General features: G+C 43.6%; 3 protein-coding genes across 4 annotated transcripts; all 3 read left to right on the top strand.

Annotated features, from left to right (window-relative positions):
- The first annotated feature begins 32,737 nt into the window (after nucleotides 1-32,737).
- Nucleotides 32,738-35,381, top strand: LOC118785792 (33 kDa inner dynein arm light chain, axonemal-like). Its single transcript, XM_036540729.1, has 6 exons — nucleotides 32,738-32,806; nucleotides 33,000-33,136; nucleotides 33,217-33,386; nucleotides 33,764-33,942; nucleotides 34,729-34,893; nucleotides 35,349-35,381. Exons 1-6 carry the CDS (start codon nucleotides 32,738-32,740, stop codon nucleotides 35,379-35,381), a joined length of 753 nt encoding a protein of 250 aa, XP_036396622.1.
- A 2,544-nt stretch (nucleotides 35,382-37,925) lies between these two features.
- Nucleotides 37,926-51,784, top strand: LOC118785493 (inactive phospholipase C-like protein 1). The gene is made up of 8 exons (XM_036540182.1): nucleotides 37,926-38,263; nucleotides 41,540-42,157; nucleotides 45,866-47,425; nucleotides 47,700-48,062; nucleotides 48,364-48,567; nucleotides 48,701-48,776; nucleotides 49,789-49,898; nucleotides 50,838-51,784. Exons 1-8 carry the CDS (start codon nucleotides 38,078-38,080, stop codon nucleotides 50,940-50,942), a joined length of 3,222 nt encoding a protein of 1,073 aa, XP_036396075.1. The 5' UTR covers nucleotides 37,926-38,077; the 3' UTR covers nucleotides 50,943-51,784.
- Nucleotides 51,785-53,873: 2,089 nt separating this feature from the next.
- LOC118785495 (gamma-crystallin S-like) lies at nucleotides 53,874-55,495 on the top strand. Of its 2 annotated transcripts, none has more exons than XM_036540185.1 (3): nucleotides 53,874-53,891; nucleotides 54,734-54,976; nucleotides 55,223-55,495. In XM_036540185.1, exons 1-3 carry the CDS (start codon nucleotides 53,874-53,876, stop codon nucleotides 55,493-55,495), a joined length of 534 nt encoding a protein of 177 aa, XP_036396078.1. The 2 variants fall into 2 exon arrangements, with proteins under 2 accessions (XP_036396078.1, XP_036396077.1); XM_036540184.1 differs by having other exon boundaries at nucleotides 53,883-53,906.
- The last annotated feature ends 11,596 nt before the right edge of the window (nucleotides 55,496-67,091 follow it).

Raw genomic sequence — 67,091 nt, 5'->3', positions numbered from 1 at the left:
TGATCACCCAAAGGCAGTGTGTCATTTTATGGTTGGTAGTGATAAGCTGTGATAATTCATACTTCAGCACTTTTGAGTTTCTGCAGGGGAATATGTGCCACAGGCCATTCAAATAATTAACTTATTAACACCTGGCAAGCCCCCAGAAATCAATCCAATTATAAAATGATCAGTCTGGTTTCAGTAATTCCACAGCTCCCTGGGACAAGACAGTCCACATTAATTTACATTCACATTTCATTGCTGTTAGTAGCAGCACCTCTGCCACTGAGTGTGACAAAACTGATCCCTCTCATCAACAGTTTACAGCAAGAGTCAAGGGGAGTTTTTAGCACTACTGGCTGAAAGGGAATTCGTGTTTTCTCCACTGCCTTAAAGACGATTTCTTTACTTCAGAATAGATCACTACGTTAAGAATGGCACCAGGGTGCAAGCTCAACCACATGACACTGGTATTACACAATACTGAAAGAGGGATCTTCTTGTCTTTATTAATGGGATATCAATCAACATCTTTTTTCAAAGATGGGAGGTGGGGGGATTGTACTGTCAACACCTATTTTGCGTCATAGAAAGTGAGAAGGAAACTGAATCTCTGATCATCATACTTTAAGCCTCTTCATAGTCAAAGGCTGCGTGTCTAAGAAACAGCCTTTGTCCGACACTTGTTCATGTCATTGAGGCTTCACACCTGTGGTTAGTTTGGTTAGTCCTGCACTGGTCACACTTCCTGCCTGGAGTTTCCCTCCCAGCGGTCCCTTCCTTGATCTGCCACACAGATGTGATGTTGTGCAAAATAATCCAAGTTTAAAGCAAGGCCCAATCTCTACAGACTCACCCACAAATACAAAAACACACATACTACTTCTCCCCTCCCAACACACACACAAACAAACAATCCACTCGTTGTTTTGTAAACTGAACTACCACTGTCTTCACTTGACACAACTTACTGTAGCTGGAAGCTATGAACGATTGTTATTTTTTAAAATAATACTGTTATTGAGAAAGTGTGCCTATAAACTGACATCACTGTATCAAATACACAGAGAGAAAAAATACTGTTAAACAATCAACTTTTATTATTCAAGGGTATCAGAGGTCGTTTCTGGAACATTGACACGTTCTTACTATTATGGTTGCATATTTATATACATATCATATTCACACTCAAAGAATATATCAAAAAGTATATAAAAATTCAAACCCAAGGAACGTATTTTGCTGGATTTGACAAACATTACCCAGCAGTTGTTGACTGTTACAGGCTGTTGACAGGGAGACTGATAAACTGTCTGTATGTGAAACCTAATTCTTTCCCCTTACTTTCTCATAGAATGACCTTAATTGCCCTTTAAAAATAATCAATATGTACAGCCTGTAAATATCTAATTGTGTGCATTTCCAAAAGGAAAATGTGGAAAAATATGTATTATTTATTAAGACAAAAATTATTTTGTTTAAACAGACTGAAAAGTGTTATTCAGTAAAACAGTGGCAGTTTCATTTTTTGCATTGGACAAGTTAGGGTCTGTCGATGTTTAGCGTGTTTTTAAGACACATTCCACCCCATTTCAAAGTCACCTGCTGACTGTGCTTATGAAAAAATAATCTGCATTTCAATGACATAGCACTGAGTGCATGTCAGACACCAGCCTCTGTTCTAATTGTGGCCAGTATTAAAGTTGACATCATGTTCAAAGTTCTCTTAAGATCATGCCACCAAAAATAATTTATTTTTGCAGCATATCGTGCCACAATGTTGTACCACCTTACTACCATAATTTGAAAAGGTTCCATAAACATTGCCTATCACTGCCCAATGTGATACAGCCACATCCCCTAGCCAAACTGAGTACTAGGTATCCAATTGTACCTGGAGCTATCGGCTTTCAACCCCACCTTACCTACATTTGGATGTAAATGGAAATGCCCTTAATATTAATAGCAAGACCATGCTTACATGTACCTTGGCTTGGGTCAATGAAACCTGGCCATCCAACACCACTCCTATTTGAGAACACACTGACCTTGTAGCCCACACAAATCATCACAACTGACAGCTACCACTGTGCATCCATAGCTGACTCAACACAAGCAAACAGCATGTTGTTCACAGGTTTAGGACAGCAAGACACCATTATTTGATCATTGCTCAAATAATGCTATCAGCATCCTGACAACTCAAGACTAAATGCAATTAACCAAGCTGAGCACCGAACACCAAAATATTGACCCACAAGCCAAAAGTGCCAATGTATTATTACTTTTTTATCCTGATTTCTTCTCCAACAATACCTAGCCAAAAACAATATAAGTTTCTGCAAGCGCGCCAAGTACCTTCAGGAATCAGCCCAAGGACTATAAGAATGTCTGATGTTTGAAGCAGCTTCAAGGACAGAGAGAAAGTGTGAGAGAAGGAAAGGAAGAGGAAGAGAAATTGGCCTCTGTTTCTCTCCTCCACACACTGCTTTTGTTTACCCGCCAATTAATCTTGACTCGTGAATCCTGTGCGCACCACTAATTCCCTTCCCCCTCCTTCCTGGATGTTGAGAAGCAATTTAAAGAGGCGCATAGCCATCAATAGGAATTAGTAGCATCCCTGACTAATCCCATTGAGAGTGGCACCCTGGGACAGGGCCAAAGAAAACCTCCAGGACACCAAGCCAGAAATCTGGAGAGCTTTTCATTTTCTTCAAAATAATAATATAAAACATTGTTTTATTCTTCCGACATACTCAGCTCAGTGCTCAGAGTATTAATTAACTCCCTTTCTTTTATCTGTTTCATCGAACCCAGAGGCAAGGGCATTTTTGCTGGGTCTCATGATTGGTGCAAACCTATGGTCCTGGCCTAAACAAGGCTGATTTTGAGTTTTATTCCACTTTCTTTTAACATTTGATAAAGACAACAAAATTTGCCTTCATTCAGGACAAAGTATTCTAAAGAGAGAAAAAACTGTATTTGTGCATTCTGAAACAGATTTGCTAACAGCAACACCCAATCAGATGATTTGTCTTTTTTAGGTTTCAAATAGTGCAAATCCAAGACAGAAGCCATGTACAAAGGCTAAGCTCTCGGTGAACAATGTTCAAAGTATCAATAAAGACATCTCTAAGGCTTTCCAGAACTCTCTGAAATGCTAAAAGGATCTCTCAGGAGAATTGCCTAGAATTGTGGCCACCACCAAAAGGAATAATTAGAAGATGAAAAGAAACACAAGCAGTTTATGCTGACATTCATGACAAGATCCTTACAACCTTTTTACAAAAGAATGCTCCTTTTTTGGGTCAATTTCTCCCTGCCAGGTAGGAATAGGTATCATGCTGAAACGCACTGAAATATTACACTGCAATTAATTACATTCTAGACAGACTGAAAAACTGTGATGCACCAAACAATAGAGTGCACAAAGTGTTGAAACTACAATGCTAAAGTAAGGAACTATAAGCATTGGTATGGTTCCTAAAAATGATCTTCAAGAATGACAAACATACACCACACTAACATGCCCTTATAGCCTCTCACTGATCCAAGTGTAGCAATATACCCCATACTGAAATACACATAATGCCAAAAATGATCTCTAAGAGCATCATTAATACAAGGTCAGACTTCATTAAAGAATTACAAATATTCCTTTCACAATGATGATACATAATACGTGAACATCATTGTTCTTGCAACTTTTTGCCTTCATGTAGCTGCAACATTGCAGAGATTGTATCAGAATATTGCATTCTAGCTAGTAAGTCTCATGGGTACAGAATCTGTGCTGCTGCAACTCATTGCATCATACGTATGTCACTACAAGTGCATCTTTGAGCATGTCAGTGTTTGTCTTATAGTGAATGGGCACTCTCTGTAGATAGAGACCAAAGAGTTAATTGCTTTAATTTGGTTTGGCAGCCTTTGGGGAAATGTGTAATCACAATCTATCAAAACAAGTAATAAACACAAAGATAACCAAATGATCAGACATGGATATGACAATACAACAAAGAGTGATGACCAAACAAGAGGTCATGAAACAATCAGGATGCAGGAGTAAGGACAATGAAGGTGAGGTTTTGGGTCCAAAACACTGGTAGTACATTAGAGAAGCGCGTTCCTCAGACAATCGGCAGCAAAGAACTTTCCATAGACATGAAGGAGTGGAACTGTAAATCTTTCCTTTTCAGTGAACCACTTATTTATCATAGAAAATCTTTACAGAGCATATGACAACATAGTTATAATTCAAGTAATTATAGATAGTTCTCTCAGTGATGGATTCATTCCTCTCACATTTGAGCCGCTGATGAACTGAGATGCTTAATTATCAGCCAAGTCGGTCTCCATAATTACCAAAGAAAATAATTTGAGGACATCTGCTGTGGAGAATCAACATTCTGAGTAAAGCTAAAGTAAACTTTCTGTCTGCTGAGTGTTAGGATTCTTTTTCATAATTAATTGAATGCAGCACACAGTGGCAACAAAGATAATCTGAAAACCTTCAAGAACAGAATATAACAATGTGCTGCAGTGGAGAGCAGCCATATCTATAGGTTGCTGGTTCAACTGCCAGGGGCCCCTGCAAGGTGCTAAGCCCCTACAGTGTCAGTAAACATCCAGTTGCATCCATGGATAAACACAAGAAATGTAATGGCATGAACAGTCCATTTAGCTTAGCTAGGTCTGATATTCTGCATATAAAAACAAATCTGACCTCTTTTGTGTAGGTCGCTCCACCCGAGAGAGTCTTCTAGGTAGAAAATGTCAGGTGATCTCTTGGAAAAACCTAGCATTTAAACCTGAAGACGATGTGGCTGTGATCTGAACTGTGACAACTCCTGATACCATGTTACACAGGCCTCTTGGTAATACATCTGATGATCATAGAAACCTCAGGTGCTGTAAAAGCAGGGCTTGATCTAACCTCCCTGCTAAAGGCGAAAGACAGTATAAGTATAAATGCCACCCAGGGGCATGAGCTTTCCTTACAGGTTTCATTTAATAGGCATTTCTGAGTTGGAAACATTTTTTCTGTTACCACACATTTGAAAATGATAATACTCACTTGTACACCAAGCACAGAATTCAGTTACCCATATCCAAGGCTGAGATGAATAACAGAGTAACTCTTGTTTTGTTTCTTAGATACAGTGGGCTATTTCAGATTGAATTCCAACAAAATGATGTAGCAGTTGTAACAAACAGTACCACTGCCTGACATTCTTCGCTGAAACCTTGAACTGATATTCACAGCCCTCACTAGGGTGTGACATGCAGCTTTTTCTTGGAGTAAGCACCACTTTCATTTGGATAAGTGCTTTGGGACAATCACACACACTTCCATTTGAAAGAGATGATCAGGATACATTTCTCAAGGCCTCTTTTTCTCCATTGCAATCACAATGCCCTCATCTTGATTTCAGCCCCAGCTCTGTAGGTGTCAAATTTCCCCGCACAATTACCCAATCACCAACGCCAAAGTTGTTAGCAATAACTGCCACATTAATGACTTGGTTCAGAGAGGAACCAGCAGGAGAGAGCGACACTTTGTTAATCTGGCCCCCCTTCTGAGGAAATGCAGCCAGCTTGTTAGCGATGAGCAATTAGCTCATTATATCAATTATATCTCCAAATTCTATTGTTGGGGTCGATTGATCTGCAGTCGCAAGGCCTGGAGATGAGGAGCCATGGGTCAGAGGAACAAGGCAAGGAAGGCCAGAAGTGCTCAGCCCAGCATGAAAATGGTAAACGTGACAGCTCAGCCATCCCAGCACACAGACAGTAAGTGCCACGTCCTCTCTCCCAACACCAGAGACTTCATGCCAAAGCTCAGCTCAACAGCTGGTCTAATGTCTGTCACATGGCAGACAGGGCATGTCTGCAGGTGATCAATAGGCCCAGTGCTCAGGGAGGCTATCAAGCTTCAAATTTTTACACTTCCACTCATTGGTTTTCTTGTCTATGGCACAAGGGGAAAAACTACTACTAATAAAAACATGGCACATTTTCCTGGAGGTTCAACATGATATTAATTTACAAAATATTCTCACCACCCACGCTAGGTTCGTCTCAAATGCTTGAGTTGTGCTCACCGCTACAGCATTATAATACATGCAAGTATGCATGTGTGCATGCATATTTTGATGCATGCTTCTGATGTATTCATGTGCATCTGACAATAAACATCAACTATCAGGCTGAAAGTCAGAGCAGAGACCATGTCTCAGATTGAAAAAAAACCTGCCAGGAAGGATTGGATGTTCATTTATCATAATTATTATTTGTTTTTACAGTGAGAGCCGAGGCCTTCATTTTCTTGTATTCCCCTTATGTGTAATTATATATGGAGAGGTTTACTTCAGGGTATATGTTAGTACTGTGTTTGGAAAGGCATTGTTCCTAGGCCATGCATATTGCATTGCATTTACATTCTGACCTTGGCACACACTTGTGATCTCACCACTATTCTTGGCACTGACACTTGCTTACATGTGCTCAGTGGTGTTTTGTTTGTATTTGTGACCGGGCACATTCGCAAAATTGCCATTTTTGTTTTATCACAAGATAATAAAGTACAGATTCAGAGCTACAAAATGAAGCATCACTTGCCAAGATTGACCAAATATTTTGGCCGTGATGCTCGATAGAACATCATGACTTTGCAAACCACACTTATGAGAAATCAGCCCTTTTCTCTTTTGCTGTCATTCTCACCTACCCAGCTGTGACAGACAAGCTATCCCAGTATGCAATTGACTATGAAAGGCTGGAGGACTAATGGCTGCTGATGGTTGGAAAATCCTTGCCATTGTTCATTGTGGGTGTTCATTTGCATTTGAATAGTTGGAGGACTACCTGGGAGGACTACATGGAGTTTAGCAATTGTTTCAGCCACAGTGTTTCTCTAGGCACATGAAAGAAGAGCTATGATACTCTGAATTTGTGAATAAGAAACTTTTATTGAAATGCTAAAACAATTTCACAATATACATGACATAAAATACAAAGTATAGTACATCCATACAGTACAATAGTATACTGAGTCCACTGAGGCTTTCTCTTGGTGGCAATTCGTTTGTTGTCGTTCGTCATGTCACTCCTTCTCCCGTTACTGAAAAGTTGTCCCATGATGAACATGTCCTTTTCCAACTGTGACAACGCGCTGATCATACTGCGTTGTTCGTATATGCATTCGTAAGACAGTTTCTTTGTACAGGATTCGTATCTGAGTTTTGAGTTTTCTTTTCGCCTTTGACCGCAACCGCAGTTGAAATTGAGGATTGTCTCAATTTTTTGGTCACACTCAGAGTCAATGAAGTCAACACACTTGATGCAATCTTCAGCTTCGTCAATCACAACAGCGAACGGTACATCCTCTGATGGTTCTTCGAAATCCGCTTCGTGATCACTTTCACAAACCATAATTTTTTTCAAGTCCGGAATGCTTTCTTCGTCATTGCTGTCCTCACCTTCCGAGTCAGACAGGACAAGGTGCATCTGATCCCCCTCAAGAACCAATGAATGTTCAGCATTGTGTTATGACAACACAAATGAAGAAAGCAATCGAAACTCCCACCACAGAAGAAGAAAGTATCGAAGCTCACACCACAGAAGAAGAAAGCTGTCAACATTCCCACCATAGAAGAAGGCCATTCCTTCTGGTTTCAGTCATCAATCCAGTATTGTTTAAATTACATTTTTTATCAAAATGGCTTTGTGTTGCAAATTGACACCACAGCGAACGTGAGAGGGTGATCTTGAACTGCATGACTGTATTAAAAGATGGAAGCATACGATATGCCAGCGCTTGTTTTAATAATGCAACATAATAGGAAATTGACGACGTTTTCTCCCCTGTCCGTTCTCGGAGGACCAACTTGCCTTGATATTTATTGTTTTTTTTTCATATTTACAAATCACTTTCAGTTTCAAAAAGAAGGGGGATGATAGATAAGCACTTTAGGAATTTGAATCCACCACTATCTCATTTTTCACGAAAAATGTTTTTTTGACCGTTTTTGTGGTCTCCTGTAAAGTTGACGCGGCCGCGATGTGGAGGGTTTACTTGCGTCGGATCACAGTTTTCATTTTTCATTTTAATAGATGCATTTTGTGAATCACTCAGGATAAGAGTATCTGCTAGATAAGTTCATGTAATGTACACTATATGGACAAAAGTATCTGGCCACACCTGTTAATTATTGAATCCAGGTGTTTCAATCAGACCCATTGCCACAGGTGTATAAAATCAAGCACCTAGCCATGCAGTCTCCATTTGCAAACATTTGTGAAACAAAATGCGTCGTTCTGAAGAGCTCAGTGACTTCAAGCACCACTGTGATAGGATGCCACCTTTGCAATAAGACAGTTCGTGAAATTTCATCCCTGCTGGATATTCCACAGTCAACTATAAGTGATATTATTAGAAAGTGTAAGGGTTTAGGAACAACAGCAACTCAACCACGAAGCGGAAGACCACGTAAAACCACAGAGCGGGGTCAACGACTGCTAAGGCGCATGGTGCGTAAAAGTCGCCAACGCTCTGCTGATTCCAAAGTCATAGTCAAAGTCAACTTTATTGTCAATTCTCCAATATGCACAGGACATACGGAGGATTGAAATTGCGTTTCTCTCAGGCCCACGGTGACAATACAACAGTTCGACATAACACAATGAAGACACTGAGAGACAAGAACAAGAATTGCTACAAATTACACATATTTACAGCAAGGGCATCCAGGCACATTGTAGGTTTATAAATATGAAGAATAAATATAAAAAATATAAATATAACTACATATTCCACAGGAATACGATGTAGACTGTTTATATAAGTAAAGTGACTGTGCAAATCTGTGTGAGTGTGTGTGTGATGATTAATGTTGGGAGTAAGGATGGGTGGAGAATAGTCCAGGCTTCAGTATGGGGGGGGGGGGGGGGGGGGGTTAAAAGCTCAGTCCTGTGTTGGAGCAGATGGCTGAGGGAGGGAAGAGAGTTCAACTTCCTAACAGCCTGGTGGATGAAGCTGTCCCTCAACCTTGAGATATGGGCCTAGAATCTCCTCCCCGATGGGAGGGGACTGAAGAGCGTGTGCGAAGGATGAGTGGGGTCGGCAGCAATGCTCTGTGCTTTACGCGCTAGGCGTGTGTCGTAGATGTCCAGGGGGGAGGGGAGTGAGGCACCAGAGATCTTTTCTGCTGCATCCACTATGCGCTGCAGGGTTCTCCTGTTGGCGGTGGTGCAGCTCCCAAACCACACAGTGATGCAGTTGGTAAGGATGCTCTCAATGGTGCCTCGGTAGAAGGAGCACATGATGGGAAGAGTTCTGAACTTCCACTGGCATTAATGTAAGCACAAAAACTGTGCGACGGGAGCTTCATGGAATGGGTTTCCATGGCCGAGCAGCTGCATGCAAGCCTCACATCACCAAGCCCAATGCCAAGCGTCAGATGGAGTGGTGTAAAGCACACCGACACTGGACTGTGGAGCAGTGGAAACCTGTTCTGTGGAGTGACGAATCACATTTCTCTGCTTGGCAGTCAGATGGGCGAGTCTGGGTTTGGCGGATGCTGGGAGAATGTTACCTGTCTGACTGCATTGTGCCAACTGTGAAGTTTGGTGGAGGAGGGATAATGGTATGGGGCTGTTTTTCAGGGTTTGGGCTAGGCCTCTTATCTCCAGTGAAGGGAAATCTTAATGCTTCAGCATACCAAGACATTTTGGACAATGCTATGCTTCCAACTTTGTGGCAACAGTTTGGGAAAGGCCCTTTTGTATTCCAACATGACTGTGCCCCAGTGCACAAAGCAAGGACTATAAAGACATGGTTTGATGAGTTCGGTGTGGAAGAACTTGACTGGCCCTCACAGAGCCCTGACCTCAACCCCATTGAGCACCTTTGGGATGAACTGGAACGGAGATTGCGAGCCAGGTCTTCTCGTCCAACATCAGTGTCTGATCTCATAAATGCTTTACAGAATGAATGGGCACGAATTACCACAGAAACACTCCAAAATCTTGTGGAAAGCCTTCCAAGAAGAGTGGAAGCTGTTATAGCTGCAAAGGGGGACCAACTCCATATTAAAGTATATGTATTTGAATACAATGTCATTACAGTCCCTGTTGGTGTGATGGTCAGGTGTCCGAATACTTTTGTCCATATAGTGTATGTTGTCTGTTTTGCTGAGGCCTCTGTAAGGTTTTAGGTGTCTGTTTATTTTCCCACACCACCTGTTTTTCTCTCTTGCATAACTCAATGTGAAATTATGCCATAAGGGTAAACCTTGGCATGATCGTTATACATGCTGTGTAGATGTGCATAACACTACGTGATTAGCCCTCAGTTACACCCAATATGGCAGAGCTTTGCCAGAATTGCAGAAGGATGCATGGAGGCCTACCTGGTAATGTACTGCAACACCTTTTTTTCAAATAATTTTGAACACTTCCAAGGTACAATCAGACGGACATCCAACAGTGATTCTGTACACATTGATGTAATTACACTGCAAAGGAATACTTGCTTCATCATTGTGTATGCTGGCCAAACATTCTTCCTTTGTCACTGCATTTTGCATTGTATGAAACTCATAAGCCTCGTGAACCAAAAAGCAATGGATCTTGAAAATTGCTGTAGAAACACATTTGGCAATGGTTTAAGTACATTCAAAGTACAGTAATTGCAAACATTTGGACTAGTATTCACATGACTCAGAATTGTAGTGTATGGTAAATACATGTTATAACAAGGATTATAACAAGTAATCAAACAACTAATTAATCTCAATTAAGGCAGTTGCACCAGTTTCATCAAGAGATAGATAATGGAAATATGTCAAATCTTTAGATTGGAACATACACAGCACCAATGGCACATTTACAGCATTGCTTTACTGCAGATTAGATGTTGAGATGTGATATAAATATCAGTATTCATTTTATCACTGTGTCAAATGTAATTAATTGAGGGTTAAGATGAAGTGAAAACCAGAACCTGCTGTGGGTCTCCAGGACCAGAGTTGAAAAGAACTGCTTTGTAGACCTTCCCCAATGTCTACACAACATGTTTTCACTGAAAATCAAAAAATGCCAATTACGGCATCAATCACCCAGATCCTTGCTTGACACAAACTAAATGAATGTAATTATTCACAGAGGCAAGGGGCCTTCCATTCAAACTTATAAAGAAGTGTGACTTTCCCCTCCAAAATGAATCACAAATGCAAACAACAAATGTTATGAAAAAAAAGAAAAATATATTGAAGGGTAGGCTTTCTAATGCCTTCATCTTCTGTCACGGCTCAGGCAAGGACTCAGGAGTGGACCACACAAGTTTCAGGTTCCGTGCAACTTTATTTGAGGAAGATGTCAGCGTAGCGAAAACGATAACAGGCAGGGTCTAAACCAGGCAGGCAGTCCGAGGGCAATTCCGGGGAAGACGATTGTGGAGTCAGGCAGAGTCAGGAACCAGGCAAGCAGGCAATCAGGCAAACAGGGCAAAATCAGCAGGCAGAGAACCAAGGTCGGGCGCAGACAGAATTGGAAACCAGAAAAACGAACAGGCAGGAAAAACCGGCGGGGACGAAACAGGAAAGACACGCTGTAACGAACTAGCAACAAGACATGAAACAAATGGGGAATATATAGGGCTGGGGTGACGAGGACATGGGATGCAGGTGAGCAGGCAGGCAGGTGAAGGTAATGAGGAAATCAGGTGGGCGGGGACCAGGCTGGGAGCAGGGCGGGGCTGGAACACAAGGAAAACAAAAGCACATGGACAAGGAAAACAAAAACACAACAGCTAAGGAGGCAGAGCACTGACATCTTCATTCACTCTTGTTGTTGTTTGTGAGGCGCTGGGAAAAAATTTCCTCAGTTCCGCCTGCTGTGTCATATTCCAGCTTGCATAACCAGACGGCTAAGAATCAACACGAGGCATCAGGCTGCTATTGTTAGGATTTTATCTGTGTTTCAGAGCCATCTGAAAGGTGCATTAGTTCTGCCAAGCTTCATAATGCTCATCTATGAGGAGCATTTTTGCAATAAGCCTAATAATCTCGCTCTGCAGGGTGGAGAATATCACTGACAAATATGGGAGCATATTTGGGTGGACTGGATAGTCTGAGCAGAGTTGGATACAAGGTCTTTGTTGTCGGCATATGCATTTCTGTATTGCTATGTGTATGTATGTGTGTCTGTGTGTGGAGTTTGAGTCTCCAAATGTGTAAAGGACAGCACTCTCTCCACCAGGAGCATTACCAGTGCTGTGCCCAGAGACTACAGTTAGTGCCCTCCACAGTCTGTAAACAAGACAGTACTGAGAGCACCACCTACAGGCCGCAGCACATTTAGGGACTGTAGATTGAACATTGGCATGCCGATAAGACCTAGGGGACAATTAAAAGGTCCACTAGACCATAAAATATGTCATTTGGATTCATGACACTCCAACCCTCCAACATACACACACCATCCACTATTTACAACACCCCCAGATAAAGAAAATGCATTACTCTGTGGTGAAGCAGTGACACAGATGGAGAATATAAATAAGAAAATAGAAAGACAACAGCTGATGAGGTGACTGGAGGGGTTCTGTGTGTGTGTGTGTGTGTGTGTGTGTGTGTGTGTGTGTGTGTGTGTGTGTGTGTGCGTGCATGTATGTGTGTTCACTGAAACTATGCTCTCCATTTTTTGTGAAATGCATGCCTCCTCAGTATATACGCTGGAATAATCTACAAGTTGCACTAATACCACCTTTTGTGTTACAATACTAATAATATTATGTCATATGGGTAAACCTTGGCATGATTGTTATACATGCTGTGTAGATCTGCATAACACTACGTGATTAGCCCTCAGTTACACCCAATATGGCAGAGATCGTTTTTTTTGGAGCTTTGCCAGAATTGCAGAAGGATGCATGGAGGCTTACCTGGTAATGTACTGCAACACCTTCTTTTCAAATATTTTGAACACTCCCAAGGTACAATCAGACGGACATTCAACAGTGATTCTGTACACATTGATGTAATTACACTGCAAAGGAATACTTGCTACATCATTCTGTATGCTGGCCAAACATTCTTCCTTTGTCACTGTGCATTTTGCATTGTGTGAAACTCATAAGCCCCTTGAACCAAAAAGCAATGGGGCTTTAAAATTGCTGTAGAAACACATTTGGCAATGGTTTAAGTACATCCCTCAAAAGTATAGTAATAATAATATAATAAGAAAATATGATAAGAAAATAGACAACAGCTGATGAGGTGTCTGGAGGAGTTCTGTGTGTGTGTGTGTGTGTTCGTGTGTTCACTGAAACTATGCTCTCCATTTTTTGTGAAATGCATGCCTCCTCAGTATATACGCTGGAATAATCTACAAGTTGTACTAATACCACCTTTTGTGTTACAATACTAATAATATTATGTCATATGGGTAAACCTTGGCATGATTGTTATACATGCTGTGTAGATCTGCATAACACTACGTGATTAGCCCTCAGTTACACCCAATATGGCAGAGATCGTTTTTTTTGGAGCTTTGCCAGAATTGCAGAAGGATGCATGGAGGCTTACCTGGTAATGTACTGCAACACCTTCTTTTCAAATATTTTGAACACTCCCAAGGTACAATCAGACGGACATTCAACAGTGATTCTGTACACATTGATGTAATTACACTGCAAAGGAATACTTGCTACATCATTCTGTATGCTGGCCAAACATTCTTCCTTTGTCACTGTGCATTTTGCATTGTGTGAAACTCATAAGCCCCTTGAACCAAAAAGCAATGGGGCTTTAAAATTGCTGTAGAAACACATTTGGCAATGGTTTAAGTACATCCCTCAAAAGTATAGTAATAATAATATAATAAGAAAATATGATAAGAAAATAGATAACAGCTGATGAGGTGTCTGGAGGAGTTCTGTGTGTGTGTGTGTGTGTGTTCGTGTGTTCACTGAAACTATGCTCTCCATATTTTGTGAAAAGCATGCCTCCTCAGTATATATGCTGGAATAATCTACAAGTTGTACTAATACCACCTTTTGTGTTAAAATACTTATAAGCACAACTAATAGTCAAAGCAACCTTTTTATTGGGACACAGCAGCATTTAAAATAGTGATTAATGAGAATCACAGAGCAGAGGTTTCAGAATTCATAATACTGAAACATCACTGTAGATTTACACTAGTGAAATACCAATAAGAGTCTGCCATTCTCTCTTGTTCAATGAACAGTCAGAAATATTGTGGGAATGCTGGGAGAGGAACTCTAGCTGCTTGTGAAACACTGAGTTAGTGCTTTGTCTTTCCTGACACGCAGATTTTGTCAGTCTAAGCATAATCAAGAACCAAGAGAGAAGCTCTTTACTGGAGAATTACATCAAGGAATTACAGAGGGAAGCTTTCATTGGAATATAACATCAATATATCATAGAGGAAACCTTTGAGCAGAATATTGCTTCCACGAATCAAAGAGGCAAGCTCTTGAGCGGATTAATATTTCCGTGAATTACAGAGGGAAACTCTTGAAGTGAGGGAGTTGAGGGAAGACGTTTAGCAAGTATCACATGCAATGTGGTGCTGGAATAAATCGCCTATAGTAGCCCATGAACCCCAGGAACACCCGGAGCTACGGCACTGTCTGAGGCCAAGGCCATTCCCTGACCGCCAATGTCTTCTCCGGGTCGGTGGCCACGCCCTCTCGGCCCACAATATGCCCCAGGTACCGAACCTCCCGCTGCAAGAGACAACATTTCCGGGGTTGCAGCTTCAGCCCATGCTGCTGGAGATGCCGGAACACCTGCTCGAGATGGAAGAAGTGAGTGTCAAAATCAGGAGAGTACACAACAATGTTGTCCAAATATATCAGCAGTGATTTTAAATTTGTCTCTTGTTGCCGCCTTTACCCTGACGCTCATTGCGCCGTTTGAAGTTGTCGAAGTCCGCCGTTTGAAAGTGTATCGTATTAGTTGCCCTATAGGCTGTAATTGTACAAATCTAATAGTACTGTGTCCTCAAACAGACGCTGCTCTCAGCTGAGAACTGTCTCATTGTGGAACTGTACACATCCTGTCCCCGTACTGTCGCTATACTTGCTGTATGCACTTTTGTAAGTCGCTTTGGATAAAAGCGTCTGCTAAATAAATAAATGTAAATGTAAATGATTCATTCACATAGACCCCCAAACAACGCTGCATCAGCCTCTGAAAGGTTGCTGGAGCATTGCAGAGTCCAAAGGGCATTCGCTGAAACTCAAAGAGGCCAAGGGACATGGCAAAGGCGGTCTTCACTCGGTCCTGGGAATGCACAGCCACCTGCCAATACCCACTTGCCAGATCAAGAGTGGAGTACCAGGCAAGGGGTATGCATCTTTATGCGTGACTGCATTGAGGTGGCAGTAATCCACACAGAATCGCCAGGACCCATCTTTCTTCACCAATACCACAGGGGCAGCCTAGGGACTGGAAATCTTGGTAATCATATCTTGCTCCAGCATCTGCTTGAGCAGGGCTGAGTATGAGTACGAGCAACCGGCAGTGGAGTGGGGCACTGAAATAGCTCCTCCAGTGCCACCCACAGGGAGATGGTGGAGCTACACTGCTCTGGGGGCAGGAGGAGAGCCTCACGCTTAGCCCGCCCCTCCAACGCTCCCAACAGGAAGTCCACGCGCTGTTCTTCCGTCAACCCCTGGGCTCGCAGCATTGCCTGTACCTTGGCCCGCGATTCCCTGAATGCAATCGACCCCTCCTCCCCAGTAAACTTGGGCACCCAAGGAGCGCACATAAACCAAGGCACAATGACATTAGCAGGCACAGTGTGAGCAGGAGCTCCAAGGGCAGCTTCGCTCTCCATTTCTTGCTCTAACCTGTCTCACAGGTGGGCTGAGAATAATGTGGTCCTGCTGGAGTCGCAAGTTAACCAACCCGGACACCGAACTGCCCCGACCACCGTCAGCCCACCACAACGCGAGACCAGGTAGGTAGCAAAAAGTTGAGGTTAAAAAGCTTGCACAAAAAAAAATTAATTGATGACAGCACATCCTGGAGTCACCCCTTTGCCTCCTCTTCCCACTGTAAGCCCCGGCGGAAAATATAGCCACCCCCTCCCCAAGGATAGCGCCCCCCACAGGTAAGTGCACACACTCCAAATTCACAGCACACAGTGGTCCCCTCTCACCCTCTCACTCTGGCAGACAGCAAGCACTGCAATTCCCTCACAAGCTGTGGTAGGTGTCTCCCTCTGGCCGGGGGAGTCAGTCCCACAACAGGGCTACCCAGGTGGGGGTCGCAGGCTGCCACTGGGAGCGCTCACACATACACGCACATTGCATTGCTGCTGATCACTTCTCCAAGCAGCAACACCAAAAAATAAAAAAAAACAAATCTGTTAATCAAGCCAAAAAGAATCCCCCAAACACCCTCTTGTCCCATAAAATAGTCTTTTGGTGTCCAGACGCCAAGCTCCATGTAGTCGTGCTGCTGGGTGGAATTACGCTGCCTCTCCAATCTGTTCCCTCGCCGCACTCTGCAACTCCTGCAAACGCAAAGAGGGAACTGGCACAGCAGAGCCACCCCTGGTCACACACACACACACACACCTCGTGCAGGACAAAATGTACCACTTTCCTTACGGTAAGCAGGGCGGATGCTCCTGCTGTTTGCGCCAGTCAACCAGCCGGGCAGCAGCTTCTCCGCGGTGGGTCTGCAGTCAACAATCTTCCTCTTTTCCGGCTCTCTGCTCTGGCGACGCTCCGCCCTGCTTAAGTCCTGCACGAACACAAACACGCAGACCAAACCGAACAAAAAGAAAACCCCAAAAAAAGTAATACAAAAAAGAAAAGAAAAAAATCAAAAAGGAACTCGCTAAATGCCAAGACAGAGTGCTTCCCCACGAACTCCTGCTACTTGCTCCAGGCTGCTGTTCCCGTTTCCTCCACAACTCTCAGCCTTTTAAACGGCTGCGAAGCTTCCCTACATGCCCCGCTCGCAGGTACCCGACATCACTCGCTCCTTATTCAATTATTGAACAAACGCTGTGCCCTGCCCACACACAACTCCCTGGGCTGCCCGAACCACTGACCGACAGTGGCCAAGCATTACATCAGAGGAAATGTACGTTCAGAACCCTCCTTGCACAACTGAAACTCCCAGCAGGCACTCGTTCTGTCACACTAATACACTAATGGTGCGTTTCCACCAAGCAGTACAGTACAGTTTGGTTCGTTACGTAACGGTTTGGTACGCTAAACCCTGGTATGGCTTGTGTCTCCACTGCCAACCATACCCTACTTAATAGGCGTATTCTGGATGGCGATTGCTGTGTCAGCTAGGTAAGTAGTGTGACATCATAAAAGCACAGCAGAGACGGTTGATGAACTTTTGTGTTTGTATTAGGGCTGTCAACGTTAACGTGTTAACGCTCCTTCACGATTAATCTGGAAACTTTTAACGCGTTAATGTTTTAACACAAATTAATCATATTATCAAGTTTGACCGCAACTTTCTTCTGTAATTCCAGCGTGGATATTTACCTGGCTGAATTACTGAAAGGCGTGACAAATGCAGATGTGCTGAACGGCAAATTTCGTTTTAACCCTTTTGCATGTAACTTATTTGTTATGGTATGTAGCGTGTGTGTTACCTTCGTTATGTTTTCATTTGCGTTACTAAGTTTCTTATAGAATTCAGTTAGTATTTATTATAGTTTTAGAGTTAAATTGCTGTTTCCTCAAAGCCAAAATTAGCTAGAATTTCTCCAATCTAGTGTTCTAATTGCACCAGTTTTAGCATATACGTTAAACGGCTAATCACACCGGTGTGACCATAAGCGCGAAAGGGTTAAAACAAAATTTGCCATTCAGCACAAGTTTCAGGCTCAGACTGAAGATGTTTTGGAAGACTCCACAAAGCTGTTCAGCACAACCCTTAAGCACCTCAGTCCCCACGCCGTCGGGGCCTGCAGCTTTGCCTGAGTGGAGTCTTTCCAGTTGCCTCTTCACCTGGTCAGTTGTGATGGTTGGGGAGAGTGGTGAGGGGGGAAGGGCAATCCCCAGCACAGGGGCCTTATTTTTAAGTCAATTCAATCTTAACTCTCATTCCCAGAATCTTGTTCAGGATGGGACACAGCCACTACCATTTAAAGACTTGTCCAAATTAAACTATAATGTAACTAAAATTTGACCTAAACCTAACAGACTGAGTAAATTGGTCTCACAAATTTCATTCAGACCCACCCAGTTAATATTAATTAGGGACACTCTAAAGACATTGACCTCATACTCTTCAAGGTTTGCAGAAGTCACTTTTCCAGAAGTTTTTTTATGGTTCCCTTCTTGTGATCGAGCATTAAAACTACTATTTCAACTATTATCTACTATTTCAAATCAGACATCACTAGCCCAGAGTAAAAAAGTAGACTTTAATCCTAGATTGTCAACAGTACTGCTGTTTGGTTACATTTCCAGGCAAAATAGTGCAGTATTGTAGTAGGAATGTGCCGTCTCTTGGAGATGCAGAAACTGGTCTAGAGAAGAGTGCACAGAACTATCCAGAAACTTAAAGCCTCCACTTTGTCAGATACGTTCAGAGACCATGAAGGTGGCAACAAAGATCCTGCTTTATTGCATGTTAAGAGTTGTGTTTTTTAAATCTGATCCCAGGCCAAGGTGCAACAAGAACAAGAACAAACTCCAGTGAGTCAACCATAAATACTTAGACAGTCAAAGCTGAGAAACTTGGTGATTTATGGCCTTGTGTATTCCCTTGCAATGAAGCCTCCTGCATTTCTCTTACTCTAAATGATGACATGTTAGATGACATTAGGCACAATAATTGGGCTGCTGAGGTCAAGGCAAACAGATGTCCTTAAAAAAGAGATGGAGAGAAGGAGGAGAAAGGAGAGGGAGCTGGGGGGGGGGGTAAAGAGAGAAGAGAAACAGACACTGGGAGACAGAGGGAGAGATGGAGACAGATGAGACAAAGAGATGGAGACAGGGATAGAAATGGGGACAGGAAGAGACAGAACAAGAAATGAGGACAGGTGGAGACAGAGAGAGATGGAGACAGGCAGAGACAGAACGAGAAATGAGGACAGGAGGTGACAGGAAGGGAGATGAAAATGGTGAAGGAGATAGATATCAAGGAGACAGAGAGAGATTAAATAAGAGAGGAAGACAGAGAGAGAGATGGACTCAGAGAAAGAGACAGAGCAGCACAGTAAAAGGTAGTGAGGCCTACCTGATGCATCCCATGCATAGGCAGAGCGTTGTGTGGTTCAGTTATTTATTACAGGGGAATGAGGCCAGCCCAGTAACGGATGGCGCAGCACCATGCAGCCGGACTGCGGGGCGTGGGGCATGAGCTCCTCACAGACAGCAGTGGTGGACGCTCGCACCTGAAGCTTTGTGGTGATGCTGCTGTGGGTCCCCCTCAGGACAGGGGCTGAGGGTGCCAGGAATAAAGCTGACTGGCATTCGATTAGTCTCTTCCTGTCACTTTCAGTTTAGCTCAAACTTTTTGGCGACTGGACATGGGCCCAGATTTAATCTGATCGCAATGCATCCAGCCTGAGCATCAAATTTCCTTCTTCTTTAACTCTTGTTCAGTGCACATGGCTGGCAGCTGCAGATACAAAGGAAGAAAGTAAAGTTGAAAGAACAGCACTTAGCATTTCTCAAATGCACTCCTCATTGTCAAAGACATAGCAAGGGTTTACCTGTGACACAGATAGTGTGATAGACTGACACATTCAGATGCCATCTGTGCCATTGTGTATGTGGCCTTATTTTGTACATGTTTATTCTCTACAAGAGCGTCTGCCAAATCACTAAATGTCAATGGAAATGTGCATGTTTTTGAAGATGTAATTTTTTCCATCAGTCACCACCTCGATCCTGTTTTTGACCAGTAATGATGATAAAGGCATGGTTCCTATGCATCTATTGATGCTGCAGATTGTGCTGTGATCCAAATGCACTTCGAGCCTTATGAGGTTAATAGGTCCATCTGAGAAGCAACTGCTACACATAATGGCCCAGAGAAAGGTAAACGACAATTACAGCAGTTCTCAGGCAAGTAACAGCCACCAAAACACTATGGCGGAGACCAAATCAGCTATATATGAGACAAGGTCCTGCGCCTCAGTATCCACAAAACTGTCATCCACAGGCACTGCAGCATCCATTGCCCTTGCTAAAGCAGAAGCAGCCAAAGCAAGAGTTTCATTTGCTTAAAAAGAAATGAAAATGAAGTTAGAGAGAGTGTTGTGTAGGTAACACAAAATATATGTTATAGTTATGTTAAGAAAAAAGTGAAAGCGTTTAATACATTTTTGTTGTATTGATTAATGATTGGTTAACCTTTAACCTTTGCATTGGATTGGCTGGTGTGCCAGGTTACATAGGGCTGCACACGGTAAATTGGCGCTCTCAAGATGGAAGCCTGAGATGCTTATGTATGTTGGTTCTACTTTCGGTTACATGTGCTTTCAGTCAGCAAATAAAAAGAGCCAAGTTCCTGTGAACCCGTCATTGTGTTTTACCTTTTATTTGAGTAGATACATGACAGAAAGCAAAATAGGGGCTACATTGAAAATGTTGAATGTTGAGAAAGAAGCAGCAGATGCTATAGCTGAAGCAGAAATTCTGTAAGCAGCTGCCAACCTCATTAGTGATGAACAGAGCTGCAAACCTGATCTTCAGCTAAAGTCCCAAGACACCATGCAGCGCACCTCAGCTCATGTTCTTGAACTCCCAACATCACACAGTAATGTCCAGTCCACACCAGGATTAGGTCCTGTGCATGACTGGCTAAAAGACACAACCTCTGAGTCACCTCTAACAATGCAGTAGGCTAGATTTTTCTTATGACAGCCAAGGCATGACAGACTTTGTTAGGTTCTTTGCACAATGTGAACTAGTCTCAACAGGCCTCCTTACCTTCAATGATCACCCTGAAATTTACAGGGCATAGCGATCTTGATTCCTAAATGCCATTAAAGGGTTAGATCTGTCACCTTCACAGGAGATTGACCTCCTCTTGAAGTGGCTTGGGACTGAGTCTTCTGAGCATGTAAGTTAATTCGGGCTGTTAACATAAACCATCCATTGAGAGGACTCAGGATGGTATGGAAAAGGCTTGATGAGTGCTATGGCTCCCCTGAGGTCATTGAGGGTCATTTAGAGGAATTGATTCCTTTCGCTAGGTGACCTGCTTATGGAGCTTCTCACTGCCAAGACTGAGGGAGATCTGCCTGGTCTAGCTTTCCTGAAAATGTCTCGTAGCACCAACCCCATAGTGCAGAAGCTACCAAAAAATCTCCAGGAGAAGTGGATATATAAGAGCTCAAAATAAAAATAACAGCACAATGTCCCCTTTTCTCCTTTCTCCTTCTTTGTGGACTTTGTCTGTCAATAAGCTAGAACCAGGAATGACCCTAGCTTTGACTTCACCATGTCCAGTGGAGCCTCTCCTAAATCAGATAAGCCACAGCAAAGCCACAATGATCAGTGAAGAGCCGTTTCAGTCCACAACACTCAGGTCTCTCCAGATCACCTTTGATCTATTGTCCCAGCCCATACAAATGAAATACTAAGGAAAAATGATGAATCTGGTAAGCAGTGTAAGCACTTCATAAAAAGCCCCCCTCTCTTCAGAAGTTCCACAGCTTTTGTGAGAAACCCTTGGAGGAACGCAAAGCCTTCTTAAAGAAAAACAGCATCTGTTTCCAGTGTTGTAGGTCATCAGCAAATCTTCTTCAACCTCTTCAACCTCTCTAGACGTCCTTCACCATATTCACTCAAGACATGCGCTGGCATGTTTGAAACAGCTGGAAGCAGCAATAACAGCTACCAGGTTGAGTCAATCGATATGTCTCAGTTTATCCATGCTCATCAAATACAATCAGATACCTAGTGATAGGTCTCAAATTCCTACACTAGAATCTGCTCTGTAGCACCCTCATCTGAAAAGTATAGTTCATCCGATTCCCAAGCTTGACCCAACAGTTTTCCATCATGCTTCTCTTTGGAAGTGACATGATACGCATCCACAAAAGTGAGGAAACAAATCAATGGCTTACCTGACTCTGTCTATGCCCTGAAACTTGAATTTGACTAGGTCATTGTGGGAACTGTTTGCTTAGGGGGTTCTCAAAAAATGACCACTGTTAACACCTATTACACTAACACACTAGACAATGGCTGTCATTCCTGTCATTTATGGAAAAAATCTTCTTGAACAATCATGCTGAAGTTTCCCCCCTCTCAAATAAGATGAAGAGCACTGGTATCGCCCCACATTTGGTGTATACCACTCAAGGAAGCCCAACCAGATTTGAGTGGTATTCAACTCCAGTGCCCAGCATGACAGAGTGTCTTTGAACAATGTCTTCCTGTCAGGACCAGACCTTAATGATTCCCTCCTAGCAGTGTTCATCGAGTTCCATAAGGAGTCCATACGTACAGCAGGCCTGTGGATAGTATCGTTATTTACAAGTGTGTCATATGCTGCAAGCTCCATGGCTCACTTCAGCCACAAAAAAATGGCCAACCTGCCAGCAGACAGGCTTAGCACTGAACCTCCCTTTACAAATGTAAGTCTTGATGTGTTTGAGCCCTGATCTGTCTTCATATGCCGTACCAGGAGAGAATACTCAAACAGTAAAAGATGGGCTATCGTATTTACCTGTGTGAGTATCAGGGCCATCCACTTTGAAGTCTTAGCACTTGGCACTTAAAGCTTTATAAATGCCCTCTGATGGTTCCTGTCTATTTGGGGACTGTGACAGAGTGCTGTCATTACAGTTGAGTATGCACTCTGACTGTCATGCCAACAAGCCTGGCTCTTTGGCGTTGCAGTCAAGCTGCAGGTTTGGCACTGTTAGGAGACAGTTTTGTGGAATGGCATATTGTTTGATCCAGAGACAAGCAATGTGTATTAGAGTACAAAGCGATGCTGCTACATCCGACCAGAGCCAAACAGGCGCCTGTTGATGATAACAGTCTGCGGAACACAGGGTTCCCCATGACCATATATGAACCTCGCTGAGTTTGAACCCTACGGAACCAAATAGGTTACAAGGCTCAGGAAAGACCCAATTAGAGAGGGTCCTGTTTAGCTATGCACAGCTCCACAAAACCAATCAAAAACAGCACCCCCTCTGGACATTGTAACTCATGTAAATGTACCTACTATAACTATATAAAAAAGAACTAAACCTTATACTTGTTGAACTTCTGCTACATGCTGATGTTCCCATAGCCGGCTGTGCAAATAAACCTTCCTGTCTTTTCTACGAACATCGGATCTGCCTCTTTGCTGGAACGAAACACATTTTGGTATTTGGGACATTTACTAACAGCACCCTGTAGACCTGGGTGACTGCTCTCGCCCGTCGCTACAGAGACCTGTTAAACATATTCATTCTGACCAAGGCACCAATTTTGTCGGCGCATGCAAAAAACATTCCTTCAGACACTTACGACTACTAGCTGCAGAGGTTCCTCTCTGAAAAGGGCTGCTCATGATCACTCCAACCCCTGTCATCTCTCATATGGGTGAATGCCTGGGAGAGGGTGATAAGTATCACAAGGTGTATCTTAAGCTCCATGTTCCTACTCATGAGACACTCACCAATCTAATAGCTGAAGCAGGCCCTTAACTCCTGTGTCCACAGACTCTGCAGACCCCGTGCTACTTACCCCCTCTGCTCTCCTCGCACATTTTCTGCCCTGTTTGTCCCTGGCAGTTTCAGTAGTGGTAATGATGTCAGCATTTCATTGTCATGTGATGGTGGTTCTTTGCTCTCCTGTTATCAAATTTAATGTTTTTTCTTTTGATAGCATTATCGGTAAGTGATATTTCTCACATTTTTGTTTTAGTAAGAAACATATCAATGCATAGTAATTCATATTGTTTTTAATACATGATTCTCTTGTCAGCGAAGCTAGCTGTACACTATGTATGCAATGTATTAGCTGTATAAGCTAACAAGGTTGCCATGGTTACAAACAGACTAAACGGAACTCAGCTTACTCAATGTGTTAGGGTGACATTATGTGTGGTTTAACTCCTTGCGTTTGTTACCTCTTGAGCAATGCAGAGCATATTATTATGTTATGGTATGACTGATAGATGTGTATATTACATTACTTTCATTTAGCAGACACTCTTATCCAGAGTGACTTCCAACTCAAAAGAACATAAGTGTATCCATTCAAGCTGAATGAGCAACAGTGTCAGACCAGGGTAACGACATTCCCAGAGCAGTGAGTGTGTATTCCAGCCCTACCTTGGGTTAATTTGTGTAATCTGACTAGACAAGGGAAGCTAAGTATACTACCATATATCCATGACTAGATCACAGAATCCAAAACACATTGCAATGCTACACATAAAATAAGCAGCAAGTAACAGGTGTTAGGGGAGTTCGTTCTACTACTAAGGGACCAGTACAGACAGATTATGTTTCAGAGAAGTGACGCTGTCGGGACAGGACAGTCAGTTTCGCCATGGTCACAAAGTGTAGTGATATTAGGCTAAAACATGAGGTTTCAAGACCGAACGTATGTAAAAGGGGGCTGTCCCAGTTATTGTCCTGTATGCCAGCACGGTTTTGAAATTGATGCAAGTGAGGAAGGTGGTGAAGCTGGTGAAGTGAGGAGGGGAGTGAATTGATTATGTTTAGGGAGATTTTAGACAAGTAGTGTGGCTGCATTTTGGATTAGTTCTAGGGGTTTGATGGTACAGGCAGGAAGACAAGGAAAGAGGGAGTTACAGTGGTCCAGTCGTGAGAGGAGCAGAGCCTGAACTAGGAGCTGCGTTGAATACGTAGTGAGGTAGGGGCGAATCCTTTGAATGTTGTATAAAAAGAATCTGCACAGCCGAGTCACCTCTGCAACCTGAGAGGAGAAGGACAGTTAGGCATCGAGCTATTGTAAGCTGGGAATGGGATGGCACGCAAAACCAGAGACTGTTGTTCAAATACACATCCTCTGGCCATCCTGACAGCCAGGCCTGGCAATGTATGGACTGCGGCACGCAAAAGGAAACATTCTCAGGCCAAAAACGGCAGCCACCCGGCTGAGGAATATATCCCCGCTCCTCCACACAAAGGAACCCCATGATAGGATGAGTCACCACTGATGGGGAGACTCTGAGGGCATGGGATCTGATCAGTGGTGAAATCCCTATCCTCAGTTATAAACTACCATTTCTGTGTATTCTGTTCGGTTCAAGGTATACATGTCTTGTTTGGTCTCATTTTGATCCATACTGTGCGAGTAGCAAAGGGGTGATAGTTCTATACGAGTAGGGGGTCTCCAAACCATTGTTCTGGGAATTGGCTGAGAAAACTAAAATGATGCACACCATTGCACATGCCCCAGATATCCGGACACAAATAAACACCGGCACTGAGAAAACATATTGGGGCCCTTTCCAGGACTCCATCTCACGTGCTGATCAACTCTTTAATGGTCGGGTATATAGAGGTTTTGCACTTCAGGGAACTCCGTCAGCATGGAATCCTGCGCACCAAGCGTATAGCCATGTGACTCCGTATAGGGAGATCTGTCAGCACGGACTCCTGCGCACCAAATGTATAGCCACGGGACTCTATATAGGTATGTGTATTTATCATCATTTGCACTATACCATACTATCTGCTGTAATCTTGAAACTTCAACTGATTGGGAGAATTTTGATTAATAAAAGTATTAGTCTTAACATCTGTTTGTGATTTCTCATTTGACCGTTTTTAATGACGCACATAGCAGGATTTGAGGTTTTTCTGGAAGTTCTTGCCGTACCGCTCGAAACCCATTGATACTTATGCTCAGTCAGTCTTAAGTATTGTACTATTCTGACGAGTCTGCAGTTCCTAGATGGGCCGCCTAACATATATTTTATGATTTAGAATATAACTGTCAGGGCTCCGCCCTCCTAGCTGTGGTGTTTTTGTTTTTCCCTGTCCATGTGCTTTTTGTTTTTCCTTGTGTTCCAGCCCCGCCCTGGTCCCCGCCCACCCCATTGCCCCATTACCTTCACCTGCCTGCCTGCTCACCTGCATCCCATCTCCTCATCAGCCCAGCCCTATTTCTACCCTGCTTGTTCCTGTCTTGTTTGCCAGTTCGTCTCAGCGTTGTCGTACCTGTTTCGTTCCCGCAGTTTTTTGGATGTCTGATTTCTCCGTGTTTGACTCTGCCTGCCCTTCGTCTTTGTTTTCTGCCTGCCGTTTTGTCCCGTTGCCTGATCGTTTGCCTGCCCGGTTCCTGACCCTGCCTGTTTCTGTTACCGACCCTGCTTTTGCCCACGGACTGCCTTCTGGTTTTCGACCCTGCCTGCTATTGCTTTGCAACTTGCCTGACGTCATAAATAAACCCGCCTGGAACCTGAAGCTCTCTTGGTCTGCGACTGAGTCCTTGCCTGAGCCCTTACAATAACATGGCAGCGAGTTATATTAAATGTGCTGGTACGGTGTCCTACATCGTTGACTATGTAGCCTGATCACCTACAAGCCAAAGCGAACTGAGAATTCTTGGGTTGCTAATTAGAATTGGGAATTGGGGAACTAAGACATTGGTTAATAGAAAATGGAGTCAGATTTTAGTTATTAGATGTTTTTAGCATCATTACTTCCAAAGACACAAACACACGCATCTGCCTTCAACAGCCACCACTTCCCTCATTGGTTGTGACTGGCTGTCCTACACTATGTTGAAAAGCAACTTGTTGCAGGTAATTGTTGCCTATTGAGACTCATACTAAATTAATATAATATAATATAATATAATAATATGATCGTATAATATTCAATATACAAACTTCTCCTGTTTTTAGATGATCCCCATAAAGGGACTGGTGTTCAAAATCAGCTTCGCCTATGTACACTTGTGCAGTGCGTGAGGTTCTGGTTCAGCTAACTGTGATTGTCCCTTTCAAACAAAGCAATATATACATAAAATAATAATTGATCCCAGAGAGGGCTATCAAATCAATTAACCTGTGAATAACCTTGAGATTAAGCACACATTACATCAATTATGCAGGCTGAGGACAATTTGTAAATGATTTCACATATAAGCAAATAAAGTGGCTGCCCACAGTCAGAACGGATCATTTTAACTCTCCAATAACAGCTGAGAAAATGTCAAAGCAGTTTAGAAAAATGATTTCCTCTTAAAGGACTGTTTTGCAAATTGGCACATGGTACCGCCCATCGATTTTGACTGAAGCAGGAGTAAGCAAAGGAAATTGATGACCAGGAGTCCCAGTCAGAATACTGCTGTTGAAAGACTGAATGAGTGGAATGAGTGGGATTTAGGGGTCACTCTCAGATGGATCAATGTAGCTGTTTGCCTGAGTTTCGTCCAGGTTCTTCTAAAATGGTAAAACAAGAAGGGAAAAAGTTTTTAGTTGTTTTGTTGGTTAAATTTGCATGCCTTTTATTTCTAGAGTTAGACAATTAAGGCTTGCCAGATTAAGATCCAAAAGAAAGACTGGGACTTAGCATACACAGAGCATAAACAATGCAGGACTCTTGCTTAATCACCGGCATTATCACATCAATATGGGCAGCCTATTAAATTTACATCACTGGGGTGGTACAAATGTAACAAGGGGCTCAGAGACTTGACACACACCCCCAAGGCTCCAAAGAAGCGTGTGCGGAGCCAACATCATGCCCGTCATGCATGATTTCCTTCTGAATGACGGATATGTTTGCACTGGAAAAACAGAGGGGGCAGAAAGCCGCCGTTCAGTGGTTCTCAGACCCACTTGTGTCTGGAGACACATGAATGAAATCCTCCATGCTCCAACACGGACGTGGGCATTGAGCACTGTTTTGGCACTGCTGCTTGACACCGTGCCAGATGAAATAGAATTATGCTCCCTGATACAGCTAATTAAAAAATGAGACATTTTGAAAGACAGACTACTGTAGCTGGCTGCCAAATTACACTGGACAGTCATACGAGCACAGTTTTTCCGTTATAGGAAGGAGGAGGTCAGCAGGGAGAAATCCTGAGACACAGTGACAGAGGTTTGGAAAGGAGTGACAACAATCTAGAGCAGGAAAGGTTTAATATACAAGGACAGGGATGTAGAAGAGGTATAAGACAGAGACAGTAACGGAGAGCAGGAGAGGTTTAATAAACACTGACAGATGTAGGAGATCACTTATATTTCCCATTGCTATTTCCCAGGCCAAAGCCCACAGTCAGATCCCTGAAAAACCTTGAACCTCGAAAACCACAGTGATGACTCTGTGGGCAAAAAAGACACAGAAAGTCCAAATTATTTTCTGAAAATTGATCCTGGAAACTTGCAAAGCTTCCATTTGTTCATATCCTCGATTTACATAGTGCATAGTTTTATATGGTGCCTGCTGCACCATATAAATGGATGATGTCAACAAAAATCACACAAACTGAACAGCTAACTTTAATTCTTCACAACATAATCTATATAAGGAAAAAATCATCTGAACCATGACTGATTTTATTTTGGCTCTTCATAACATTTCAAATTAATTAAAGTAGAAGATTTAAATGACACGTTGTTTCCATGGCAGCCAGTAAAATCTACTTTTGTGTCACTGTGCTGACTGACCAAGCGCCTCTGCGCCTTCTAGAAAGAAACTTCAGTGATGAGACAGAGTCAGACTGCAATGAGACAATTCCATGTTTATTCTGAAAGCTCTCAGGGGAAAAGTCATCCAACAACTCATATAGAGAGGTCAGACTAAATCCAACTTGCATTAGAGGACATCATCCTTTTTATGTGGCAATAGGGTGTGCAACACTCAGAGTTGACTCATATGTCATTTCTGGACAGTATTCAGGCAAAAAAGTTATAATTGTGCTTTGAAATATTCTGTGGTTAGCAGTTGATAAAGAACAGAAAACTGCCTAAAACACTGTCATTAAACTTCAGCAAGATGAAAGAGTCTCTATTGCTGACCAGAAAATGGGTGGTGTACACTTTAGATTCACCCAGAGTAGGAACCAGTCAAGGCCGTTTGAGCAGACAATCCGCTCTGCTCAGGAAAGATATATCATCCTTGACACTTCAGCAGAAAATACAGCATGCTTTGTGAAGAACAACACATTGGTGTGTGACTTTTTTACTTTTTTATAGGCAGAAACAAAGAGTACAAAATGACCAGGCAGAGGATACTCAGCTCTCACACCTCAAATACTGAGACTGATCACTGTCACGATTGCTTAGCTTGTTCCTAATAGCTGCATCCAAAGGGAAATCAATTTTAGAATGAAAAGATGAGACTGAAAAACAGTAACACCTTTGTCTACACAAACTCCATCTTAAGAGTTGAGTTACATTGAATTAAATGCAGACTTAATCATTTATGTCATGTCATCCAGTTAAATTTGTATTTGCCTCGTACATTTAATAACTCAGGATATGAAGGTGGATTATGTACGTCATTTTCAACATAACTATATTCAGGCATGAAACCTCTCATGAATCAACACTTCCTTCAGTCTTTTCGTTCATTTTATCAACAGTTTATCATCTATGCTCCCTAATTTCTAATGTAGCAGTTAAATGAACAGTTTAAAAATGTGAAGAAGAAGTGAGAATGGGATTTGCAAAGAGAAAATTCAGCATTGCTATAGTCTTTCATTAATGTTTGTCAGCAATGGTTCAGGTGCAGCAACAGGTCAAAGAGGAGTGCGGAAAGGAATCAGAGCAAAAGAGTGGTGTGGTTCAACATGGCCCAGAATGAGAAGGTGATGTCAGAATCAGTTCCCACCCATCCCAGAGAGAGGTGATTAAGCATTCAAAGACAGAGACCTATCAGGAGTGACAGGGGCCACATTTTTTGTGTTGAGTAGACAGAGTCTGCCCTCTAGTGGAGGTTTCTTGTAAACACAATTATACAGACATTTCACAGTAATTTGAACTTCCATTGCAGAGTCACACTTTCATTCCCTTTCATTATTAATGACAAACATGAAGGTCAAAAACACGCATAGCATGAAATCAAACTAAAGATTTTGTATGAAACAGAAAACAACCCTAACCCTAACCCTAACCCTAAAAACTATCACCTCTGCATTATCGATCAGTTCATGCCTGTTTGCTTTGAGGACTCCAGGGACCAAGAAAAATAAATAAATAAATAAATAAACTTACAACAGTCTGACACATATCTGATTTAAATTACGAGCAAGAATCCCCGACCAGTGTACCAAGGATAAATTTGTGCGCTTGTCGAGCAGACACCCCGGCCCAGTTGTTCAGAAGTAATCTGATCGGATTTCGGCTATCGGATTGCATCAAATCTTGAAAATGGGTTGTTCAAAAGAAAAAAAAAAAACGATTCTGAAATCGGATTAGATCACGTAATCCAGTCTTTGTTTTGATCTGGATCAAACCTGCAGTATGTGTTGTCCAAAACTTTTTTGTAGGATTGAGATACCTTTGATCCAAAAAATCAGGATTATCCTGATCCCAGCAGAAGGGTGGATTCAGGGTGGATTTCAGGAACACAATGTAATAAACCTTTTAAAATTGGTCAAATAATACAACATTTACATCATGTAGTATATATACATTTCTTTATATTTTGCACTTGATTTGTTTAACCGTTACAGTGATAAAGTAGATAAAGTAGACATTAGGCTACCTATTAAGCCTTTCAGTACAGTAAAGTAAAAAAAAAGGATTTTGTCCCCATAAAATAATCCCCCAAACAGCTGTCAATAACAAACAAAAATATTTAATTTTAACAGTCATTTATTACTGTATGTTATTTACAATGTCACATCAGAGATTAACCAGTCAAAAGTAGTTACTAACAACTGGATCCCTTATTGCACGTCCAGTCAGTCTCTCATTCTGAGAGAACACCGGAGGTTGGTCTGGGTCTTCAACGGGCTCAGGTGCATCATAAACGTCATCACAGAGAGGGACATTGTGCCTGGTAGCGATGTTGTGCAGGACAATACAGGCAAGTATTATGTTGCATGCTCCCTGTGCTGTTTTCTGTCTCTTCAAATAAAAACACTTAAAGTGACCCCACGCTGGCTATTCTCCCTGTTGTTCTTTACGCAGCTAGTAGCCTACATTGTGATATGTAGTCCCATTTTGAGCACTGGTAATCTGAATTTAGTAATCTTGAAAAGTTTGTATCTGGATCAGGGTGATCCAATCCAATGTTGCTTTGAAAAACCGGTACAAAAGTAAAATGGATTACCTGATCCTGGATAGCAAAACATGGGATTTCCAAATCTGGATCATTCTGATCCAGATTAAACTTTTTGAACAACTGGGCCCCCATGATACACAGCAAACTAGATGCAGGAGTCTGGAGATATGTGTACTGTTACAGTACGACCAGCAGAGGGCACTCCTGAAAACTATCACTCTGTCGCTGTGGGAAGGATGAGGCAGAACAACCCCAATGAAATAGTCGGAAAGAATAGATTTTCACCATTGGGGTACATTCTCATGGATAGGGAAAAATATGTGAATAATGTCAGTACCGATCAACAGATATAAGATAAGGGAAATCTGTTGACAAACGTGCGCAGATCCGATGTAATGTACGGTATTAATCCAAATAAGAGATTAATAGGCATATTTACTAGATAAATAACAAGGTTGGACTGAGAAGTGATAGTCTGACTACCAAAAGTTCAACTCTGGTATCCTCCAAAAAATTGTATATTTCAGACTTTTTTCAGCATAAAGCAGAAGTAATTAATTTGAAACTGGGAAAACCAGGACAGGTGGATAACTGCATAGGGGAGTAGAGTGGAACATACCAATGTGAACAAAGCAAGTCACTAAAACCAGCCCACAAGCAACAAAATCTTTGTTTTCATTTTTGATGTGTGCTCATGAATCCATATCCAAACGCACACAAATACTGTCTCTTTATTCACAGTTGAGATAATAAATTTAAATAATTAAATAATAATACAGTATAATGCAACTGAGATGGATGTATTAATAGTGTATTTCGTGGTTAATGCATATTCGATGTTATGTATTCGGTTGATAATGACATTTTTAACTAATATAAGTACTAATATTCAGTTAAATGAACTGCTGGACACCGTCCAAATGTATGCAGTTTTATTACTGCCTGTGGTGACGAAAATTCCAACAGGTAAACGACCCTAAGTAGCGCATGCACTTCGTTAAACGTGGTATACACATACAAACGTCTAATAAGTAAAATAATGTAAATGCAACAGCACTTTGTAGGCCCTACTGCTTTATATGCCTCCCAGGAACAGAGGAAAATGCTTGGTGGTTGACTGCGTGTAACGACGTTCTTGTGCGGTTGTTTAATCAACATTCAGCTGATTATTTTCATCATTTTAATTTATAAAATTACGCTCGTATTAGTAGGCTAAAGCACCAGTTGTGTCGGGGATATAGACAAAGCTTGAATATGCACCGAACTGTCAAAGACGGTGAAATCAGTTACAGAATGAAGCTAAGTTTGTATTCTTAGAACAGCGCAGACAAGACAGTCACTTCTCACCACAATCACTTTTACCTCGCTAGTTGTTGACCATTATTACGACAATTCGCAAAAAAAAAAAAAAAACAGCACAAATCGATTCTTCTATGACGTCGGTAATATTCCACTGGAATTCTCAGCTGGCCAGGTGGAAGACCGTTATATAATGCTACGCCAATGTCCGCTCAATACAAGAGGAATCGTTTATAATGCACTAAATTCGATGGAAGGTGCTAGTATGATACCCGCAGTTGATTCGCTGCTTAAATATGAGAACCCAGTCCTTGTCAGCCAAAAGTCACTCCAGGTAAAAGTAACGTGTAGATTTTGGAATTTGGAATGACTGTTTTTTTGCAGTTCAGTTTCCTAGGAAAGTAATTTCCTTTCATGCCTTTAAATAACAGAAATAGCACGACAGAGGCAACGGCATCAGCAATATGTTAAGCATGTGCGCATCCGTGTGCGTGCTTATTGTTAATTTATTATATATGATATAACAGGATCTGCCCGTAAAAGTGTCCCCCCAGCACCCGACAGGGAGCTCCCCAGTGCCCCCTCCTCCCAAACCAAAGTGTCCTATAGCAGATGCAAACAGGGAGAAAACAGAGGAGATCCTCCATGCCATCCTGCCACCAAGGTAATATCCCACTCAGAGCACCTGCACATTCCCCCTCTTCAGTAAGACTGCAGTTAACCCCAGCTGCGCTGCTGTGGCAGGGAGTGGACAGAGGGCAACAAGCTATGGGTGCAACGGGTGTCAAGCTCTCCCGGCACACGCATGGATGTGATTAAACTGCAGGAGCAGCTGGACTTGAAGCTGCAACAGAGGCAGGCCCGCGAAACTGGCATCTGCCCAGTCCGGAGAGAGCTGTACTCACAGTGCTTTGGTAAGGAGACAGGAGGCTGGGAGGAGATAGGGAGCACTAGTCACAGTGTTTCAGTAAGGAGAGGAGGCAGGAGGCACTTGTCAAAGTGTCTCAGTAAGAGGGAGGATGCTTGGAGGAGGCAGGGGTGCTAATCACAGTGTAAGGATACAGCAGGCTTGGAAGAGGTAGGGGGTACTATTCACAATGTAAGAATACAGTACAGTGGGAGGAGGTAGGGGGATGCTATGTGCAGTTCTGACTCACACCAAGTAGACTGCCTTTCCAAAGGGGATCTATAAATCATTGATACATGCAACCAGGACATTTTTAATATGGTACAAGGCAAGGTGCCTGTCAAAACCAACTTTATTCATGGACCTCGCTCGTCCCTCGCACAGACGAGCTGATTAGACAAGAAACCATCAGCTGTGCAGAAAGGGGTCTGCTGCTGCTCCGGGTTCGAGACGAGATCCGCATGTGCATGGCAGCCTATCAGACTCTGTACGAGAGCAGTGTGGCCTTTGGTATCAGGAAGGTTCTGCAGTCCGAGGAAGGCAAGAACAACATGGAGAAACAGGTGCGCAATGGGGAGCAGGGTCATCAACTGTCACTCATCTGTGTCAGGGGTGGATATAGAACTGGCATCTCCCCTTCCACACAGCAATAAGGGAACATGGCAGCCCCTTCTGTTCCTCAGATGAGGCCCTCCACTTCCTCACTGAGGTCACCTGTGAGGGCAGAAACTCTCCTGTTCAGTTACTACAGCTGCTCCTTTATAGGCAATAGCAAGCATTACCATGTAAAGTTATTTACAGAATGTTTTTGGAAGTGTTTACTCCTGACTGCCTGTCAGAAATATTCAGTTAACCCTATGTGTGCAACATACAGCGTGACTGAATTACAACAGATGGTTGAACAAAATATACACTTTATTAATAACAGCATGATTTTCATTATGTATTGATTAATGCTGCATTACTGATTAACAATAGAAGGCGCATTATAGAATAACAGTAGATTGTGTGTTACTGGGTAACAGTAAGTGGTGCATTACTGACTGATCAACAGTAGATGGGGCATTACTGAATAACAGTAATTGGTGCATTACAGACTGATTAACAATAGACAGCGTATTACCAAGTAAGAGTAGACACTGTTTCACTGACTAACAGTGGTGTATTGCTGACTGATTAACAGCAGTGGGGTGCATAACTGATTAAAAGTAGATGGTACTTTAATGAGAAATACAGTAGGTGGTGCATAACTAGGAGGTGAAGAGTAGGTGACATATCACTGTATGATTACCATTACTGTTACCATTACCATTACCATTAACTGGCTGTTCCCATCCTCTCTCCTACAGATACAGCACCTGGAGAATGAGAAGAGGGTCCTGCAGCTGCAGGTGAAGGAGCTGCAGGCTGAGTGTGAGGCCATTCAGCTGAGAGAGAGAGAGCGGCGGGACGTGGAGGAGAAGAAGCACATGGAGGAAATTGAGTTTCTGAAGCGCACAAACCAGCAGCTTAAGGTACGGCCATCCTGACCAGAAGCATCAGATAGACCATCTAGACTCTTTAGACCACCAGTCCAGCAAATACAATTAGACCTGCTCAATAAACTATACCTTCTATACCCTTTAAACTACTAGACCAGCTAGATAAATTAAACCATCAAGACTCAGCACTCCAAAGTGTGTGTCAGATATTTCAGCACATATTCCTGACCTTGACCTTGTGCACCAGCTTCAGGTCATTCAGGGACATCTATGGGTCTTTTGAATTGGTCTAACATACAGATACAGCAGCAACAACAGTCCAGCATTCAGACTCCCAGCCAATTCAGATCTGACTCCCTCATGGAACTTAGCTTGGAGATTTGAAGCCACCAATACATCAATAAGCTGCTGACAGCAACATGTTCTACAGAGAATGTTCTTCCTGTGACCTGACCTCTGACTCACCTGTGTGCATTTCCCTCTCTTAGTACCAGTTGGCGGGCATCACCCAGAAGAAGTGACCAGCGGACCTGTCTCACCTATACTTTTTGATACGGGTCTGCTGAGAGCTTTGCCAAGAAGGCTTTAAAGCACTTTAGGAACTGTTTCTGTAACTTCTCAAATGCAAATTACACAAGGACCACAGTACAAACATGAATGGTCTGACTCCTGAAAACAGATCATTTTTATTAAATAAAAATAATGACTTCAATATTTTTTGTGTAGTTACTAAGGAGATTGAACATCAAGCTCTGATTTAAATGAACAAAATGAGTCCATTTTTTAATAAATCTGTATGTTTTTTTATATATATCTCTCTTTAATTAAAGTCAATTTACGTCCAAAACATAAACACAGATCAGCAAGTTATGTCTTAAGGCTTCCTCTAAAGCAGAGTTTCCCAAACATCTCCTGGAGGACCACTTGTTCTGCATGTTTTAGATCTCTCCCTGCTCCAATACAGCTGATTCAAATGATCAACTTGTTATGAACTCCTGAACCTGCTTAATAACAAACTGATCATTTAAATCAGCTGTGCTGGAGCACAGAGAGATCTAAAACATGTAGGACAAGGGGTCCTCCAGGAAAGGTTTAGAAAATGCTGCTCTAAAGAACTGATGAGACTCTAGTGAAAATTATGCATTTAATCTGATAAGCTCATTTAGTGTCTTAGTTATATCTGGGTAAATACACTGCAGTTAGTATTCTTTTATTTGGAAATGAGTAAAAACTACATGAAATGTACATTTGAAAGGGTGGTTGAAATGACAAAGGAATTCACAAAAATATGAGGCCATTGAAGGGGAAAAATGAGTCGAGGTGAGGGTGTGGCCCCTATTTGTAAATTCTGAAGATAAGGGAAAAAAATTAATCATTAATCATTAACCAGTTGAAGTCAAATAATGATGTCTGAGTATTTTGATTGTTTTGGTGCAGCCTGGGAAATACTTTGCTTTATGAACAAGAGTAGCTGTGGTGAATAAATGAAGTCATCCTTCTTCGAATGCAGCTGTGATATTTGTTTGCCAAATGTGTTTGACTGGAGTAGTACTCAAAGAAGGTACAATTTTGAATGTGTACAGATGAACCTCTATTGTCACAAAAAGCTCACTGTCTACTTAAACACCATTTCAGTTCTACTGTATTTATAATGGTCACGTAAATATATATAACCATGTTCATTGTAGTGATAAAATGTATTGCTGAGTGACCATGCATATTCTATCTTACAGTAAATGCTTTACCAGCAGAAACACTTCTTGTTATCTGAATTTCCTCTGTAAGGCACTGTGAAGTAATTCATTTTTTGTCATGGCTCATGTGTCACAGTGTTAAACCTCCATTACAATGCAACCCCAATAATCACTGTGGATTAGAGTGCCTTGCAAACATGTGCCAGTATCCTGTCTGCTTGACTGGTGCCAATAGTTCCAGCATTAATCAAACATGCAGTTACTACATGGTGAGTGTTGCTTGCATACTGATTTCTCACTTAAAGACATGACTCCTCTTGTCACTATAACAAAATCGCACAATCTACATCATCTAGTTATCTTCAATTTCAGGGTCATAAACCACAAGTGAAATTAATTGGTTGTGCATTTTTGAATGGTGACATCATTATGACGCAGATTATCTGAATCTCTTTGGAACCCTCAAACTGCGTCCAGAAGTCAAACATATACTATCCCACGGCGCTAATAAAACATTCAGACAAGGGCGTAACTTTGGGTTGAACATTGGGGGGGTTGAGGTCTGCACAAATATGATTATTTGGGGGGGCTGTATTGGCCGGTTTTAATTATTGGGGGGGTTACAACCCCCCCACCCCCATCACCCCCGTAATTTACGCCCATGCATTCAGATACCCTAGAATTCTAGAATTAAGTCTAGACCACTGACCTCTGATTAGCCCTTGCTAAAAGCTCAGTGTTTTGGCGGTTTAGATTGTTTTAACTCTGAAGTTGATTCCTACGTGGAAGCATTGGTCACACTTCTGATAGAGAACTTTGACGCAGCAGAGAGGGTTGAGAGGGGGCTCTTGCTGTCAGGTGTCCTTTGTTCTTCTCACTTGCGGACTGTGACTTCATGGGAGACACTGGCATCATATCGAATAAAGAAATATTCTCATGGAGGGCTGCATGTTGTAATGTAAAGCCTAGCAACTGCTCATTCTTTTCCTTAGGAAAGATCCCAGGAGACAGATAATGGAAGGCATCACTTTTTGAGTACAGAAAAATCGGATGCCCACTTTAGGCGTGTGCATACTTTAAATTTAGTAAAGGAACATACTCTGTGTTGACAGTTCCGCAGACCCAAGCTGTTGGCAAAAGATGCACGCAAACTGTTTTTCCAGGGATTTTTAAAAAATCCCCAGTAAATCATGCACGCAGAACTGTGATAAAGTCTACGTCTACACAGCGTGTATCTGAACAGTCTCGAAGTTGAGCAGTAGATGAGGAACCGTGACTGCCCGCTAGGGGATGTCTGGAGAGTCTCGGTGGCATGCACGACGTGGCTAAGAAAACTAGATTAATTAGTTTGTCACTAAGACCGATCCCTTCGGTGTTTGTCTGAAATTCCAGCCTTTAAGTGGTCACAGATTTTCTTTTCTAGACGGTACCCCAAAACGCAAGTCAAGAGTTAACTCATGACAAGCTTTTAACTGCCCAGAGTTCAGTGAATAGTTCCATTTTATTTTCTTGCACTATTTGTGATGTCGGAGCTGGAGTGCTCTAGCGACGGCGCCCCGGAGTGCCGCCCGGGGAGAGTGTCGAGGACAGGAAGGCGGTGTGGGGTGATCCTGCCGGTGACAAGATGCTCCAGCCCGGGAGGTCAGGACTCGGACACCGCTCTCCTAGAGGCGGTTAAAACGGCTCCCCGCCGCAGCAGCATTATCAAGGTATGACTTACCGTTTTCGTTTTTGTTGTCCTGGAGGCATTTGTGTAGTAGCAGCGACAGATCAGATCAGATCGAACAACAGAGCGTCCTTCAATATAGGAATTACGTGCACTTGACCTTAAAGCGAATAAATTCGCCTCCCCTATGTATATTGATGCGTTTAACCAGCACATTGGCTGACAAATGCGACACCAGGAGGTTCAAGTTCTCATGCGATTAAGCAAGGAGGAACATAAACTGTACGACAGGGAGAATCCCACAGTTATCTCTTTTAGAAACATGTATGTAATATTTATGAAACGTTCCACCAAACTGGAGAAAATAAGTACCACCAGAAGGCTGATTTGCAATTGTGGAAGAACAGAAAAGGAATAGGCTACGGTTTAAAGTGTTTAGCGTTTTCTTTTACTTTTTGCATTACGTGCGGCGCATGGCTTCAGTGATGTGGGATCATCTGGGGACAACTGTACTGGAGACTTGTACGCCTGAAGAACCTGAGACACATTAGCCTGGGTTCCATTATCTAAACGAACAAACATGCAGAAATTGCATAAAAGCATACATTTCATACTATCCAAAATGTTTGTCTTTGAAGTTTGAGATTATTTTATAGATTTTTTCAGTATAGAGTTCTGATATATTTTAATAGTATTGGGTTTTTGCAGGTTTTTAAAATTTTATTTTGTGAATCAACACACTATCATGCACTGTTGACAAGCGGTGTAACTATAGTTTGCAAAACACCACCTTCACATAAGTTGCTTACTATTTACTATCAAATAATATATTACCATGTCCTCCTAAAGTGGAGTTTATGATTTGTTGCATGGATGTGGCCCTTTAAAATGAAGCAGAAGTCTATTTCTGATCAAGAGTTTCTTACAGTTTCTAGCTGATTGTTCAATAGCAAAATTAAAAATGTGCTTATGGTGTGTGTTTGTGTATGTGTGATCCTGTGTGCATATGTTTAGGAGTGTGCGTGTGTGTGTGTGTGTGTGTGTGTGTGTGTGTGTGTGTTATTCTGCCAGCACAAGGGGTAGGTGGTTGAGTGCCCTCCTTGTCTCTCCGTATCATCCTGCTACTGGTGCAGAATTCACAGCTCTGAGTCACTGCATCTGATGCTGGTCACAGGACTGTGAGGCTGTGTGTGTGGAGATGAGGGTGAGAGGTTATAAATAAAGTACATTCAAATATTAGCATTTATTACCTTAACTATATACCTTATGACATTTTTGTCATCACCAGGATATTTAACAGATACAGTCCTTATTTGCAAGAATCAAGGCAATTCTGCCTGCAGGGTCAAGTAAATGTTCCGTGTAGATCATATACACTGATGAGCCAAAACATTATAACCACCTGCCTAATATGCTGTTGGTCCTCCGTGTGCTGCCAAAACAGCGCTGACCCACCGAGGCATCGACTCTACAAGACCCCTGAAGGTGTCCTGTGGTATCTGGCACCAAAACATTAGCAGCAGATCCTTCAAGTCCTAAGTTGCAAGGTGGAGTCGCCATGGTTCGGACTTGTCGGTCCAGCACATCCCACAGATGCTCAAATGGATTTAGATCTGGAGAATTTGGAGTCCAGGGCAACACCTTAAACACTTCATCATGTTCCTCAAACCAGTGTGTGCAGTGTGGCAGGGCGCATTATCCTGCTGAAAGAGGCCACTGCCATCAGGGAATACCATTGCCGTGAAGGGGTGTACCTGGTCTGCAACTATGGCACGTGTCAAATTGACGCCGACATGAATGACCGGACCCAGGGTTTCCCAGCAGAACATTGCCCAGAGCATCACACTCCTTCCACTGGCTTGTCGTCTTCCCACAGTGCATCCTGGTGCCATCAGTTCCCCAGGTAAACGGCGCATGTGTACGCTGCCATCCACGTGACCTCAAAGAAAACGGGACTCATCACACCAGGTGACCTTCTTCCACTGCTCCAAGGTCCAGTTCTGACGCTCGTGTGCCCATTGTAGGCGCTTTCGATGGTGGACGGGGTAACCATGGGCATTCTGATTGGTCTGCGGCTATGCAGCCCCATATGCAGCAGGGTGCGATGTACTGTGTGTTGTGACACTTTCCTCCCGTAACCATCATTAAAATTTTCTGTGACTTGTGCCACGGTAGACCTTCTGTCAATTCGGACCAGATGGGATAGCCTTCATTTTCTTGGCACATTGATGAGCCTTGGGTGCCCAACACCCTGTCGCTGGTTTGTGGTTTGTGCCTCCTCGGACCACTGTCAGTAAGTACTCACCACTGCTGACTGGGAGCACCCCACAAGCCTTGCCATTTCAGAGATGCTCTTACCCAGTCATCTGGCCATAACAATTTGGCCCTTGTCAAAGTCGCTCAGGTCTTTACTCCTGTCCTGCATCCAACACATTGACTACTAGAACTGATCGTTCACTTACTATGTAATCTACCAAGACCTTGACATGTGTCCTTGTTTGGAGATGATCAACGTTATTCGGTTCACCTGTGAGTGGTCATAATGTTTTGTCTCATCAGTGTAAAGTCAAGATGTACAGCTGCAAAGTGCTGCAAAGTGAATCTCGCTAGGAAGCTTCAATAGGTAACTAGCTACAAAAGTAACAGTGTATCAGAATGATGTTGTGATCATTTTTGAAAACTAGCTAGCTAGTAAATTTTGCAAAGATACCTGTTTGCATGTTGATTGGGCTAAGAGGAGCATGCTTTTTAAGTCATCTCCACTGTTGGTGGAGAATGTCCCCAGATCGTTGGAGACCATGTAGCAGGAGACTCATAACTAATAAGTGAGGCTATGACAAGAAGCAGGGAGAATCCAGATGCAGAGATGACTCAGGACACAAGAGGTTTGATTCAAAGAAAACCAAGTTATCTTTACTGGAAACTCAGGAGAAACAAAACAAGGTTGGTACAAGAGTTCACACACATACACACACACACACACACACACACACACATGCACACACACACACACACACACACACACACACACACACACACACACACACACACACACACCAAGTGTAAACAATAACTAATTAACACAGGCAAAAAACATTAACTAAATGAGACATAGAACACGGGAAGCGGTAGCCATATCCCTTACAGAGGCCACTATGACTGTTGAGATACATACAAGGAATGCTGAATCATTTCTGTGCTTCATTTTATAGTAATGGTGACAAGTAATTACACTGTTAGTTTCTCTCTCTGACCTCCATCTCCCCTCTCCGCCACCTTCTCTTCCCTCGTTCCCCTTCTTTCTCTCCATCTGTCTTAGGACCCCTCAGCTCAGAGGGCAGGGGGCGGGCGTAAGAAGACAGTGTCATTCAGCAGCACGCCGTCAGAGAGGAAGGTGAGCAGCGCGGCTGACTGCCTGGTGTTCATGCAGGGTGGCTGTGAGCTGCGCAAGGTGCGTCCCAACGGCCGCATGTACTGCCGCTTCTACACCCTGGACCCGGAGCAGACCTGCCTGCGATGGGAGCCCTCAAAGAAGGACACAGACCATGCCCGCCTGGACCTGGCCACTATCCGGGAGGTCCGCACGGGCAAGACCACCGACGCCTTCCAGCAGCACGGCCCCACAGAGCGACTGCCAGAGGAGGCAGCCTTCTCCATCATCCACGGCGACGACCGCCGCACACTGGACCTGGTGGCTCTCTCGGCTGATGCCGCCAACATCTGGGTGACAGGGCTGCGCTACTTGTTGAGCCACCCGGCGGCCATGACTGGGGGCGGGGCCGAGGAAGGGGCAGGGGGCAGCCCCGGCAGTCGGATGCGCCGCAGTTGGCTGGCGGAGGAGTTCAGTAAGGTCGATGAGGACGGGCATGGCATCATATCTGAAGACATCGCTGTGGCAACCATCTGCAGGCTCTGCCCCAGCATCAAGGAGGCCAAGGTGCTTAATATTTATTATTGTTATCGATAATGACATTTAGCAGATGGTCCCATCCTGTTTAGAATGCTATATACAGCCTGAATACAGGGAATCTTCATTAAGCAAGGTCACCCAACACTTGTTTGGAAACATATGCACTTAACACATTCATAATCTATGCCAATTAAAAACAAAAAAGCACAAGTGAATGTTCTCCCAGGCAACCAGCTGCTTCTCAGTGTATTAGAAGTCTGTTGGCTTTATTAATTGTTGATTGTTTGTTTTATTTAATGGTTGTAATAATGCAAAAATGTCTGTAATGTGCTTTTTAATTAGTGCCTTTATATACTGTTCTATATACATTTTATGCCCCAAAAAATACCCTCATTCCCCCAAAATCATGGCCATTAACATATAGGAGAATGCTTCTGACAGTGTGGTTTCATTTCATCACAAACATTTTTGTATTTTCCTCCTTTATGCAACCCTATTTTTGGAATTTGTCAATTGTATATTAGGTTTGTCTCACAGCAATTTGCATTTGCTCAGGAGTAGTGTTTTTCACACTACAAATCACAGGGCACACTACAGTAGAGTAGGAGCTCATTGGAGGACAGGCACTCCTCTGTTAAGGTCATCTGAGCAACTCACAGGAGGCTGACGAATCGCAGAATACCTTGAGATCCATGACACAAGGAAACCCTAGCCAACGTATTCACCTCTATCCTCAGTGGAATGAAGCCAATATTGTTCCACTTCTGTGGCCTCCTGTTCATTTTTGGCAAATGACACATCTGGGATTAAAACCAGGCTGTAGAGGTCAATTCAGAATCAAAGCAAACACCTTAACCACTGAGCTACACAGTGAATTAAGCACTGATTTATGGGCCTGTTCCTATTGGATGCAGGTCCTCACTGTTTGACAGAGCCTCAGGGTCAGAGTGTGTCAGTGAGTCTCTATCTGTCAATAGTAGTGGTGTTCAAAGCGATTCTTTTTAGTGATTCGGTTCCTTTCGTTCAGTACAATAAAATGATTAAAATTTTTGACTCACTGATTCATTAATTTCCATCTCTGGTCAGGCAGCATACACAAATCTGTAAATAGTTTTATTGCATTTTAAAAATTACCCTACATTGTTCCAAACATCATGTCCATTATTAGCCTGCTCTGCGGCAAAACAGCACGTGCGAAACCAAATGTCAATGAAATGAATAATATTTAAATCGTAATATCCATTACGTGAAACTGCACCATGCTATTCAAACAAAGTATGCAAACAATATGTCAGGGCACAGGCAAGGACTCAGGCTAGGACCACGAGAGCTCCAGATTCTAAGTGGCTTTATTAAGGATGCAGGGCAGAATCGTAACAAAACAGGCAGGGTAGAGACCAGGCGGGCAGTCCGAGCGCAGTCAGGAATCAAAGACGGGGACAGGTAGGGTCAAACCAGGTAGTCAGGTAGATCAGGTGAACAAGGCAGGGCAGCAGGCGGGAGCAAGGTCAAAGCACAGGCAGGGTCGATTCAGGGAACAGCGATCAGGCAGAAAACACGGTGGGACCGAGACAGGTACAAACACACTGCAATGAACTGGCAACAGGACAGAGACAAGCAGGGTAGATACAGGGCTGGACTGATGAGATGATGGGAAGCAGGTGTGCAGACAGGCAGGTGGAGACGATCAGGTGATCAGGCGGGCGGAGACAGGGAGGAGAGCGAGGCAGGGCTGGAACACAAGGAAAACAATAAACAAAAGCACATGGGCCACAGTGACAGATGGGGAAAACACAAAAACAACAGCTAGGGGGCCGGAGTACTGACAGTATACTTTGTCTTTAGGAAAGTAATAGAACCACACATTTTAACATATATAATAAGTACATGTCATTTGCTAAAACTAAAAAAATGCACTGAGGAAAAAGAGCCATGCTTATATCCGAAGAAAAAAACTTTGTTTTACAAGTTTTGAACTAACCGAGCCCAAACATTTTAATATACTTGTAGTCACCGCTCAAATCCTAGTGTGACAGTGAAGGCATGTAACTGCCCCCGCTCTGTCACACATATGGTAGTTCATTAAATGCACTGAACAAACACATGGGGTCTCCTACATAAATACACACACACACACACACACGACCTAACATAACTGTGAAAGAAAGTAACATAGCCTACAAAGTCTTAAAGGAAAAACATTAATCATAAAGAAAAGCTAACAACAAACAAAAAATCATGGGAACACACACTTCCTTAGCAGCAGTGGCTAATTATCAACTGCTACAATATATTATGTAGTCTAAGCATCATAATTAAAACAACCCACAAAACCACTGTAGTTTATTGAACTATTCAACACAGTGATTCAGGTCATTAGAGGGCGTTTCACGCTGTACTCTTAGGAGTCGTATGGAACCATTGTACTGAGAACATTTCTGGTCTCATAGTCAGCATAGTCAGAGAATGTTTTGAGTGTGAAGGAACCGTTGTACTGAGAATTTGTCAACAGTATATCAGGTCATTCAATACACAGTACACAGTGGGGGCGTTTCGAGTCTTCATAGTCACCGGGTCTTTTGCATTGTCCCACATCGTCAGCATAGTCAAAGAATCTTTCAAGTCTGAAGGAACCGTTGGACTGAGAACTTGTCAAAAATACATCAGGTCATTCAGTACACAGTACACAGTGGGGGTGTTTTGAGTCTTCCAGAGTCAGTCACATGCTGTAGTCACCATGGTCAGCACAGTCACTGAGCCACTGTGCCGAGTTGGCCAGTGGGAGGTGCTTCGAGTGTTTTAGCATTTCAGCCATTGGCTAGTTGTCGTCATAAACATACTGCTGATACAGTTTTGTGATAGGCTGCTTCATAGCATAGCTATAGCTAGCATAGCTAATATCCACTGGAGGGAAAGTAATAGCTGCTATGCCAGCTAATCAGCGTGCATGTTTGCAAAGAGGAAGGAACAAATCTTTTTGACTAGCGATCCAGTATACTCAATACACCTCAAAGAGTTGTTCAAAAAGATTTGTTCGTTCACGTACTGCACATCACTATTCAGTTGTGAAACTGCAGTATGGGAGAACCTTGTGGCAGCAGGAAGGGCAGAGGGGACGGACTGGCTCCCCAGTGCAGACTGTCACAGCAGCCAGGGGCTGAGCACAGCATCATGTTCACACGACACCAGCTGTACCATTTGATCAGTGACACCAGCAACAGTGGCTCAGGACGTAGAGCAGTTGACTGGGGATTGGAAGGTCCCTGGACCGAATCTGGCTCCTCCTTGCAGAATGTCTAAGTGTCCTTGAGCAAGACACTGAACCCCAAACTGCTCCCAGTGGCCAGTTGGTACCTTGTATGGCAGCCTCTGCCACTGATAGGTAGATGTGAGGCATATAACTATAAAGTGCTTTGAGTACTCAAAATGAGCAGAAAAGTGCTATATAAAAGCAGTCCATTTGCCGACCAAAAAAAAAACACAATAGTGGCAACTGTTACTCTTACCTCCTACCCCCTCTCTCTTTCTCTCTCTATCTGTGTGTTCAGTTCACGTCAAACCAATATGCTAACTTGCCATGATAAATGTACATCCACAATAAAATATAATATTTTATTAATTCTATCTTTCTCTCCCTCCCTTTGTCTCTGTCTTTCTCCCTTCCTTCCTCTGTCCTTCTCTGTCTTCAAAACACTCCCCTGTTCTGTTTTGGTTGACCCCCCCCCCCCCCCCAAGGTCCGTCTCCGCTTTAAGGAGATTCAGCACAGCAAGGGGAAGCTGACATCCCACGTAACCCTGGAGGAGTTCCAGGAGGCATACTGCGAGCTGTGCACACGTCCCGACGTCTACTTCCTGTTGGTGCAGCTGTCCCAGGACCGTGAGTGCCTGGAGGCCCAGGACATGCTGCGCTTCCTGGAAGTGGAGCAGGGCCTACCCTGTGCAGTGGCCGAGAGCCAACTGGAAATTGCACAGAGCTTTGAGCCCTCTGTGGTGGCCCGCAAGCACAGTCTGCTGGGCCTGGATGGCTTCACCCGCTATCTGCAGTCACCCGAGTGCCAGTTGTCAGATCCGGCACACCTGTGTGTGTGCCAGGACATGACCCTCCCCCTCCAGCACTACTATATCAGTACCTGCTGCCGCTCCTACATGCTGGAGGACCGTGCCGACCTGGGGGCACTGGTGGGGGCACTGCAGGCTGGATACCGCTGCCTGGATCTGGGGGTGAGTGACGGGCCTGAGGGGGAGCCCCTGCTGGGGGCGGGTCTCTACTCGCAAGCCCCGCCCATCACCCTGCACAGCGCCCTCAAGGTAGTCAGCAAGCACGCCTTCCTGACCTCGCCTTTCCCCTTACTGGTCTGCCTGCATCAGCGCTGCTCCCTGGGCCAGCAACGTGCCATCGCCCGGCACCTGCGTGAGGTGCTCGGGGCCTATCTCTATGCCCCCCAGACCTCGTCCCCAGGACAGGGGCCTGCCCAGCTGCCCTCCCCGGAGGAGCTGAAGGGTCGGGTGATTCTGGCAGGGATAAGGCTGCCCCTGGGGGTTGACGGCTTGGAGGGAGAGGTGTTGGAGGATGAGGAAGAGGCGGGGGGCCAATGGGTGAATGCAGGTGGGGGGGGGGGGCTGGGGGCTGTCGAGACAGCGCAGCCCCACCGGTTTCGTCTGTGTCGGGAGCTGTCAGACCTGATGGCCTTAGCACTGACTGGTAACCAGGCCTTCTACAAATGGCAGGGTACACAACAGGGCTCAGCGCCCCCTGAATCCCCTGCTCCTCAGGACAACCCCTGCTGGACGCTCTGCTCCCTGGAGAAGGCAGAGGCGGGAAGGCTGGCCAACGAGGCCCCAGAGGAGCTGGAGAGCTTCACCAGATGGACGCTCACCCAGGTGCGACCCGGCTTGGCAGGCCTGGACCTCAGCAATCCCAACCCTCAGCCCTACTGGAGGGGAGGCTGCCAGCTGGTGGCCATGAATCCACACACCCCTGGCGCCATGCTGGACCTATACCGTGCCCGATTTGCAGAGAATGGGCACTGTGGCTATGTGCTGTGTCCATTTCGCCTGCGCCAGGGCGGGCCCTGGGATGGGCCATCAGGCAAGCCCCCTCAGACCCTGCGCCTCAAAGTCATCGGTGCCCATGGCCTGCCTAAGCCGCAGGGCTCAGGGTCAAAGGGTGAGGTCATTGATCCCTATGTGGTGCTGGAGCTGCATGGCGTTCCGGCCGACTGTGCCGAACAGCGCACCCGCACCGCCGCGCAGAACCAGGACGACCTGCTTTTTGACGAGACCTTCGAGTTCCAGGTCAGGACAGTGGCCTCCCAATGGAGTAGCTTACAGTGCATGTATGTGTGTGTGTCTGTGTGTGTACATGGGTGCCTGTGCATGCTTGTCCGTGCATATGTGCCTGCATGTACGTGTGTCAGTGTATTCATGAATATTTTTTTATGTGTGCTTATGTCAGCTTGTATATGCATAAGTGTATTAGTGTGATCATGCATTTGTGTTTTAGTGTGCATGTGGTAGTTTCTGTGCATGTGTGTATATGGGTGAATATATGACATTGCCCTTATCCCAGGTGAGCATGCCTCAGCTGGCTCTGCTGCGCTTCGTGGTTCTGGATGATGACTACATCGATGATGATTTCATTGGGCAGTACTGCGTGGCCTTCAAGTGCCTGCAGCTGGGCTACCGCAACGTGCCTCTGATGGGCCCGGCCGGCGACCCACTGCCCCACGCAAGCCTCTTCATCCACGTCTCTGTTGCCAACTGCCAGGGCGGGGGAAAGGCCCAGAAGAAGGTACCGTCCGCAAGGAGGGGGCCGAGGCAGAGCCACAACTACATCACCCTCCGCCACACTGCTATCAATGCCCTGGATGACATCTTCCTCTCCGCAGCAGCCCCCCTTAGAGAGGCTGTTGACCTGCGGGAGAGCACACAGGTGGGTACAATCGCAGTTGAACTCATCACTAGGGGAAATGGTGCAGTCACAGCAATGGTGGCCACGGGGACTGTTGGACAGCTCGCACATGTCAGAGAGTGGCTGCAATCTGTTTCAGGATGCAATATTATTACACTTATGGATATGGGGGGCGCATTCTGTTTTCAGGGATGATAATCATTCTGTCTCATTGGATATGTTTTGTGTTTGTGTGTGTGCGTCTGTGTGTGTCTGATGTTATGTAATTTAATGTATGTTCTTATTGCCCCTGTTTGTGAGAACATTGTGTTTGTTCATTCAGAATGCCATGGACACTCTCAAAGAGCTATGTGGGCTCCCCCTAGTGGCCAAACCGCAGCAGTGCATTCAGACCCTGGCCACTCACCTGCACACTGCAGAGGGGACCCCAGGGGTCAGTCTGGCCCAGAGAGAGGGATACCCCCACCTGGAGGCACTTTGCAACCTGCCTGACTCCGCCCACAAACTTCTCAGTGCCTATGACAGGGTGGGTATCTCCAGACTGCACTGAGAACAGTGGGTGCCAGGCTGCCCTGAGAGCAGAACCTCCCAGACTGTACTAAGATCATCCATGAACATGCAGCTGTCTGAACTCATGCCTGTGTGTCCATTTCTCTCAGATGATCTCTGCACACAGGCAGCTGATTGAGAGAGCGGATGGCATATGCGAGAGGATCGCCCAGGTGCACAGACAGGGTGAGGGGCAGGGCCAGAGACGGGGTTAGAGAGAAATACCTAAGGAAGAGGAACGAGACAGGGGTGGGACATTTAGAGACTTAGGAAAGGGGGTTGGCACAGGGCAGAGTGGGCAGGTGGGCTGGGCAGAGGGGTTTAGGGAAGACAAACAGAAACAAGGAGGGGGGCATGGATTGGGCAGATCTGGGAGAAGGCGGTCATTGCGACAGGGGTAGGAACAGGGGTGTGGGTGTGGGTGGGGCAGAGTGACGGGTGGGGCCATGAGAGCCTGAGGTGAGAGGAAAGATATGGAAACATTAGATAGTTAGGACCACCTTTCTCAGCTTCCTCTTGACACCGAGGTTAGGGACAGATTGGGTCTGGTGATACACTATATGGACAAAAGTATTTGGCCACACCTGTTTTTCAGGGTTTGGGCTAGGCCCCTTATCTCCAGTGAAGGGCAATCTTAATGCTTCAGCATACCAAGACATCTTGGACAAAGCTATGCTTCCAACTTTGTGGCAACAGTTTGGGGAAGGCCCTTTTCTATTCCAACATGACTGTGCCCCAGTGCACAAAGCAAGGACTATAAAGACAAGGTTTGATGAGTTTGGTGTGGAAAAACTTGACTGGCCCGCACAGAGCCCTGACCTCAACCCCATCGAGCACCTTTGGGATGAACTGGAACGGAGATTGCAAGCCACGCCTTCTCGTCCAACATCAGTGCCTGACCTCATAAATGCTATACAGAATGAAAGGGCACACAGAAAGTTCCCACAGAAACACTCCAAAATCTTGTGGAAAGCCTTCCAAGAAGAGTGGAAGCTGTTATAGCTGCAAAAGGGGGACCAACTCCATATTAAAGTATATGTTTTGAATTTGAATACAATGTCATTACAATGTAATGGTCAGGCGTCCGAATACTTTTGTCCATATAGTGTATATCTGTACCCAGTAAGGATGATGGATGAGATTAGCAGTCAATCAGCAACCAGAAAGTGGTTGTACTGAGTCTATCTCCTCATATCAGGCATGGAGCTCCAGGAGGACCTGTCCAGGCTGGGGGAGGAGGAAGGACTGAAGGGGCGGAAGCAGAGTAAAGTGGTGGAGAGCTTCACCTGGAACATCACTATGCTGAAGGTTTGACAGGAAGGGGATGGAGCCTTTTTCAAGGGCATTGTCACAATACTGTTTTGAACTGTGTAACAGTGCTGTCATTCTATTTTTGAGACAGTGTAACAGTCCCTTCTCTTTCTCTGTGTTTCAAGACCAGTGTGACAGTCTTCTCTCTCTGTCTGTGTTTCAGGAAGACTGTCATTTTCTGTGTTTCAAGATAGTGTAACAGTCCTGTCCCTCTATGGTTGTATCCCAATACTAAGTCAGCTGCGTGCTGTCTGCATCCTTAGAAGTGAGCTCCCTTATAAGGTAGCATCCTAATGGAAAAGGGACCTCAAAAGGCAATGAAATCGGGACTCACTTTGAAGGCAGGGTGACCTCATAGTCACCCTGGTCACCATAGGTGACCCTCATTCGCGTCCCTGGAGAGAAAATTATTTTAACATTCATGTAACTGTGTTTACTAGCAAGCTCACCAAGGCCTAAAAACATTACGTACATTATTCCAGTGTATTAAATAATTACAATGTTTTTTTGTAGATATAACTGCAACAAATTATAGAGTTTGCTGTATATGGACATTTATAATGAGCTCCTCTGCTACCACTGCATCTACCGCTGTGGTGTTTTCAACCGCCATTAATTTAACGGAAGTTGAGAAGCTTGAGGTAATCGCAAAGACTTATGGGATACCCTACCTGGCGAAGGATGCTCCCTTCAAATTTAACTGAAATAAGGCACCTTAGAAGGGCGTATTTTATGATGACTTCGGTTTGGGACATGTCTACGAAGGACAAGTGTGCAAAATTGTGAAAATAGTGAAAATGTTCCCTACAAATGCTGCCTTCTAAGGCAGCTGACTTTGTATTGGGACACAGCCTATGTGTTTTAGGGACAGTGCAATAGCCCTGTCTCTGTGTCTTAGGACAGTGTAACAGTCCTGTCTCTCTCTTTCTGTTTTAGGGACAGTGTGAGCTGCTGCACAGTGCCAAGGTGGATGCTCTCGACACCCTAAGGCAGATGACACAGGACTGTGAGGAGAGCGGACTGGCCTCTTCAGCTAAATAACATGGACATTCAGCATGCATCAGTAACATCAGGACTGCTCAACAAAGTGCTAACATAACATTCTCATGAATTTGCCCTAACAGTAGTGCCAACTTAAAAGGTTACTGGCATATTTTAAGAACAGAAAGGATGTGTTAGCTGGTAGCTGCACTGTGGAGTAATGGGACTATAGGGTTATATTTGTGCATATATCTGGAACTTCTGCCCCCTGACTGAATATGTTTGTTTTTCTTCCAATATTAGCTTTTCAATTAATACTTAATGTTTAATTAATTATATATGAATATTTAATTTGCTTTTCTTGTGCTGCTGAAACAGCAAACCATTTATTTCTGAATGAATGCAATGTTGAGTTTATAATAATAGTCCTCCAGAACTACAGTTGAGTAGCCCTGTAGACACTGCAGCCCTCCAGGACCATGAGTAATCATCCTAGCCATAGATAAAGAGTATCTGCCCTGAGTTACCAGTTGGAGCATAACCATATTATCCTTATCCAATAAAGCACCTAATCTGAATTGGATCAGTGAATGTCGAGCTGTAAAAAATACTATGCAAAAACCATAAACTATGGAAGTCACTCTGGACAAGAGAGTCTAACCAAATAAAAATGTGATGAATTCATATTGTGGTATTGACTGATGTATGTAAACTTATGTGAAATATCTGGTAGAGACCATCACAGCCACTCAAAAATATTGAATGCCGAGATTTCCCAATTTTACCCAGAGCTGGGAACTGTGTGCCTGACTGTATTCTTCATATATTTAATTTAGTAAACTGGTAGTAAGTCAGCAGACACCTCTATTAACAAGAATGCACATATAAAGGCACAATAAGAAATCCAGCCATGGGGGTTATGGCAATTTACCAGTAGTAAGTACGAAGGGTTAGGAAATGCAGATGCATTTGTAAAACCTCCTGCATTGCCTGTTTTGTATTCACAGGTGGTTAGCTTACCAAAGAACATTAATTAATTTTACACTGTATATTGTGTTGAAGTATTGCTATAAATTGATAAATCTGTTTTGAATGGCCTTGTTTTTGCCCGTTGAGTGAGTGCACTCAGTCTCTTAAAGCAGCAGGTGTAACGTGTTTTTTTTCCTATTTGCAAGGACTTTTTATTTTTTTCCGCACCTCAGTTAAGTCACTGGATTCTGTAGCATTGCTGCTCATGTTGGAAAGTGTTGAATGCAAGTGGAGTTACTGGTTCTGTTATTTCCATGAAATTTTGTGTTGCCGGGCAACCTGAAACTTTCTAGCATTCCCCGGTGGTGTCAACCAAAAGTTTTTTCAGTTTATGTAGGCTACAGTGTGTTACAAATACCTATAGAGAAGCCACTACATAAATTGAGATTAAGTATGGTTAATCACGATGTTCTGAGCATAACTCACTACCATGTATAACTGTAAATGGTCATAAATCCAGATCTTGGCTTCTTTGCAGGAGTTCGGCAAGCCAGAGATTGGCTGCCTCCACTCTCTCCATTGTTAGCCTTTTACCTTGTCTTCTTACCCCCTGGGCAGAGTATAGTCAATAACCAGTTAACCCTGGCAGAAACCGTGTTTCCCATCAGAAAGTTGTGGCTAGCTGGGCAGCGACCAGAACAGTGGCTCCTATGTGCCAAATTTACAGCCACTGAAATGGGGAGATATGTTTGGACTGTGGTGCTTTCATTCATTCCTTTTTATTTGTGTTGAATTGTGTGGATGTTTGTTCCAACATAATTTGGTCTCATTAAATTCCATCAAATAAAAGGTAAATAGATGTTTTATTTGCCTCACAGAACACTGTTTTGAAGGAAAAATAGGAAAGTTGTTAAAAAAAGAGAAAAAGCAAGAACCCACTCTAAAGCATTCATCTTTGTCTAGACAATTTATGCTGCCCTTTGAAATGTTACTACCATAGTAAAAGAAATAGGATATTTGATATGGATCTAATATTGATATAATCATTTAATATGTAGCATAGAGCAATGTATTGACATAATATGCCTTCGAAGACTGAACATATGCAATTTGTGAGGTACCAGGAATTGATGGGTAGCATGAAATGAGTGTACAGCCAAAAGCAAAAGATAACCTGTCACAGTTAAAAATAAACATCTGTATACTGTTATAATGCTCTCAAGTGGTTCTTCACTGACACTGATAAAAACATTTTTGCCAACACATCTGCACATCCATGTCTGAAAATAATTTGCTTCACTGTTCTGTTCCATGTCTCGGTGAATGTGCCCTTGTTTTGCTGAGCTGTTGAAGGAGCTTTCCAAACTCATGTGCTTTCTGGTTTTGGCTAAAATCAAAGGACAATGAATTAAACTCAGGACCAAACCTGCACCCAATCCAGCTCCACAACATTCTGAGCTCTGTTCTCTGTTTAGGCTCACTGGCCAATGAATCTGCAGGATTGGATGAGAGCTATTGGCTGGCAGAGCCACTTGACTGGCACTCTCATTTCCCCCCACCCCCGACCTTCTCCCCCAAACCCATCTCTGCCTGTATTTTCCCTGTTTTTGTCATTTGGTTGAATGCAGAAAAGCACCAATTCATTCATTTAGGAAATCATTTTTGCCCATTCAATGTGATGGAGCACAATAATCTCACTGATCTGAGCTCCTGAATCTGGCAGGGATCTTGGCATTTGGCGAGAGGGGGGGTGGTGAGGTGGGCGGGGACATGTTCCAACAAGCGGTCAATGGGCCACCCGGGCCCTCGCACCGAACTGCCTTTATGCCGTAATCCTGCTCCGCTTTTCTGGAAAACCTGAATAGCATTAGAATCACTGACTCAATTTTTGGACCTCATTTTCATGACAAAGCGATTGTCCCCATTTCCAAAACCCCTGTGGGTATAAAGGGCCGCGGCATGCCCGGACTCCGACACCACCTCACGCAGACTTCAGGGACACCACCTTGGCGGGCGTGAACAATGTCAAAAATGGGCAGGGTGAGTACGGCGCGGGCCACGCCACCCCCCCCCCCCCCCTCCGAGAAACGCGACATGTAATGTCCAGCCAGTAGGCATGAATACGCAAGACATGATTGACGGCAGTCTTAAGGTTTTCGCATAGAAACACGTCTACTTTACTTTGCATGGGCGGTCATGCGGTGGCTGATATCTTCCCACTTTAGGCTGACAGGGTGCTTGTCCTCTTATCAGGAAAGCAGCTCAAATCTGCAGCAATCAGGTCTCACGCTGAACAGACTTAATTCTTCCAAATTCAGGGTTTTCTTTCTCCTAACTGTTCTAATTATGTTCACAATGAGGTGAGTTGTAATTCTGATTGCATTCTGTGTGCAGTCTGTTTGAAAAGATTGGTGAGATTGTACTTGGTTTCTAAGCATCATGAATATTGCTTTACTGAGGAGATAGACTTTATGGCATAATAGGACTATTCTGGGCTGTTGTAGTAAGCTTTCCATAGACAACGGAGGCTGGAGCATATATGGACATGGTCAGCTGGAGTGAGTCACTGAGCAGATTACAAAACAGACAATGGCCACTATCTCCAAACAAGGAAGGATAAGTCTCTATCATCCTTTCCACTTCACAGAGATACTCTCATCCCTGATTGTAATGTAATTACATAAGCAATATCATGTTATTTAGCAGTACATTTCAAGCATGTGTTAGAGGTAGGGGCTAAAGATTACCTGCTGTGTTCTGTTCAGGAGCGTTGATGCTGAGGATGCTGCTCTGTGGGGCTTTCTGGGTGACTTCCTGGTCCTTTTTTTGGAAACATGTCACTTCCTCTTAACGCCCTGGTCTTCTGTCACCCTCCTCTGCAGATCATCTTTTACGAGGACAAGAACTTCCAGGGTCGTCGCTATGAGTGCGATGGCGAGTGTGCAGACTTCCATGCCTACCTGAGCCGCTGCAACTCCATCCGTGTGGAGAGTGGCTGCTGGGTGCTGTATGAGCGCCCCAACTACATGGGGTACCAGTACGTGCTGACCCGTGGCGAGTACCCTGAGTACCAGCGCTGGATGGGCCTCAACGACCGCCTCAGCTCCTGCAAGATGATCCACTTGGTAAGCCCCTTCCTGTACCACACAGGAGAAAACAATCCCCCAGATATTCTCCTCTCTTTAAGGCCCAAGAGAGTAAGTGTTAATGTACAGAGGCCTCCGGAGACAGAAATGAACTTGAATCTAGATGAAAGTGAGACGTACAAGGTGTTTTTAATCACTGTCTTCATGTCACACCCCTTTTCCCATCTCTTACTTTTGCCCCCCAATTCCCAAATCCTCTCCACTGACAAACACCGGTCCCTGCAGGCCAGCGGGGCCCAGTACAAGATCCAGCTGTTTGATAAGAGTGAATTTGGGGGCCAGGTGTTTGAGGCGACGGAAGACTGCCCCTCAGTCCTGGAGCGCTTCCGTGCTAGGGAGATCCACTCCATCAAGGTCCTGGAGGGGGTGTGGATCCTCTACGAGCAGACCAACTACCGCGGGCGCCAGTACGTGGTGGAGAAAGGCGAGTACCGCAAGCCCGTAGACTGGGGTGCAGTGTGCCCCACGGTGCAGTCCTTCAGACGCCTCACTGAGTGACCACTCACCCCCATCCCCCAAAATCTCCCAACTCTGATAGGGCCACCACTGAGCAAGCCCCTCCCTGCTGGCCCACAGCCCTACTGAAGTCCCTCCACTAAAATAAAATCCTAATTGCCAGCACACAAGGTGTTGTGTCTTCGTTTGGTTGGCGTGTCCGGTGTGTACCTGCACTGCACATGCAAATTTGTCTGCCTGTGGACAGATAAATGGAAACATTGCTCTCTGTTTGCCTTTTTGGATCTGCACTCTCAATAGCTCTGAAAACTCAAGAGTGATAAAGAGTCACACCTGAAGACTTACAGAAAAAATCAAACCCCATGGCCCACACTTGTCGAGCTCAGAGCAATTAAAAAATGACTGTTGCTTGTGCTTTCTGTTTGAACATCAGCACTGAATAGCAAGCTGCAGAACCTCTTTAAAAACTGAATCACACCAATCCATATCACACAAATCACAAAGACACCACATTTGTTTTAAACTGACCAAAAGAAAAGGTGGCACTTCACTGTAAGTTGTAAAGTCCAAGTCACACTAAACATAAACCATGTAACATCATTTAGGAACAAATATTATCTTATAACAGGATATGATTTTAGTTTTATGAAAAACAGTTTTATAGTTTTATAATTTTGTTAGAGAATGCAAGTGTGTTTAAATAAATTTGAGTTTGCTATGAAAACTATTGAATGGAAAAGAAGCATAGCTCTGACCTGACCTAAGGGATAGAAAAGACACTGTTTCCACAGTGGCAAATACTGAGCTGCACGTGTGAGGTGTCAGTTGCTTACTAAAGTCCATAGCAAACATACATTTTCAGCAAAAGTTACCTTGATATGGTCAATGTAAAACATCAGCTCCAACCATGTCCTGAATGTAAGGGCCAGAAGAGAAACCAGGACTGCTGGGATAAATTTAGACTGAGGATCAACATACCCCAGGTTTATGCACAGGTTTTGTGAGAGCGCCACCTAGTGGTGCCTCTGACAGCAGCTGTTGAGAATGTCCAGCACTGCTGTCTGAGTTAGGTCTAATGTTGTACAGGGCCAATGACCATCTGTTTGTTGGAGTCTGAAAACATCAACATCTGTCTATGTATTATAAAGTAAAACACACTCACACAAACTCAAGCACACGCATGCTTTTCCAATCCCCATTATCCCCCCACCCAGTATTGCAAGCAAGCAACATTCCTCCTGCAGTAAAAGTATTTCATGCAGATATGAACCCCCACACACACTCACACACACACTCACTCACTCACACACACACACACAAATACATACACACACCCTCAAAACTTTGAATCCATAAGTCTGAACACCCATCAATGAGGCAGGGCAGAAAAAATCATGAAAAATATCTCCTCCGTCCACATCTGTGTCCCTTCTGCTGTGCAAAACCCTAAAAATGTAACTGTTCTGTTTTCAAATCTTTTTTTTTTTTGCCAAATGATACCAATAGGTTGATCAGGTCTCTTTCTTTGGCTAAGGCAGTTCCATAAACACTGCCCTCTGTTGGACATATGGGAACACAACAGGGATTTTTCTTACCCTGCCAAAATGGGAACAGTCATTACACCCCTGTATTGCAAATAAATAAGCACATTTTTGCATATTTTAATGCAAAAAGTACACTAGTGACTGGAATCACATGATCTTTGACCACAGCTCCAACCCTGACCTGGAGGTGATGACTTATTAGACCCAGTCGGTGGTGTTTGAGAGAAGAACGGCGGAAACTGTGCTAGTTTCTCTGTCAATATGCAGTGAAATGGACCTCTGCCTGAGCCAAAAAAATCACCATTCTCTCTGGCATACATCTAGCCGCCCCCCCACCCCCCACCCCCCACCCAGACCCAAAGGAGGCCGTAAGTGATAATCTGCCATTAGGCATGTGAAATCAACCTTTAGGGGAAAAGAGCAGGGAAAGAAAGAAGAACCACTTCCGCCACTTCCTAGCACTCATGTGGTCCAGATACACACTGAAGGTTCTCAGCTGGTTGCAGTGGACATTCTCAGTGTTCACCTTTATCTTACATGCCCCTTTAACAGTGTCACTCCACATGAATGGTCCATTTGAAGATCACACTGCTGAACTCCTGTACTTTCCCCCTTCTCTATTGTCCACACAGTCCAGCAGGGAGTTGGAGAGAGCTGGAGGGGGTGGGAGGGCAGTGCTGCTGCTGGGTGTTGGGGTCAAGATGGGTGTCAGGACTGAGATGGAGGAGGGGCTGCAGCAGGCGGGTCACCTCCCGTAGCTCCTGGCTGAGCTGCATAACCTGTTGGGATAGACTGTTCATCTAGAGTGAGAAAAAAGACAAAGAATGCAGAAAAAGAGGAGAGGGAGAAGGAGAGAATGGGAATGGGAGGGAATGAGGACAGAGAGGAGAGAGGGAGAGTCAGGAGAGAGACAGAGGGAGGTCACACTAACGTGCTGAGCAGAGCCCCACCTCTCAGATATGTATATCTGCTATGTTTACTCACAGCTCATCTGGAAAATCCTTCAGTAGCTAAGAGAGAGAGGGTAGATGGAAGGAAACAAAGCGGTGGCAGAAAAAGAATGAGTGATAGAGGGAGAGACAGAAAGAGCAGTTGGAAGGTCATAGGCGGCAAGGAAAAAGAAGAGGAAGAAAGAGGGAGGGGGAAGAGAAGGAGAAAGAAGGGTTAAAGGGGTAGAAAGAGAAAGGAGAAAGGAGAACAAAGAGAAGGGGAGGAAGAGGAGGGAGGGAGAGAGGGGGAATGAAAGTTTTTTTTTATTACTTTGAAAATCTTCATTTTATTAAAAAAAAAACAACCCTGGGCTCTTGTCTCTGAAAGTCATCACTCACAGCTACATTGTGGAGATATTACAAAAAGGAAACATTGAACGAAGGAAAAAAAAAATGGGGAAAAACTGAATCCCACTCATAATCCGCACCAGCATTAACACACCAAACACATTAATACACCACCAGGCTGCAGAGTTTAGCCAGCATGTAATATGCTAATGTTGTCTGTTCTAATTCTGTAAGTGAAGAAAAAGTGTTGACTATTTTATGCCCTCAGGTCCATGTGGTGGCTCTGGCCTGAGCCAGTACAAACATTTTAAAGCAGAACTTTAGATGAAAGAGCCACAGAGAAAGAGAGAAAGCATCACCAATAATGAATTATGTTACGTATGTTATTGTTATTGCTGTTGTTGCAAAAGCAGCCTCTCAGCACCCAAAGGTTACTGCCAAGTTGCCCACCAACTGCTTGTCAATGTTAGAAGTGGAAAGAGAAAGAACAAGATAAAACTTAACTGCAAAAAGTACAGCAATGACCCAGGTTTCACAAGACCCTTCACCATGGAAGAGCTGAACACGGACATCTCTCCACTTAAACCTGGCAAAGCTATTGGCTTGGATAATATTGCAACTGAGCAGATCATGCACTTTGGTTCTGAGGCTAAGAACTGGCTTCTAAAACTGTACAACTACTGCTTGAGATCCCATGAGCAACCTAAGATCTGGAAGAAAGCTCATGTTCTCGCTCTGCTAAATAGGGCTGAAAAATCTGGGGAAAATATCTAATTGCGATTTTTCTGACAGATATTGCGATTGCGATTTGATTTGTGATATAATTTTTGAATGTCAAGCTTCAATTCAATATTCAATGGGTAATAGTGACACTCTGACATTGAAATAGGTAGGCTAGGTCACTAATGGCTCAGGAGCAGCATCTGAATATTGCACAATCTGTAATCAATAGAACATTATTTACTGATATCCAGCAATTAGCATATAAACTGACAAACCACAGAATAATAATCAAAAAAGTGATCACTACATATAATAGTAGAAATAGAAATATAAATGTTACACAAAATATGTAAAAATTGCACATTCCACTAAAACATTTATTTACTGATAACCAGCATTTAACTTGTAATTTTTTTTCCCCCACAAAGGCTGCCAATATAGGATAAAGTGCAGAACAAATAAAAGGGAATTGCATATCTTTTATCCAGCATTCGGAGGAGTTTTTGAAACCCATCTTTGGTCACGGTGTTAACCCTTTTGCACGTAACCTATTTTATGCTATGTAGCGGGCGTATTATGTTACATGGTTTGTTATGTTTTCATTAGGGTTATTAAGCTTCTTATAGTTTTCACTGCCACATTTGCTATACTTTTTAAGGTTAAATAGCTGTTTCCTCAAAGCTAGAATTAGCTAGAATTTTTCCAATCTCATGTTTTAATCACACGCAAATGTGTAATCACACCGGTGTGACTGTACACACGAAAGGGTTATTAGACACCATGTCTTTAGCAAGGTAGTGCGTTATGTCGTTCATTACCTCACGGTGCCTTCGTGAGCCCTTTTCATACGGAGTAAAACAGTCGCAAACAACTGAAATAGTAGTTTGTTTACTAGACTGGGCTAGAGCATCACTACTTTCACTTGTCTTTTTGGCCGTACACTTGTCATATAGCTGCCTGTGGTGCTTTTTCGAGTGCTGATGGTTTGTGATGTTGCCTCGTGATGTGGCGACTGTTTCATGACAGACCTTGCGCAATACCTTCTTTTGTTGCACATCTATCGTCTCAAACCGGAAATACTCCCATACCACCGAAGTGCTGCTTTTCACGACTAAATTGTCCAATGTTGCTTCTGGCTCAGCGGAGGCCGTTTTTCTGCACCAGGAATGTAATGTTTTCCTTGGGTTTCATGTGTTTGTTGTTGGTGGGCATATACACAGTTGCCTTGGGCCACTTCTGATTGGTGAGCATGACTGGTACACAAGGAGGACGACATGAATTTGTGATACCATTGACACGACAGTTTAAACCCTGGGTCAGATGCATTGCATGATGTTTATCCTAAATCGCAGCCTTTGCGATTTGCTAATCACATTGTTTAAAATCGCGATTTCGATTTAAAATCGATTAATCGTTCAGCCCTACTGCTAAAGCTGGGGAAAGATCCATCATTACCCAAGAACTATTAGCCCATCTCGCTACTGAGTCATACCTACAAGCTTCTTGAGCTCCTCATTCTTAACAGAGTTGCTCCTGTCTTTGATGAACACCTCATCCCCGAACAAGCAGGTTTCCGCCCAGGCAAGTCAGCGACTAGCCAAGTACTCAACCTCACGTAGTGCATTGAAGATGGTTATGAGGAAGGGAAGGTAACTGGAGTCATGTTCCTTGACTTGTCAGCTGCCTGTGATACTGTCAACCACAGATGCCTTCTCTATAAAATCTTGGAGATGACTAAGGACATCAAGCTGACAGAACTCATTTAAACCATGCTGGCTAACAGGCGCATATTTGTTGAATTAGGTGGGAAGAATAGATGAAGAACACTCAAGAATGGTCTTCCACAGAGGAGTGTGCTTGCACCACTCCTCTTCAACATCTAAATAACGACCAACCACATAGTGAGAGAACCAGAAGGTTCATTTATGAAAATTATCTCGGTGTAGGAGCTCAAGACACCGATTTCAGAGTTTTAGGAGAAAGACTCTCCAATGCTCTCAATGAGCTGACACCGTACTATGAAGAACATAAGAACATATTATGATGAGAACAGGCCATTCGGCCCAACTAAGCTCGCCATTTCAATTAAAGAGAATCCAAAACTGCATCAAGCCGGGCCTTGAACACAGCAAGGGACTCTGCTTCAACTACATGCCCTGGCAACCTATTCCTTGTATTGATAACTCTTTGTGTAAAATAGTACTTCCTTATTTCAGTGCGGAACTTACTCTTCACTAGTTTCCATTTATGTCCCCTTGTTCTACAGACTGAACTCACCCTAAAAAATCTATTACAGTTAACCTCATTGAGTCCTTTTATAAATTTAAAAACCTCTATTAGATCACCCCTAAGTCTCTTCTTGCTAAGTCTGAATAGGTTAAGTAATTTGAGTCTTTTCTCATAGCTTTTATATTTCATGCCAGGAACTAATTCAGTTGCCCTTCTTTGAACTTTTTCAAGAGCCTCAATCTTTTTTATAGTGCAGTGCCCAGAACTGCACACAATATTCCAAATGAGGTCTGATTAAAGCATTGTATAATTTCAATATAACCTCTTTAGATTTATAATATAATAATATACTTTTGCTATATATCCCAACATCCTGTTGGCCTTTTTTCACTGCTACAGCACACTGCCTAGATTCTGTTAAGCTTGGGTCAGCTATTACTCCCAAGTCTTTTTCAAATTGAGCACATTCTAGTTCACCCCCGACCCCCCCCCCCCCCCCCCCCCCGATGAAGTAGTCTTGTCTAAGGTTCTTATTTCCCACCTGCAAGATTTTACATTTAGTTAAATTGAATGTCATCTGCCAGGTATCTGCCCACTTTTGGATGCTGTTTAGGTGTTCCTGTATTACCTTAGTTGATTCTATACTGTTGGCTAGACCCCCTAATTTCGTATAATCTGCAAATTTTACCATTTTACTACTAACCTCTGCATCAAGATCATTTATGTATATAAGAAATAGCAAAGGCCCCAACACCAATCCCTGTGGTACTCCACTTCATACAGGACCCTGCTCTGATACAATACCTCCCACAGTTACAGTCTGCTTTCTATTAGATAACCAACTTTGAACCCACTCAGTGATAGCTCCTGTAACACCTGCAGATTTCATTTTCACTATGAGCCTCCCATGTGGTACTTTGTCAAATGCCTTTTGAAAATCCAAATAGATAATATCAAAAGCTTGTTTTCAGTCTAAACACACTGTAACTTCTTCAAAAAAGTCCAGGAGGTTTGTTAAGCATGACCGCCCTCTGCGAAAATCATGCTGGCTATCATTTAAGATACCATTTTGTTCAAGGTTTTGTTCCAAATTATGCCTAATGATGGATTCCAGTGTTTTGCGTTTGATACAAGTTAAACTGACAGGCCTATTATTTCCTGGATCAATCCGGTCACCTTTCTTGTAGATAGGTACCACACTGCCATGTTTCCAGTCATCTGGTATTTCTCCAGTTTTGAGAGATTGTTTAAAAATAACTGTCAGAGGCTTGTAAACCACTTCCGCCAGTTCCCTGAGAACTCTTGGATATATTCCATCGGGGCCTGCTGCCTTATTTGTTTTAAGTTTTTGGAGTTTATCTAGTACTTCTGCATCATTTAAATCAATTTCCTCCATAAGACTCTGAGAATTGAATTTTTAGGGTATCAGCAATAGCTTTGTTATTATAAACCATAACTCTATCCTTATTTTTTATACCTCTTATCTCATTTTTAACTATCCTTTTACAGCTGTAGTATTGAAGAGAGCATTTAGAGTTGCTCTTTGCATCTAGTGCAATCTGTCTTTCAAAATGCCTTTTGGTTTCTTTTATTTTTTTCTTAACTTGAGCTCACGTTACTGTATTCAATCTTATTACTCTCTGAGCTGTCCAACTTGTATTTTCTAAATAATTTCCTTTTTTATTTCAAACTGTCCCGTAATGACTTATTCATCCACTGTGGATGCTTCTTTTTCAGCTTCCCTTTTCTCACTTGTGGAATGAATTTACGCTGTACATCCAGAATAATCGTTTTAAATATGCACCACATGTCTTTCACAGTTTTGCCATCTATAAGAGGTACCCAGTTTATATTCCTTGTATAGTCACACATCTAAATAAAGTCAGCTCGTCTAAAGTCGAAAACTCTACCATTGGAGAATGCAGACTTAATTTGCCAAAAAAACTTCAAATGTAACTGGACTGTGGTCACTTGTTCCAAGTGGTTCCCCTACCTCAGGTACTCAGGGTAATTGAAGTCCCCCATTACTATTGTCTCACCCTCCTGACATGCTAGCTTAATATTATCAAAGAGCATACTGTTAACACTGCTGTCTGAGGCTGGTGGCCTATAACATACTCTGACATTCAGGCTAATGGGAATGGAGGAGATGGGAGAAGAAACAGGTAATAAAGATGGATGTTGAGAAGCGGGGACACAGAGATGGAGCAGGTGATGGAAAAGGGGAGAGAATGGCAGAGAGGTGGGAGGAGAGAGAGATGTTGGGAAGAGGAGGACGGGAGTACAAGGGCGAGTTTGATAACTAAGGAGAGTGTAACAGCAGTCGACAGGGGTTTGCATGTGACTCTGAGCCACATCTGAGATGATGTGACTCAAGATACTGTTCAGAGAGGTGTCCAGTCTGTTCAGAATGGGTGAGAGAGTAAGTGTGCATGCCCCACTTCGCTGACGTTGAGGCCATTGTTGACGGACCAAGTGGTCTGAAAGCAGTCCATGACGCGCTGCTCCAGGGCCTTGGGCAGGCGGTGCACACAGATGAAGTCCATCAGGTCCTTTGTGCGTGTGTGATAGAGTGAGCGGCAGGAGTACATGCGCTGGATGCTGGCAGTCACATTCCCAACGACCACTGCATGCATTAGAGCTGCAGGGAGCAGGGCATCACCAAATATAATACCAAATCTTGGTTCAGCCAATCATAGTAGATACAACTGAACTGTCATGCCAATGGATTACTGCGTAAATGACCAGATGGGAAGTTCTGCCCTGCCCTGCTCTCCGCCCTGTCTCTGTCTTTCTGATTACGTGATCGTCTCCACCTGCCTGCCTGCGCACCTGCATCCCATCTCCTCATCAGTCTAGCCCTATATCTTCCCTGCTTGTTTCTTGCCTCGTTGCCAGTTTGTCTCAGTTATCTGTTACGCTACTCGCCGTTTGTTCTGTTTCTGCCTGCCGGTTCTGTTGCCTTACCTGTTTCCCTCGACTTCGTTTTCTTGGATCTGCTTTTGGTTTTGATAGCTGTGTTTTTCTGGTTTTTGACCTTGCCTGTTTTGACCATGTTTTGGGATTTCACTTTGGATTCAATAAACCTTTCGAGTACCAGTCTTCCCTGTCTGCACCTGAGTCTCTGCCTGAGTTCTGACATAAAATGTGTATGACCATAGTGTAAGCCCAAAAGAACAATGTATATGAACATACTGGAAGACAAACAGACCACTGTGTGTGACCATACTGTAAGAGCAAACCAACATAGCACAGTATTACAGTGAGTGAACTTTCTTTAGTGAATCTGCACAGCTGAATCTGAGTATTACAGTGAGTGAGTAGACTTTTTTTGGATGAGAGCAGCCAAGTGGCATAACATGTCAGAGCTCACCTCCAATGAGCATGGTGCAGATGAAGAAGATCTTCTCTGAGTCTGTGTTGGGCGAGACATTCCCGAAGGCCACACTGGTCAGGCTGCTCAGGGCAAAATACAAGGACGTCACGTAGGAGCTGCGCACTGATGGCCCGCCCACCAGCACCGCCCCCGACCCATTTCACTGGCCCGCTTTGTGGGCTGCCAGCAGCCCACCCCCTGAACCCAGCCCTGCTGCTGTCATGTTCCATTGGCTGGAGTTCCCTATGTCCCGCCCTGCCAGCTCTGCCCCAGATACATTCCACTGGCTGTCATTTGCTGCAGCCCCATCAGATATGGTGGGGAGCAGTGAATCGGAGACACTGAATAGTGAAGTCAAGGGGGATAGGAGGTAGGGTGTGCCCAGCCTTTGCAAGCTCATGCAACCAGCCTACAACAGAGACACACAGCAATTATGTCATGAGGAGCAACATAAGCAGCACAAAAACAGCAATTCACCTGGACTGCAGAGGTCAGGACTCTACCACAGGAGGGAATATGAACACCCCTGCTCAATCCAGATGCATTAAATGAGCTCCACTACATACTGATTCCATCGGAGGGGGACATAGCATGTGAATTAACATTGCCATAGTAAATGCAATGGCTAGGATGTAATATATCCTCATCAGTGCATATAAAAATTCTACACACCCCTGTTAAAATGTTTTTGTGATGTAAAAAAATGAAACCAAGATAAATCATGTCAGAACCTTTTCTACCTTTATTGTGAAATTGCGATCTACAAATTAAAGTGAAAAACAATAAGAATCATTTTAGGGAAAAAAAATTAAAATTAATAAAATGTACAATAACGTGGTTGAATAAGTGTGCACACCCCTAAACTAAGACTCAGTTGAAGCGCCTTTAGATTTTATCACGGCATTCAGTCTTTTTGGGTAAGAGTCAATCAGTTTGACACATGTTGACTTAGCAATATTTTGCCATTCTTGCTTGCAAAAGCATTCTAACTCTGTCAAATTTGCTGGGCATCTCCTGTGCACAGCCCTCTTCAGGTCACCCCACAGATTTTTGATTGGATTTAGATCTGGACTCTGGCTGGGCCATTCCAAAACCTTGATCTTGTTTTGGTGAAGCCATTCCTTTGTTGATTTGGAGGTGTGCTTTGGGTCATTGTCATGCTGAAAGGTGAAATTCCGCTTCATAAGTGTTTTAGCAGAAGCCTTAAGGTTTTGCACCAAAATTGACTGGTATTTGGAGCTATTCATTATACCCTCCACCCTGATTAAAGCCCCAGTTCCAGCTGAAGAAAAGCAGCCCCAAAGCATGATGCTGCCGCCTCCATGCTTCACCGTGGGGATGGTGTTCTTTTGGTGATGTGCTGTGTTTTTTTTTGTGCCAAACATATCTTTTGGCATTATGGCCAAAAAGTTCAACTTTGGTCTCATCAGACCATAACACATTATTCCACATGGTTTTAGGAGATTGGATGTATTTTTTTTGCAAACTTTAGCCGGGCGTGGATTTTTTTTTTTTTTTTGGTTAAAAAAGGCTTCCGTCTTGCCACCCTTCCCTGTAGCCCAGACATATGAAGAATGAAGGAGATTGTTGTCAGTACTGTGCCAGTACTTGCCAGAAATTGCTGCAATTCGCTTAATGTTGCTATAGGCCTCTTGGCAGCCTCCCTAACCTGACCAGTTTTCTCCTGGTCTTCTCATCAATTTTAGGGGGACGTCTTGTTCTTAGTAATATCACTGTTGTGCCATATTTTCTCCACTTGTTGATCATTGTCTTTACAGTGTTCCATGGTATATCCAATGCCTTGGAAATTTTTTTGTAACCCTCTCCTGATTGATATTTTTCCCGTACCTGCTTTGTAAGCTCTTTGCAGCCCATGGCTTTTCCAGTTGGATGTTACCAAGAAGATGTCAGGAAAATCCTATAGGAGCAGCTGTACTTTATTTGGGTTAATCAGTAACTAATTGATGGCAGGTATATACTAATTAGTATTTAACATGAGTTTTAATGTGATTGTTTGATTCTAAACACTGCCACATTCCCAATTATAAAGGGTGTGCACACTTATGCAACCAGATTATTGTACATTTTTTATTTTTCATTTTTTCTCATAAAATGCTTCTTATTGTTTTCCACTTTAATTTATAGGTTGCAATTTCACAATAAAGGTAGAAAAGATTCTGAAATGATTTATATATATATATATATATATATATGGGGGGAGGAGTGGTGAGGTCCTAAGTGTTCTCACCAGGTCTGTAATGTATAATGAAAGACTGCACAACACAGTCTCTTTAGGTTATTTGCCACTGCAGTTGACTTCCCAGCTGGTTCAGACTGTACTCATTAAAGTCTCACTCTGTGTGGCTGCAGCTTTGCTGTCAATACATCTCAAACAATGCACGAACACCACCAGCCCCTCCACTGTCTGTCTCTTTATCTGGGTGGGGGTGTGTGGGTGTGTGTGTTCAAGTGTGCTTGCATGCTCATGT

The sequence above is a fragment of the Megalops cyprinoides genome, chromosome 11 (genome assembly GCF_013368585.1).
Source record: "Megalops cyprinoides isolate fMegCyp1 chromosome 11, fMegCyp1.pri, whole genome shotgun sequence".
NCBI lineage: Eukaryota > Metazoa > Chordata > Actinopteri > Elopiformes > Megalopidae > Megalops > Megalops cyprinoides.
This window is presented reverse-complemented; position numbering and strand designations above follow the sequence as displayed.

Bases quoted from the DNA above. Each gene is read 5' to 3' on its own strand.
- LOC118785792 (XM_036540729.1), top strand. From the start codon at position 32,738: ATGATACCCGCAGTTGATTCGCTGCTTAAATATGAGAACCCAGTCCTT. The intron at 32,807-32,999 runs GTAAAAGTAACG...ATGATATAACAG, and splicing joins TCAGCCAAAAGTCACTCCAG to GATCTGCCCGTAAAAGTGTC. The intron at 33,387-33,763 runs GTAAGGAGACAG...TCCCTCGCACAG, and splicing joins GCTGTACTCACAGTGCTTTG to ACGAGCTGATTAGACAAGAA.
- LOC118785493 (XM_036540182.1), top strand. From the start codon at position 38,078: ATGTCGGAGCTGGAGTGCTCTAGCGACGGCGCCCCGGAGTGCCGCCCG. The intron at 38,264-41,539 runs GTATGACTTACC...CATCTGTCTTAG, and splicing joins GCCGCAGCAGCATTATCAAG to GACCCCTCAGCTCAGAGGGC. The intron at 47,426-47,699 runs GTCAGGACAGTG...CCCTTATCCCAG, and splicing joins ACGAGACCTTCGAGTTCCAG to GTGAGCATGCCTCAGCTGGC.
- LOC118785495 (XM_036540184.1), top strand. From the start codon at position 53,883: ATGGGCAGGGTGAGTACGGCGCGG. The intron at 53,907-54,733 runs GCCACGCCACCC...CCTCCTCTGCAG, and splicing joins GCAGGGTGAGTACGGCGCGG to ATCATCTTTTACGAGGACAA. The intron at 54,977-55,222 runs GTAAGCCCCTTC...CGGTCCCTGCAG, and splicing joins CCTGCAAGATGATCCACTTG to GCCAGCGGGGCCCAGTACAA.